Genomic DNA, 72,089 nt, shown 5'->3' with positions numbered 1-72,089 from the left:
ATTGAAATTTTAAAAAGGGTTCAGGGTTTGCCCTTCCCCATTAATGCAAGTGTTCTTAAAAGTTCTCAGAGTGCTTTAGAAATTTTCAAACAAGGTCATTGAGCCTTGCATACTCTTAAGTGTCTCTCAGCCATCACTGCATACAAGGGTAGAAAAGAGAATAGTCAGTTTAGTGTAATGCTTTGTTGGTTGTATGACATGTGGGCCATGTATGCCAAAAGGAACCACAATGATTGTCTCTTGGTCAGCAAAGGCAGATGGAAAAAGTGTCATAGGCTTATTCCGTGTTCACATGTACATCTTGCTGAGTTGTGCTACCTGACAGGTAATGGTGACTTCTGTAGTCTCTGTATAAGACAACCCTGTCTTTAAAAGTTAGATTTAGCTGTTTTCATGGTGTGCACCTATAATCACAGCTACACAGATCAAGGCAAATTTGATGACAAATTTGAGGCCAGTTGAGGCACATTAGTGAATCAATGCCTGAAAAAAGGGGAGGGGCAAGTACGTAGCTCAGTGATAGAGCCCCTTCCTAGTTCAGTCTCTGAATATTAATATCAAAAAGAATAAGTCACTATTTAATCATGATTTAGAAATAGTGTATTTGCAGAAGTCTATGACGCAGAATTGTAACACCTAAGTTGGTTGGGTGGGGCTCCCCCACCCCACTTGCATGGTTTTCTCTAATATAAATTTATTCTTGCTAGTGTAGCCATATTTTTAACTTTTTTACAAAATGGTGTAATGGATGAAATGTGTAAAGACTGTAGAATGATGAGGTCCTGTCTAAAGATATGAGACTGAGTCCCATGAGAACTATGACAGTACTGAAGGAGTTTGTCAAGTCAAGACTCTAGTAAGTACTAATTTTCTCACTGTGCTTGTGTCTGCATGGTGTGTGCACAGAGGTTGAGATCTGTGTGTATCCCTTAGTATCTTAGATTCTTGTATTAAAAAATGCCTATGGCTAATGTTTAGAAAATTGTTTTTTGTTGTTGTTGTTGTTGTTTTTGTACCAGGGTTGAACTCTGGGGCAGTCAACCACTGAGCCACATTCCCAGCTCTACTTTGTATTTTAGTTAGAGACAAGAATATCATGAGTTGCTAAGCCCTTTGCCATTGCTGAGGCTCGCTTTGAACATGTGATCCTCCTGCCTAAGCCTCTATAGCTGCTGGGATTACAGGCATGTGCCACTGCACCTGGCTGAGAAAATGGTATTCTTTATTGGAGGAGAGTGAGAAATTTCAGGTTTTCTGGTTCTGCAATGTTAGGAGATGCAGGAATAATGAAAGAGAGATGCTCTGAATTGCCTGTACAAATGTGAATCCAGGGACAAGATTATTTCAGAGTTCTATATTGTTACCAGGGTTAAGATCCAGCTGCTTGCCCCACACCTGGCCAGTCAAGTTGACAACTAAGTAGTTGAGGCAAAGAAAGTGACTGCATTTAAAAAGTGGCTCAGTGAGAAGAAAGAGGGATTCTGTATCCAAATCCCTACCTCTTAGGAAGCTGATCTCAGGGGGCTTATGTTAGTGATTCATGGGTGTTTCCAGATGGGCAGGTGTTCTGCAGAGGGAAGGCTGGATAATGGTATCCAAGTCATGATATTTTCCAATTTCTAAGATCTCAACAGTAAAGATCATGATTTTTTTCCTATTACGGACTAGGTGCATATTATACAATGATAGGGAAAGGTAATTCTTCCTAGACCCTCTTGCTGAGCTGGTAGCTTAAATCATTGTAATGAGGGAGAATATCCTTCCTCAGTTAGTGATATAGTGTAAACTCCCAGCAGTGAACACAGAGCATCCTTCCTCAGCTAGCTACTCCTATCATGAACAGAAACACATCCACTAGTGAATTTCAGTATTTCAACACTGAGGACAGGCAGTAATTTTTTAAGGAAAATAGTCCTGATTTGCAAATATCTAATTGTCACTGATTATTTTCCTTGGATTGATCACAATAGGAATGTTTTAATTTTCAGATCCCAGAATGCACAAAGAGAACTTAAAATACTGATGTTTTAGGCTTGACCTAGATTTTCTTAGGAAGAACTTTGAAAGAAGTAAGACTCTTCCAACATTACAAGTCAGTAAGATGGATTTTGAAGATATTCATGTCATTGTGGGGTCAAATAAAGACTAATGCACAAAGGAACCCATGCAGTCATGTTTATAGCTATGACAGTTGCTCTTTTGAGTAACCCTGTTTTTCTCTGTGAGACAACAGGCAAACACTGAATCAAAATGCATGAAGAGCACTTTGCTATAGGAGCTATGTCATCTCTTTATCTAACATTATAGACATTTGTTCATGGCAGTTGGAAGACTGATCTCCCAATTGTATTCCTAAGGCTCAAATACATAGAATCAAAATGATGCAGAGGAACCTATGTTAAAAGCAAAGACTAAAGTTTTAACAGTATTAGAGCAAAGAAGGATTAATGAATCAGGCAGCACTGAGAACCAGAAGAGGTTCAGAGTTTCATGGCAGCAGTGTGGGCAGTGCGCTTCCATAGGCTGATGTAGAAGTACAATGGAAAAAATATATTTGACCAGAGTCAAAAGACCCTACATAGATGTTGTTTAGCAGTTTCTGTAAATTGGTAAAATTTTTTAGTTTCATTTTTCTAAAAACTTAAACTGGTTCCTAGTTTTCTGTAACATTTTTACATTAATTCTCCATGTACCTGTGGAGGAAGCTGAAGGAAGCCCTGGAATCATCTCAGTCTAATGAACTCTCAACTAAAACTTCATATCACTCAGGATAGAATCCAAGTTCCAAGCCACTCATTGTTAAGACTAGAATTATGAGATTTCAGTAGAAAATAGCACCAATATACAATGGAAATGCCCTTGGATAATGTTGATTTTGAAAAAGCAGTAATTTATGTCTTGTGATTCTATTTCAGTTTGAGGCTGATCCACTAGCAGATTGTTTAAGAGGATCAACAATTCCATCTTTACTTAGAGTGATGTCACTAAATGACTGGATGTTTCCTTATTCTAGGAGCTGTGTTGAAATAGTGAGTTATGTCTATGGGAAAAGCAAATATGTAAGTACAATGGCAATTTTACTTTTCAACAATTTAAAAACCCATAAATAATCAATTATTTCCAATTTAAAATCAGTTGTTAACAATCTGAAAGTAGAGTCCCTGGCATATAAACATGTAGGAATCATTTTATCAAAACTCTGAAACCCTAGAAGTAGAGGGTAATGTCTGCTCGTCAGCAAACACCAGAACAGGTTTTTATGACATGGTTTGTGGCTGTTAGGATAGATGTTGAAGAAGGCATGGGAATTAGAAATTTGGTGTGAATGGGTGGGGAATACTTTTTAAATTTGTTTAGTCCTATAAGACAGGATAATGACCTTTAGCATATATTATATTCATTCAGTTTATATTATATACATTATATACATTTAGCATACATTATATATACATACATAGAGTATCACTTATTCTATTTAGGATCCCACTCTTGTAATTGTACAAGATCTGGAGTTACCCTGATTGTGTATACATATATAAGGCTAGCAAAGTTATGACTGATTAATTCTACTGTCTTTCCTATTCCCCTCCTCCCTCCCTTCGTTTCCCTTTGTAGAATACAATGGATTTCTATTATTGCCCTCCCCAACATCTCTTGTTTTGGGCTAGCATCCACAAATCAGAGAGAACATTTGGCCTTTGGTGTGTTGGGATTGGCTTATTTCACTTAGAATGACAGTCTTCAGTTCGGGTTGGGGAATATTAAGAACTAGCCCACTGGGCACAGTAGCACAAGCATGTAATCCTATGTTTCTCAGAAAGCTGAGGCAGGAGCATCACAAGTTCAAAGCCAGTGTCAGAAACTTAGCAAGGCTTCGAGCAACATAGAAAGACACTGTCTCTAAATAAAATATAAAAAGGGCTGGGGATGTGGATCAAGGGTTGAATGCCACTTGGTTCAATCCCTAGTACCAAAACAAAACAAAACAAACAGCAGCAAGAACAACAACACAAAACAAGGCTCCAATCATGTTTCCAAAAATTGAACTTATTTTTAAAGGAAATTTAATCTTTTTATAGGAATTTTGGGTTCACAGGAAAATGAAGAAGATACTGAGACTTTCTGTGTTACTCCCCCATTATCAATATCTCCCACCAAAGTAGTGCATTTATTCTAATGGATGAATGTACATTAATAGATTGCAATCACCAGGCATGGTGGTGGAGCACGCTTGTAATCACAGTGGCTCGGGAGGCTCACTCGGGAGGATTCTTAGTTCAAAGCCATCCTTAGCAATGGTGAGGCACTAAGCAACTCAGTGAGATTCTGTCTCTAAATAAAATGCAAAATAGAGCTGGGGGTGTGGCTGAGTGTTTGAATGTCTGTGTTTTTAAAACCTGGAACCCCAATCCCCCAATATCCATTGCAGTCACTCAAAATCTGCAGTTTACATTTGGGTTCATTCTTGTTGTACATTCATACACAATGTGCATGTGACATATGTCCACTATTATATTATCAAGAAGAGTAGTTTCAACTAATTATTTGTTCTTTTTTTTTTTTTTACTATCTCAATATTTTTTTTCCCTTTTCTAGAATGTCATATACTTGAAGCATGTAGTAGGTAGACTTTTCAGATTGGCTTTTTTTATGTAGTAATAAACATTTAAAGTTCTATTATTTCTCTGGATTGGTAGGTCACATCTTTTTAGTGCTAAATCACAACATTATGTTGTCTAGATGTAGTTTATTTTCCCATTCCCTTACTGAAGGACACCTTGATTACTCCCAATTTTTGACAGTTATGCATAAAGCTGCTCTAAATATTCTTGTGCCAGTTTTTGTGTGTATGGACACAAGTGTTTAACACTTTTGGGTAGATGGCAAGGAACATGATTGTTGGATCATTTTATAAAAATATGTTAGTTTTTAACAAACCACCAAACTGTATTCCAAAGTGGCTGTAGCACTTGCATTCCACTTGGGAATGATCAGAGTTCTTGCTGCTCTAAATTCTCACTGGTATTTGGTGTTGCAGGTGCTCAGGGTTCAGGGCATTCTAATAGATATAGAGGGACAGCTTGTTTTAATTTGCATTTTCTCATATGATATGGAGCATCTTTTTACATGCTAACTTGTTATATCTTTTCATATGTATATATATATATATATATATCTACCTTCCTTGGCAAGGTTCTTGTATATTTGGCCCATTTTAAAGTCAACTTATTTTCTTATTGTTGAGTTGTAAGAGTTTTTGTTATATTTGGGATAACAGCCATTTATTAGATGTCTTTTGCAAATATTATGATTTACACTGTATCTTGTGTTTTTGCTTATCTCTTGGCAGTGTCCTTCACAGAGCACACATTTATTTTAATGAAGCCCTACTAACCAATTTATTTTTTCATGGATTTTTGTCTTTGATGTTGTATGAAGTCCTTGTCATAATAATTCAAGATTATTGAAATATTCTCCTAGAAAATTGTAGGAGTTCTTAATTTTTGTGGTGTACATTTAGGTCTATGATTTATTTCACATTAGTTGGGTGAAGGGTATAATTTTTGTGTGCACATTTATCTTTCTTCTGGCATGTGGATGTCTAGTTATTCTAGGATCATCTGTTGAAAAGATTATCTTTATTGCATTGACTTTTTCCTCTGTCCAATTATTGGCCTTAGTGTAATTCTGGCTATAATGTCTTCTCCATTTACCAATTTATGCATGTTTTTCCACAAACCATTGTAGTTTTCTGGTAAGTCTTGATATTGGATACTTTTTCCTCCATATTTGTTCTTTTTCAATATTGTATTATTAGATGTAATGTACCAATATAAAAATGTGGAAAGAGAAAAAATATATTGTATTGGTTATAGTGGAAGTTTTGCTTCTCCTTGTACCTTGGAAAAATTATTTTGCCACTATTCACAAAATACTTTACTGATTTTGATTAGCATTGCATTGACCGTATAAATTAAGTGGGAAAGAACTCACTGACGTCTTGACCATAATGAATTTTTCTATCCAGGAACATGGAATGTGCTCCATTCTTTATTTTTTTATTCATTGGAATTTTCGTTTCCCTTATATAGGTCTTGTATACCTTTTATCAGATTTACACCTTAGTATTTCATTTTTAGTATTTCAGTTTTTAATTTCAAATTCCACTTTTGTTAATTGATAGAATTAAAAGAAAGGAATTTGACTCTTATGTATTAACTTTCTATATTGAAATCTTACTCTAAAATCTTATCCATTCTAGGAGGTTATTGATTCTAATTATTTTCACAGATGTCATCTGCAAACAAAGACAAGTTTATGGGTTTGAATTTCTTGTGTAATTACATGAGTAAATTTTACTTTGAGTAAAATGTTAAAGGAGTTCATGAGTGAGGACACCACTGATTTTTAAAGATTCAGTTTTCTTTACTCAACCTTTATGTTTATGAGTGCAGTTGAGCTAAATTTCTGAGAGTTCTGACACCCTCCAATGTTTTGTCTGGTGTTTAGTCTGTCTCTTCTGAATGTGTGTATTGCCTTTTGGTATGCCTTGTAATTTTTCCTTGATGGCTGGATATGATGTGCTGGGTCAAAGTGGGTGATGTAAATGGTTATGAGGTAGCAAGGTGAAGGGAAACTAGACTCCCATAATTAGGTCTCAATCTCCGGGGAGGTTGTGCCTGTGGACTGTGAATTTCACGGGTGCTTAAGTTCTTTTCTCTTCCCTTTGGTTAGGTAGGAATGAATGGCTAGAGTGTGCTAGAGTTGCTATTTCCCTTATCTTATGCAGGTTAACTGCTAATTCCCCACAGATCAGGCTCTGATAACTGGTTTCTCCTGCAGGCCAGTCTTGCTGGGAAGAAGAATGCTATAGAATATTTCAGAAGGATTCTTCTTTCTCCCTCTTTCTGGAGCCATAAAGGAGTTTTTCTCTGGTATTTTTATGAAAATCTGGTTCATCTAGAACTCAATCTTTCAAAATTATGAGGTCCTCCCTGAGCTTGCATATACATTTTGTTTTTAACTTCTCACAGATGTCCACACTGAGCCTTCAGCAATTTCAATAAATTGTCAATTACATTTGGTGTCTGTTTTCTTTTCCTGGGCTGCCTGCTCGGGGGTGCTCAGGTAAGGCCTGACTCCTGTGCTACCTGTTTTAGCCATTTTCCCTGGGTCTTTACCTCTCTTAGAGACCCCAGAATGATCATTCATTTTTTTTTTCAGTTGGTCCATTTAGCTTTTTACTTCTAAAATATGAATGGTGACACCTAAGCTCATTAGAAGGAAAACTTGATCTACAGATTACTTTTAAAAATAATTAAAATGCACATGTTGGTGTTTATATCATAGCCCGTTTTTCATTTTATTCACGCATGAAGTGTTATGTTGTATTTCACTGTTCTTTGCCTCTTTAGAATAGATGATAGACTTATTTTCTAGGTACAAAGTAAATGAAAACCCAATCTTACATATAATCGTGTTATAGAAGCATATCACATGACATACACAGATGGTATCTACTTTGTTTGTCTTCTGTTTTTAGTTCTAAATCTGCATTTATAAGTACTTTAAAATTCAATATGCTGCCCATGTTTCCCTAAACTAGCCAACAAATGCCAATGTACCTTTATAGTTAGTTAAATACACACTGTCAGGATTTAGCTATAACCTTAATATCACCATCTTATGCTAATGTTCTCAGACTTGAGAACTGGATATTATTTTTAAAAGAGAAAGGATATAGAAATGTAATGTAATATGGCTTATAGTAATCATAATTTTCATCCCCAATCATAATCTAAGTACGTGTTCTATTTCTTCTAACTTGATTCCTTCCCCTTGTTCAATGGAATTCCTCATTTTTCCTTCCATCCATTGTGTTAGACCAAGTTGTCATTACTTGGTGTCTGAATGTCTATAGAAAGATCCGATCTTACTCCCTTCCTTGAATTTTTGTCCTTAATTCATCTTGCATCCTCCTCTTGCTTCTAAGATAATCTTTGTCTAGGGAGGCTTTCTTAATCATGAAGCAAGTGTGTTTTGTTTGTTTGTTTGTTTTTTTACATGGAGCCTAGACTTTCTTGTTTTAAGTGCTACAGGAAATCCTGGGATGCTACACTAAGAAACAGCTTTTCTGAGCCATATTCATTTTCAAATAAAATAACTTAGCTCTTTAGATAAAATGGTAAATTAATATATAGAAATATATACTTATTGGATACAACATGTCTAAAAATATACATCCATAGCATTCATTACCTAAATAGTTGTGTTTGTGGTGAACAGTTAATATCCACATTTCTTAAAGAATGTAATATGCACCATTATCTGTACTTGCAGTGTTATACATTAGATTCTGGAACTTATTGCTTCTGCCTGATTGTAATTATGTGACATTTAACTAACACCCCAACAGGCTCCTCATTGTTTCTAACCAGGCCACCTGTGGTAAACACTTTCTGAGTTTCCACTCTTGAGATTAATGTTTTTAGGTTACACACATGAGTGAGGATTATATGGTGCTTTTCTTTGTGTGCCTGACTTATTTCATTTAATGCACTATCCTCCATCTTCACCCATGATAGCAGAAATGACCAGATTTCCTTCTTTTTATACTGGATATCATTAATTGTGTGTATACCACTTATTGTGCATTCATCTCTTGGACTTGTAGGTTGATGCCACATCTTGTCTATTGTGAAAGGTGCTGCATTAAATACAGGAGGAGAGCTACTTTTTTGATGAACTGATTTTGTTTCCTTTACATATATATCCAGAGTGGGGTCATTGGATCATAGGGCAGACCTGCTTTTAGTTCTCAGGAACTTCCCCTCTGTCTCCTATGATAGGTTGCAGAAGTTGACATTCCCACTAGCAGTGTGCGAGGGTGCTCTACTTCACAAATTTGATTATGGCTATTCTTACTTGAGTTAGATGATACCTCATGTGGCTTTGACCTGCATTCCCTGATGATTAGTAATGTTGAGCATTTTTTCTACATGTGTGTTGGCCATTTGTATGTCTTCTTTTGAAATGTGTCTATTCTGGTCTTTTGTCCATTCTTTCACCAGGTTTTTTTTTAATTTATACCATACACTTTATTTTTATTTTTTTAGTCATACATGACAGCAGAATGTATTTTGACATAATAACATACATGGAATATACATACATCAATCATATTGTCTAGTCCATTCTTCTGCCCTTCCTATCCCCCCTACTTTTCCCCTCCTCTCCCATTCTTCCTCTTTGTCCAATCTAATTTGAGACACTTTTTTTTCTTTTTCTCATCACTACATCATATATGTATTCTGTATAACAATGAGGTTCTCCTTCCATCTTCCATGCAACTCCCCTTCTCCCTCTTTTCCCCTCCCACCTGTCTTCTCTATTTTGTGGTAGTCTTCTTCTCATGCTCTTCCTCCCTATCCCATTTTGAGTCATCCCCCTTATATCAGAGAAGACATTTGGCATTTGTTTTTTAGGGATTGGCTAACTTTACTTAGCATAATCTGCTCCTATGCCATCCATTGTTAAGTAATATTCCAATGCAGAAAGCAAATTTCACCCAGAAATAGAATAGGAAGCAGAGTATGGCCCAGAGGAAGTGTTCAGCCAGGAGTTTATTTAAGCCCAATTGCTAGAAAGATAGGCAGCTCATCTGTTTCCTGTGTCTGGTCATTGAGGCTCACCAGGGCCACCAGTTCTCCACTCTAGGTGAAGCCTTCAAAGAACTCGGGCATTGAGAGCACAGGCCTAGGGGTCAGGACAGCTGGGTTTCAATTCAGATGACCTAGCAGTGACTACCTGGACTTGTCCCTCAAAAGCTGAACTATTCAACTGTTGGGAGCTGTTCTTATTCACAGCCGTTCTTTTTAGTTGACCAACTTTGAGAATCCCATGAAGGTATGGACTTTAACCTGAGAAAAACTATAGTACATGCAAAATCTAGTATATAATTTCTAAAATATCGCAAGCCTCTGGTCTCTAAATCCCAGGCAAAGCAATCCTTGAAAGTTTTTAACCCCACTTTGGGCAGTGTAAAATTCATCACCATTGTTAAAACTAGTGCCTTGACTGAGAGTTCTTGATAAGGGGATCTCTGCCTACTTAAAAACAGGAGATCATGATTTTATCAAATGTATCCAAGGGATGATTCCTCCCTAGGGTAATGGTTTTTGAGAATGACTTGATGTGAGTCTTGGAATGCTGCTTTTAGGTTCTAGGTGTGTAAAACTTGGTAGGAGAGTAAGAAGGCCAAGGCCAAATGGGGGTGAAAATGAAAGTTCTCAGGTTCTCTGTCTGGCCTTTTACTTTGGACCTTGCTGGTACCCTGAGAACAGTGTTTGACAAGCCTTAGAAGGTGGTAAATATTTGTTGAAGGAATGAACTTGCAAATGTATTTGTAGTATGGATTCTTACAACAAGCAAGAGAAACTGCTGTTGTTAATCAAGTTGAGAAGTTTTGTGTGATTAGCATTTAGTGATCAGCACATTAGTAAATGTCCTTTCATGATGGCTTTTGCTCCCTAAGCCACCTTAGAGTTGCTGGCATTGGGATCAGAAAAATTCTTCTAGTACTGGGAATTGCACCCAGGGGAGATTTACCACAGACCCACACCCCGAATTTTTTGATTTTTATTTTAAGACAGAACCTTGCAAGTTTGCTAACTTGTCATCCTCCTGCCTCAGCCTCCCTGGCTTCTAGGATTGTGGGCATATGCCATTGCACCTAGCTGGATAACAAATATTTTCATAATGAAGAGCCCTTGTATTCCTATTATTATTTTAAAGTACATATTTAAAAATGTATAAAAACCTGCACAGGAGCAACTATAAAGCAAACAGTGTTATAATCTTCACCCAGGTAAGAATTAGAATATTACTAGCAATGTTGACACCACCCATGTCCTTTCCCAGTTACATCCATCTGTCTCCACATAGGTAACCATTCTCTTGACTTTGGGGTTTATCTATACTTCTACCCCATATGTATGCCTTCCTAAATTTACTTGAACTTGTCACATGCTGGTCTTATGTTTTTATTATGCATTTTTTGAGTTTTGCTTCATTTTTTAAATGTCTGTGAGATTCCTCAATTGAGTGTGGTTTATCTTCTTTGCTGTATTGAAGTCCATTTTATGAATATGCCACAAGTTATTCAGTCACAGATGACCGTTTTTGGAGCTTTGGACTGTTACAGTGTAGATATAAACATTTTTGTGTATGTGTCCTGGTATACAGCTACTTGTATTTTTAGAATTGATGATGAATCTAGTAGTGAAATTGCTGAGTCACAGACTATTCCTATCTTCAGTAGTACTAGATGCTACCAACTGTTTTGCAAAGTGGTTGTACCAATTTGCACCATCATGAAGAGTATGAGTTCCTGTTGCTCTACATCTTCACCACCCACTTGCTGTTGTAGAGTTTTTATTTTTTGTCAATCTTAAGGGTATTTAATGAGTGGTATCTTATTGTGGTTTTCATTTGCATTTCTCTGGTTACTCATGACTTAAAATCTTTTGTATTTCCTCTTTTTTGAAGTATGCAGTCAGGTCTTTTGCACATTTTCTATTAGATCATGTACCTTTTCATATCCTCATTAATTTACAGGTGTTGTTCACACATTTGTTTTTTTTACTACTTTGTTGTTTTATGTGAGCTTCAAATATCTTCTAATTTGTGTTTTTTTCCTCTTTTTTTTTTAAAAAAAGATAGTTCCTTGAAAGAAGATTTTAACATGCTAAAATTTATCAATACTTCTTGTTTATGGTTTGTTTTTTTTTTTTTGATCTTATTCCACTTAGTGTCAATTTTTGTTTAGTGGAAGTAGAGGTCTGTTTCATTTTTCCTCCACACAGATAACCAGTTGTCTAGCAACATTCACTGAAAAGAACACCTTTGGCCAGGTGTGGGGGTGCTCACCTGTAATCCCAGTGACTTTCAAGGCTGAGGTGGATATTTTTAAGTTCAAGGTGAGCCAGGGCAATTTAGTTGGATCTTGTCTGAAAAAAAAAAGCCTGGGAATTTAACTCAGTGTTAGTGCATCCATGAGTTCAATCCCCAGTATTGCCTCCCCAAACTAAAAAAATTGCTTTATATACTGATCTGCTGTGCCATCTGTGATATATGAAGTATTTGTGAATATGTTTCTTGGCTCTTTTTTTCTGTACTGTTGTAGCATATTTCATCATGGGATCACCCTAGGAATCTTTGAGCAAGATACTTAAAAGAATCAGTGTTCAATTTCCTCATATGTAAAATAGAACAGTAATATTACTAAAGCTAATATGTTTGTTATGAGGGCTGAATTAATAATTCAAAGAGCTTAAAGCTTTAGTATTTCTTTATGTGTGTGTGTGTGTATATATATATATATATATATATATATATATATATATATATATATATATATATATATATATATATAAAATAAATTCATTTTTTTCTGTGAATAGAAAAAATAGCCATGGGTTTTAGAATTTATATTTATCCTTACTTTAGTAGTTCTAAGCTTATTTCTGTACATGAAAATCTTCTTCATCCTTCAATGACAAGAGCAAAATATTGCTTGAGTAGGTGGCAGAGAAATTAATATTTGTAATTAATTTGAATTCATTATTTACCAACTATGGGTCCTTGTACCAGATACCTACTGAGTTCAGACATGTTATTAAAATGTATATGGAATTACCTAATTGTATGGTTTTAGAAAGAAAATGAAACCCAACTTACTTTTATGCCTTTATAAATTAAAAATACATTTACTGAGAACCCAATACATATTAACACTCTTCTAGACATTGGAGCCAGAGGATTAGATACTATATACTATAACTTACCTTTGATAGAAATGATCTTCTAGTGGGGAAAGATCAACAATTAAAAAATAGGAGATAAAATAGCCACCAAGGAAATTAAATGGTGCACTTGGATGCAGGTAAGGTGTTTCATATAGCACAGTAAGTGGGAGTGTGACCAAGGTGGGGGGCCACTTAAGTAGAGACCAGAATATCTGAAATGGGAAGATCAGTTATAGTCTTGGAAGAACACATGGGTGAGAATAAGAATATATAATAAGAATTATACATAATTAGCTTTGCTTTCAGTTCCGGACACAGTGCTGCTAAAACCTTTCTAATTTTCTGAGTAATGAGCTGATTGTAGCATCTTTTGTTTGCTCTTAATTCTTGGTTTCTAACACAAGAGCTTCTAGTTCCCTTGGATTCTCCAGAGTTATAGAATCTGTTTATAACAAATAGATAGGTATCTTGTGATAGAAGGGCCTTAGGTGGATTAGCATGGGAGCTGGTTGACAGAACAACTATGAAATTAGAGGACTAAATCTTTCAGCCATACCCCCTGATTTGTGGGGAAGAGATGGACCAGAAACTAGGTACAATCATCAATGGCTAGGAAGTTTATTTAATTGTGTCTTTACAATGGAAACTCTATTAAATCCTAAGTGATAGAATTTGGAAGAGCTTCTGGGTTTGTGAGCACATGGAAGTGCTGGGAAGGTAGAGTGCTCAGAAAGAATGTGAAAGCTATGTCCACCTGATGACACACTGTGTTCTATGCTTCCCTTTCATTTGAAATTTGAATTCATTATTTACCAACTATGTGTCCTTGTACCACATACCTACTGAGTTCAGACATGTTATTAAAATGTATATGGAATTACCTACTTTGTATGGTTTTAGAAAGAAAATGAAACCCAACTTACTTTTAGGCCTTTATAAATTAAAAATACATTTACTGTTTTTGGGTTGTTTTCTTTATAATACACTTGCAACAGTAAGTCAAGTGTTCCCCCACTGTGAGATGTGACAGCACATTATGGAACACAGTGAGGTGGTCATGGGAAACTCCAAGGGGTAGGTATATTGAACAAAAGTGTGGCTAACTTGGAGACAGCTACTTGTGAGTCTCATCTGAAGTGATGGACAGGATGGTATGACTGAGCCACTGATCTGTGGGGTCTGTATTAACTCTTGGTAGTGTCAGAATTGAGTTTAAATGTAGGATATACAGTTTGTATCTGGAGAATTAGAGATTTATTTGGTGTGAGTTCAAGAGAAAACAACTTATTTTCCTTTTATCAGGAAAAGAACAGCAAGTTTAATGATCCTTGACTCCTGAAGAGCCCCTATAAAGTTGCAGGTGGTTGAGGGAACGTGGTAGAGACTACATGACCCATGTCAAAAAAGGGAGGTTTAAAAGTGAATGGTTTACATTTCCAAAGAGAGAGCTAATGTGTAGAATAAAAAGTTATAGGGCAAGGATAGAAGCAGGAGACTTAATGAGGGCAAATTGCAATTGTCCAGGTTTGAGGTAAAAGATTGTGAGGTGGAGTTAGTTAAAATTTGTAAATTAGGTTATATTTTGAAACATATGTCCATGAATTGAATGTTGTGGTGCAGAGACCCAGTAGTGCTCAGTATGACTCTAAAGTTATGTCCTAAACCATAAGGAAATAGTGATGACATGAATAGTAGTGATACTATTATAAATATTACTAGAGTCACAGAAGTTTTAAACTGATTTTTGCATAATAGCTTGCTTAATCTTCACAAAAAATGCTATGTTAGGCACAATTATTTTCCCATTTTGCAAATATACTAACATAAAGAAATAAGTATGCTGTCTATTTTCCCAAGTCTTCAAAATGACATATAAGTTTTAACCACAGAATCTGGCTTTAAAAATCTCTGATTTTAACTATACAGTGCCTCTGATTCAGGAAGAATAAACTTGGCAGGTTTACTAAACAGTGTTAAGTAGACTGTTAGGTACATGACTAATCATCAAAAGATTCATCAGGGCTCAAAATGAAAATTTAGGAGAATTCAAATTAGACATGGTGAATAAAACAAGAAACGTGGTGTGACACAAGGGATTCAGCCGAGCTTCAAATGTTCCCAATCCTTGAATTTTCTTATTTTTTTAAATTTTTTTATACTGCTAGGGTTTGAACTCAGGGCCTCACACATGCTAGACAAGTTCTGTACCCCTAAGCTGTACCCCATCCCTTGAAATTATTTTAAAGGTGATTTATTTATTTGACCAGCATTTTGTGGTTTTCAGTCTACAAATCCTGTACCTGTTCGTTAAATTTACACCTAGTTGTTTCATAGTTTTTAGCTATTATCATTGACTTTTGATTTCACTTAGCATGTCTTAGTGGATTTGTGCTATTCATTCTGTTTATCACACACTGTGGCTAGGCCATCCTAGTGTAGAGGAGGAAGCATCAGGAGATCTGAGCTGAGGTAGGAAAATGTGGCTCAGTCTCTACCTCTGCCTCTTCCTGGCTCTTGATCTTGGACAAGACGCTGGATTCTCAGGTAATTAGTAGCTACATCACTAGAGTGAGAACAACTCAAATTATACTTCAATACTACTTATTATTGGTGCTTTGCCCTTAGTAGATTTCTACTATAAAATAGATATTCGTATGTTTTTCAAAATGCTTTGATGAACCATTTTGAAAATGAAAGGCAAAGACCATGGAATCTGGTTTAAATGGAGAAAGTCGAACAAAGTCTTCTACCTATATTCTGACTGCATAAGCAATAAGTATAAATTTTGAGATAGGCAGTTATGAAATGATAGGAGAGGTCTGCACAACATTGTTGCCCATGGGAAATCTAGTTCTGTATGGAATAGAGACACACTTCTCTCTCTCTCTCTCTCTCTCTCTCTCTCTCTCTCTCTCTCTCTCTCTCTCTTCTGCAGTCTCTCTTTTCTTCTGTATTTCTGACTTTATTTTTGTGCTGTTCCATTCTGCCTTATTATCCATCACTATAAACTTCCATTAGAATCTGTAATGCTCAAATGCTCTAGATTGATGGACAGGGGAGCCAGAATAATTGAAGGGATAAATAATATCACAAAATAGGACCAGACTCCATGTCTGCTGGGTGCAAGAAGAGAAAATAAATCTTTTGTGAGTTGAGAATAAGGTAAAGTTCTAGTTTAAGAATGGAAATCAAAACTAAGTAGTATAATCAATCAGGAAGTGATAAAATCTTAGAGAAGGCAGACTTAATCTAAATCTCCCAGGGCAGACAAGGTGATGTAAATCTGCACCTATTTTGTAAGACACAGAAGACATATGTGGATAGAAATGCTCACCTGTGGCATGCTGTGTTCTCATGTTGACGGTCAAGGCAGCCTGAGAGCACATGCCAGTCCTGAGCTGGGTGATGGTGGCCAGCACAGAACCACAGTGTGGTTTAGTCTCTTCAATTGTGCTATGGGACAACACACATGAACTTTACAAGAGTGTGTTGAGAAAATAAAATAGTGCAATGCCTCATATCTAATGTATGTTCAAACACTCTTGAGTATGAGTGGTATTAAAATTAGATTTAATTCCTAGGGACATTGATTATTTTATTGGACATCTTGTAGCTCACAGAGAAGTGCCTGGCACAGAGCAAACATAGATAGCAGATAGTAGGAGTGTAAAGAGAAAAGGTTAAGTGAATTAATGTGGGTAATTTCTGACACATCAAATCCTTGATATCTTTGTTAAATGACTGATTAAGTAGATAATTATGCTACATATTATAAACATCTGTTTTAAATCCCAAAATACACTTACACGAACTGGGCAAACCCCTGTGAAAATATAGATCTGAGGCATAAGAAAGAATGCTCAAGATAACTTCAAGCAATATGCACGGGCATCAGGGGAGACAGACACATTCACTTGCTAGTTTGGCCTCTCACAGTTATTTCCTCTGAGTCTTTGAGTAACAACTAATTGCCAAATATCAAACAATTAAGAATAATAAGGAAGTTAAGGCTTTATTTCTATGCCCATTGGGCACTTGGGTCTGTTAACAGCCCTGCCATGCATCTATCTGCTGGATAGTGTTATGGATGAGGAATCTAAGGCTCAGAGAGTTCCCACTGATTTATTCTGTATCTGAGAATGGTGGAGGAAAACTGGGGCTTGAACTTGAATCTTTGGACTGCAAATCCTGTGCTCTAGTTTCCCAGCCAAGTCTGGTGGCTACTGTTTATGTTAATTATTTTTCCTTCCAAGCTGATAAGGAAATAGCTCAAAGAACAGAACATTGTTGATTGCAGTGAGGTTTCCTTCCAAGCCTTCTCTCACTTTGCAGAATGTTTTTCTAATTTGGCTTTAAATGAGTGCAGCTCCTGGTGGCCCTGGCCACTGGCTCCTTCTTGTGAACAGTCTGGTCCATTTCCTTTGGTTGGTCTACATCCCCCAAGCAGTTGTAGTGTCTGAGGCTTTAAAACCAGGTGGCCCATTTCCCAGATATGTGGTTGGCAACTCTCCTTCCCCAGCATTGTCTCTACCCCCAATCAGAAGTTCTGACGCCATATTTTTCTGTTACTTGTCATTGGCATTTCTCACAGTGTTCTAGTTGCTAATTGCCACAGAGAACTATTGTGGTTAAACAGTATTTGATAACACTTCCAACTGGTTGTGGCCAGGACTTAGGGAGGCAGGAGCATTGCTTTCTCACCTCCCATCATTGCTGACCATGGATCTGGGTTTTGAGGAAGGCGTGCATGGGTGTATGTGTGTGGGTGCCGCTGCCCATTGAAAAGGGATGTGTTGCTTTCCTGTGCTGATCAGTAGAGATGCTGGCAGGGGTGATCCTTTCCAGAGGAGTTTGTTTTTGCACCCTGTCACCTGCACGATTCAATTCATATGTCAGGGCCCCTCAGACATTGAAATAAGAAGAATTTCTGGGAATTCTAGTCTTTCACAGCTCTCCTACAACTTGTCGAAGTATCACAGTCAATGACTTCAAACATATCTTCACTTGGTTAAAATTGATATTATCATACTTGGCATGTCCTGGTAATAACACAGGATTTTAATCTGATGATCTGGTATCTAAGTAGCTTTAGGCGAACTAACAAAGTAATGCAGGCTGGGTGTGGGAAGTTCAAGACCAGTAAGCTAGGGTGTCTGAGTTCTGCTGAGGGCTCTTTTATGATTGCAGAAGGATGCCTTCTTGGCGTCCCCTCAGGTGGCAGAAAAAAGCAAAGAGAGCTCTTTGAGTTCTTTAACAAAGTCCTCTTATCCCTTTCATAAGGACTCTACCATTCTGAGTTAATCATCTCTCCAAGGACCCATCTCCTAAGTTTTGGGATTCCAGCATATGAATTTAAATGTGTACAAATATTCAGTGCATAGCCTCTGAGATTTCTTGTCTCATCAGCTTCATGGGCTATGTGACCTGTTTATGAGCACATGCACTCTGCATACTTCCCAGTAGTCCTTCACTAAATGCTAGTTGAAGGATGAGAATAGTCTGCTACTGGGGTGCTGTTAAAATCATGTGTAAGGACACCTGCTACAGACTTGGTACAAATGCTCCCTTGGTGAAGAAGAAAGAGCAGAGTGGGGTGCTTTGGGGGATGCCTGCTCCTCAGACCCTTCATTTCTGCCTTCCTGTTCATATGGATATTGATGCAGATAGCATGACCAACATTCTTCTGGCTCACTTGGGAGGGCTGCTTTTGGATGGCTCTCTCACAGCAAGTCCTAGCACAAAGTTGTCACATGCATTCCTTCTTACCCTATGGTTCTGGTGGTTTTAGACAGGTGGAAGGAGGGCTGCATCAGACATCCTCCTTAGACATTTACAGCTCCATCACACTGGGGATTTGAGCCAACCTCTACAGAATTAAGAAACTACCACGGTTTCTCATCAAACTCAACAACTCCTAGTGCAACCTTTGGTGATGTTTTACAAAGCACAATGTTTTTGTTTCTATCCTAGGAAGTTTCTATAATTCTCAAATATTGTAGGAGCTATATGGTTTGCTTCTTGTTCTTTTGTTATTTGTGTCCTGGATACAGTTTGCATGTGGAGTATAAACTCAACTGTATACTTCAGTTAATTGCTGCAAGAAAGAAGACTAATATGAGTGCTGTCAGGGCTTTATTCCCACATAGAAACTCTTACACTGCGGTAGTGGTGAGGTGTCCAAGGGTTCTTTTTTCCCAGCATTTGTAGGAGGTTTGAACTGATTTTAACCATGTCTGAAAAGAAAAATTTGTAATTGAGTCTCACTGTTTTACAGATGACCTAGCAAAAACAAATTTATATATATTATGTATGATATATATATAATGTTTCTGATTGGGCAGGCTTTTTCTCTATTTTTTTCCAGAAATTCTATGTTAAAAACAAGAGTCAAAGTAGAACTGCATCTAGGTGAACACCTTGATATTTTAAAAATACTTCATTAACACACTGATTTGCTGTTTATTGATCCTCTTGTGATCTACTCTGATAAAATTCTCTACGGAAAGGGGAATGAGCTAGGAAATGCCCTCAGATTTCCCTAGTAGAATACATCAGCTAGCAATAATAACAGAATCACTTCATCTGTTAGTTTGTTAATATTTGCAAGCAACAAAAGAGTTAATTAATTGACTAAATTGATTAAGGTCTGTGTTTCTTCACTTGGCAGTGCAGAGGGGAGTGAGTCCAGGGGAAATTTCAGCTCTGCTCTTGGTGCTCTGACTTGTCTTGATTATGACCTTCTGGAACAGTGGCTAACAGCACAACCACTGAAGTAGATGTGATCAGCCCTCATGAGCTGTGCAGTTTGGACATGCTACTTTGCTACTGGACCTCAAGACTGCCCAATCACCAAAATGTGCCAGGTGTGCCTAGAGTTCCACTGGCTGTGCTCACCTGGAGAAAAGGAAGGAAAAATGGTTGTTGCCCTGAAGGGGTTTAAATCTCATTAGGGTTAGACTCCACTCTCTCCCCGATGAATTCTGAGTCCCTTGAGATGGGAAACATGACTTCCAGCTTCTAATCCTGCAAGATGGCTGGACAGGGCAGTTGCCTAGTGAAGGCTGAATGAGTAATTGAAGTAGCATGAAACAGATTTTTCAAGACCAAAGGAGCATGAACAAATATCCAGTCAACAGAATAGCAACCATTTACTCTGAATGAGCCTGAGTAGAGAATGATCAGGGCCAATTGGAGTTTGCTAAGCTGGTGAATAATAATGTATTGAAACAAGCTCTGTGACAAGTCAAAGTCCCTGGGTGAACTCTGGCAAACCAAGTTCCCTTGCTGAGCTTTACTTTCCTTTTCTTTATGGGTTTATGTTTTACATTTTAATCCATGATCATTTTGAATTAATATTTGTATCTGGTGTGAGTTTTAGTGTGAGGTTCTTTTCCCCTCCCCTTTCCTTCCTTTCTGTCTGGCTGGGACATTCTCTTGTTCTACAACTATTTCTTGAGAAGTCTGTCCTTCCTTTGCTAAGTTCACTTTCCTCTTCTTTCAAATGAAGGGGTCAGATTTATACTAGAGGAAATCACTGTTCCCTTCTAGGTTAACGAATCTTTTGAACCCACTTTTTCTGATGTGCACTTCCTTTGAGCAAAGCTATCCTTCATATCATATATATGTAAAAAAGGTCATCTAGATGAAATTCAGAATTCATCTGTTGGATATTGTTCAGTTGATAGATTTTCCTGTGAAAACTATGGTTTTAGAAGTTTGATGAAAATGTATAGAAATTCTTAGACTAATGATTTCTTTTTTTAATACTATCAAGCATGACTTTTTTGGACAAACTTAATAGATTGTGGGTTTTGCTTCACATGGAATGGAGGGGGAAAGATGGTTTACTTCTCAATTAAAAAAGCAACAGCTGGTTAATCTTTGTACTGGATTCACAAACTGAAGGGGTAAAATAGTAATTGTTCCATGATTATAAAATAGAGTGAGGTAAGGCTGGAGTCAATTTTTTTTCCTCAAAGAATCACAGAAATATTTATTGTCAAGAAGATCATTAATCCTCATCATAGAGAAAACATATCAAACAAGAGTGAATAATACATGTTTGTGGATCCAGTATTCAAACAACTATATAAGCAAAGACATTTTAGAGTTCTGTTCCTAAAGTCTATAGTTGTGAAATATCTTTTTAGTTTTTAGATAAGGAATCAGAATAAGGTGATACAATACATGTCAGAGCTATTCTTCGAGAATGAGTGAGCTCTAGAGTCATTCTTCCTGGGGCTGCCAGCTTGTGAGCTTTCAAAATTAAGCAGAGCTTGTACTTTAGTAGGAGATCACCACAAAACACCTGCTCAAAGGGAGAAACCATAGTAGTAACCAAATACTAGAGGTTGAAAGGGCCTGGTTATATTGAGAAAGGATTTGGGTCTTTTTCTTGAAACAAATTCATCCTAAAACACCAGAAAAAGTCTCATCCATGTTTAGACACAAGCAAGTAAGGAAGCCCTACACCTAAGGAGGTACTGATCACTGCATCATATTAGAGAAGTGAAAGAAAAAGGGAAGTTTTATTTTGAGGAGTTAGTCTACAAAAACTCCTACATTGTAAATCAAACCTTTTGTGTTCTAATTCTCACTTCTGTCACTCTATGTCTGACTATCCGGAATCAGTCCAGGATTTTGGGGGATCTAGATTTCCTCACCTACAAAATTAGATATTTGGACTAGATGACATTTCTCCTACCTCTAAAATTGTGTGACCTTTTCCTAGACCATATATTCTTTCTTTCTATACTGCTTCTCCACTTGTTCAGCAAATATTTATGGGGCCACTATTTTGTTCCTGTACTGTGACAAAAGTGTCACATCTTATATAATTTATAAAAACTGTTCAAAATAGGCAAATCCATAGAGATGAAAGGTAGGTTAGTAGTTACTGGGGGCTGATAAAATTGACAGTGAGAGTGATGATTAATGGGACTGGAGGGTCTTTTAGGAGTGATTCTGGGTTTGGGACATTTCCTATGAACAAAATCATAATATGTGGCCTTGGGTATGCTTCTTGTAGTGTAATGCTGTCCTGGTCTGTTTATGTTGTAGCATGTAGCAGTACTTCATTTCTTTTTTGGTGAGTAATATTCCATTGTATGGACATAGCCCATTTTATTTATCCATTCATGAGTTATTTGATTGTTCTACATTGGGACTATTAAGAATGATACTGCTGTGAATATTATTGTGCAGGGTTTTGTAGATATGTTTTCTTCCCCCAATATATGCCTAGGAATGGAATTGCTGGGTCATTGCCACATGCACCCATTCTGCACTCAGGCCTGTGATCCCTTGTCACTCTGCCAGAGAAACTATCATGTCTCCAGACACAGGTTGTTATCTCAACTTCCTTTGTTCTAGTTAAGAAGACCAGCTTACAAGCCCCAGAAACCAATTACTTACTGTGAATTTATATCTGTGGGATTTATATCTGTATGGGGTCCTCACTTACCCAGCCTAGTCCTTGTGTTGAGCTATAGTCAAGCATCAACTGCCACATCCTCAGCTCTCTGAGAAAGATTGGGTAGTGATCTGAGTTTGGCTTTCATTTGCAATCCTTTAGCTATTCTGCGTGGCAGCTTCCACTGCTTCATTCTTTAGTTTCCCAAAGCATTGCTTTCTCATTATATATATATATAAAATCTGGCATCATAATGTTTACTTAAAGAGCCTCTCCATTATTCAGAGAGGCAACAGGTCCTGTAGAATTCCCAGAGGAATAAAGTGCCTGGCTTCAAGATGCTGTAATGTACCTGGCACCCAGGAATGGGTGTGAGGCAACAAAGCTGAGGAGTGGACACCCTTCCTCTGCTGCTGGCTGTGTTGCATTCTACTGCAGTTTCCTTTCTTTGCATTGCTGCACATAACACTCCACGCCCCTGTGCTGGCCCTGCTGGTCACAGTGGAGAATTTTGAATCCCATGGGATGAGTGGCCTGTCAAGTAGTTTTTATTGACAGCTTTTTGTTTGCTGTGCATCTCATTGGCTTGTTTACCAACACCAACTAGATTTTGTTTCTTTCATATCCAAACCGGAATACATTTGGATATCCTGAGATTTTACAGAGCGTGTTTTTTTATTATATGAACCTAACCTAACTAGTATTCCCATATGAAGTAATGCAAATCTACTTTTGTTCTAGTGGAGCTATTTTGGTCACATATAAGCAATTTTGGTTCAGTTTAGGGTGTGAATTCAAGGTTTTTATAACTCAGTTTGAGCTTCATTTCATATCAGTGATAGCCATTTTAATTTATCTGAATAAAACATTTTTATTGTCACTATGTGTTACAAAGCCTCCCCCCACTCGCTTGATTTTTAAGAAAAAGAAAATCTTCTTTGATTTATGTTTATGGCTTCTCTCCTCCTTTGAAAGCAGGGGCTAACTGATCATTGGCACAAATTAATGTTCTAGAATCTACCTTCAGAATTAGAGTCTTGAGTGTGAAGCAGTGAAACCTGTATGTCAGGGGCTTTAGGTCTCTGCAGAGTTGAAGGGGGCAAGGTGACGAGGGGGAAAGGTGACGAGGGGGCAAGGTGAGGGAGAAGTGAACCTCTGCCCCTGTTCTTCCAGAGAAGATCTGCTTAGTCCTGTTTTTATTTTGAGATACAATATAAGATCATGTTTACACAAGGAAGAAATGGTTCCACTTAACTTTAAAAAATAAAAATGGCTTAAAATATATTGCTAGAGGTCATATAGATAGGAATCAGGCTTTCTTTGCAGTTGCTGGATCTAAGCCCTTCAGCCCACACACGGGGGGGGGGGAGAGAAAAAAAATTGGTTATATGTTTACTAACTTCTGAGAATCACAACCACACACACCACACACCACAAAATAGGCAAAACAGGCACTTCTCTCAGGGCCATGTACATTTACAGTTTTGATGAAATATGGTAAGTGGTTTTGCTCATTTTTAGAGTAAATGGGAAGAATTTTTGGGACAGAATCAGGTTTTCTTATCTTTAAACTGGGGCAAATATCTCATAATTATCTTTGTGTCTCCTTTTTAACTTATCCAGAAGGTATAAAAATTATTAATATTCCCATGTAGAAGAATGACAGGGGACTCAACGTTCGTGTAGCCATGGATATCTTAGGATACACTTTTTGGATGTGTTACTCCATATAATATTAGGTGGTTACCACCAGCCCTTCCAGTAAGCAAATCTGCAGGCCAAGCTGATGACCCTGTACACACAGTGAAGCATTCATTCACCAAGGATGTTTTAAGAAGACGTGATTAGGGAAGGGATACCATGGGGTGGAAGAGCAGGAACTGTAATGCCAGGCAGATGTACATGGGAGAAGAGGCTCAGAGAAAATAACAAAAAATAAACCTTGGAACCTGTCTCCTCATCAGTAAAAGAAAAATCATAATAACCATTTTGCAGTGTTGTTCTGTTATAAATCATGTAGAGAAAGACCAGCTAAGAATCGATACATCATAGGTATCACCCAGTCAGCACATAGTGTGGTGTGGTTCAGTGACCTCATGATGACTTGCTTGGCCAGTGGCGTAGCCACTGTGGACTGCTGTAGCCGTGTGCCATTGGCAACTGTTACTCTTGTGGCAATTTTACTTCCCATCCTGCAGAAGAGCAGTGCCTTTGGGGACCTAGCCCGGGGTCTTGAACACATTGAATACTTGGAGGGAATTGAGCTCATCCATAACTATTGGCTCAATGTGTCTCTTCAGAGCCAGCCTCCAGTTCTCATTGTATTGGTGAGACTTGTGCCACCATCACACTGGGGAAGGATGTTGCCTTCTTACTGGCAAATGAGACGCAATGACTCTGATTTTTCAAAAAAACTTTACTATGTAACATCTATAAGGTTATATGACCTGTGTATCAGGATCACAGTCTTTGACTCCTTTTTTTAATACCTGGCCCCTGAAACTCTCTCTTTCAGTGAGAGGAGGCTTCAACGCTGTAGTAAAAGTCTACACATTGGGTCAGTTCAGCCCTTGTGGCAGTGCAGAAAGGGAATAGAAGTGGACCTGCCTTTCAGGAGCCTTGAAAAAGGGGTAGGAGGCCGAGTGGGATAGCATGCGAGGAAAGTTCAGGGTGTGGAGGGGAGGGGCAGAGGGGATCTCTGGAAAGATAATCGGGAAGGGCGATGGGGTCTGGCGCTCTGGCATCCCCTTAGGTGAGGGCTGCTGTGGGACCACCAGAGCAGGTTGGAGGGTAACAGGGGCTTCTGCCTCAGGGCTGCTGCCTCTGAAGGCATGACGCCTGTCTTCAGGGGGGTGCGGCTCCGATGGAAGATCCGGAATTTCGAGTTCAATATCAGCATAGGCAAGAGCCCGGGGAGGATCTATTCTGATGGTGGCCGTCATGCCATATCTGCGTCGTTTGTTGACCCAGTACAGCAGTGGGCTGTAACTAAATGTGTCAGCTTTCATCACCTCCACCCACTGCTGGGCACGCTGTCTCCTCCGCAGGTTCTTCCTCCAGTGGAGTACCAGCATGCAGCCACCAGTTATCACGGTGCAGAGCCCCAACAATCCGAAGTACCATGGGACCCACGCTGAGGCAGTAAAAAAACAACAACAACAAAAAAAAAAAACAAAAAAGGCAAGCTGACTGAGAGCTCTAGCTTGGGACCTGAACTGTGTCTCATTCCTCTCCTGGATTTGGCTCATTCATCCTCTCATTCCTTCCCACCCTTCTCAAAGACATGCCTAATAATTTCCTGATTCAGTCAAAGCTATATTTGCAGGGCACATAAGAGACCCCATTAGCCTTTTTTAGATAAGGAACACTAGGTGTAGAGGGGCCAGACCTGCCCAGACTCAAGTCAGGCCTTCCTGCTCCCAGTCCAAAACCCATGCAGTCATTCACACCAAGAAGCCTCACTAAGGACAAGGACATCAATTGTATCTCTTCTCCTTGGGCAGAGCATGGTCTCTGCCTTTGAGGAGTCCTTAGTTTCCTAGAGGAGTCTGTCTCTTAACTAAATAGCACTCCATTCAGGCAGCACCCCCCTCCCCCCCATCCATGCAAAGGGTCTTCCCTGAAAGTTTGTCACTCACTCTCAAAAGAACTGGGTGTACTTACGACCAGGGAGGCCCATGTCCTCCTTTTGCGAATTTATAAGGTTCACTCTGGTTACCAGGCCTATGGCTCTGCAAAGAGTGAACTGACCCACTACTCTGCCCACCAATGGGAGTCCCCAGAAGGCCCAGTCCCATTGTTCTCTAAAGATGAGATCACTGGGTTCTGAGCATCAGGAATTCTTGGGCTGGTGCTTGTAGAGTGGTTGGCAGTTGATGGAATAAGGGACTCCATCTTATGACATCTCATGAGCATGTTGTCTTCCATGAAAGACTGGTCCACCATAGAATTGTCTGTTCCCAACTTTGTGTGGTGAACTCACAGGCAGCTCCCAGCAAAGGGTCCTTACACCCTCAGGAGCTTCTACTTGTGTTTTCAGTTGTTAGGGAGCCATTTTCCAGTGGGGAGTGAAGCAGGGAGGACAGTGAACATTGGACATCCCTACCCTCAAGAAGTGTCTTACCCAGTTGTCAGGGAACAAAATGGCTTAGAAGAACCATGTGGTCCAAACCTCCTCCTTTGGCTCCTACCATCTCTGTTTTGTTTCTTCAACAAGTGTTTTTTGGGCATCATCAGGTCTTGTATGTGATCTGCTTCTCTTTCCAGCTCCGTCTCCCTCCCCACCTGTCATATACCTTTCAGCCCTGGGCATGCCAGATTCCCACAGACCCTGCTTATTCTCCTCTAAACTTTGGCTCAGACTGCTGCTTCACTCAGGAGTGTCACTCACCACATTTCCACCACGGAACACCTTTTTATCCTCCCAAGTGGTCAGCTCCCCAACTCTGATACAAATAGTTCTTTCAGTTGATTTTCCGGTTTCTAGAACTCTGTAGCAGATAAATTTGAAGCAAATTGTTCCCAGGGAGAGGAATCAAATTGATTTCAACAACTATAAATGTGTATAAAGTGGAAAATATAGTGTTCTACAGATTTTATATATTATTTTTAGAAATTGCTCTATTTGAACTGGTATAAAAGTGATGCCCTTTTAAATAATATGTCACCTACCATGAACAACTAAAGTTCAGTTAAGTATGAATTAAACGGAAAAAATTAACTGATGCTCTGCCACTGAGGCTTATTTTAAAATCAACATATTTTCCATCCCCTTCTCCCCATCCCTAACCTGGAACAGGATTACTTTTTGTCCCCATTCAGTTATCTGTCCTTGAGCACACACCCACCACAGGAGTGAAGAAATTCAGAGTTGGAGATGGCAGCAGAAGACTTAGAAAATGATTATATCCCAGATTAAGAGGTGAAATAGGACCGGGCACACCTGAAATCACATCTTTAAAGACACTTTGTTCCCCCTGATGTGCAGAATCACAGCCTCTGGGACAAGAGTCCCTTGCATTTTTCCTTTGCTTGCAAAGTAATTAAACTTCTGTCCATCAACTGATATATATATAAATATACAAATGGGTATATCCATCCAACAGAAAATATGTGTGGATTTGTGTGTATATATATACATTATATTTATATAAGATTTTGATATTAGGGATGGACCCCAGTATTCAGTTATTGAATAAACAATGTAGGAAGCCTATATCAACTAAAAATTGAAAATTATTTTCTCTCTGAAAAAATTTTAATAGCAATTTTACTTATTTTATACATCTATATTATTTGTTGAGATGTGAATATATATGTTTGTGTATAATATATGTATAATATAAAATATATAATACATATACATATGTATGTCTACATATATTTGTATGTATATATATGTATCTATACGTGTACATATGTGTATATATATATATATATATATATATATATATATATATATATATATATATCTACATTTATATATATATAAAAAATTATTGCTAATTAATTAAACAAGGGAGAAAAAGTCTTCTCAATTACATGCTGGGGTGACTGGATATCCACCTGACTCCTCACACAATGCACAGAGTTTACCCAAATTTAATTCCAGAACTAACTCAAAATAGACCTATATGTATGTAAGAGCTAAAGGGGAAATTTTCTTTAAAGGTATAGGAGTAAATTTTGACTTTATTAGGCAAATTCTTCTTGGATAGGACACCAAGAGCACAGTGATAAAGAACAATATGGGTAGATTGAACTTCAAGTTAACAACTTTTGTTCAAAGTATCTTGTCAAAAATGTGGAAAGACAACTGACAGACAAGGACAAAATATGTGCAAGTAACATGTCTTAAAAGAAAATGTATCCAGAATAAATAAAGAACAGAACCCAACACATAGATAGCCAATGTTTAAATAATGGACACATCATCTGAGTAGACCTTTCTCTAGAGACCTTCCTCCAAAGCAGATATTCTGGCCAGTGAGCACATAAAAAAAATGTTCAACATCATCAGCCAGTGAGACTCAAAATAAGGTACTACTCCACATCCATGAGGATAGCTAAAATGAAACCAGATATTAACAACTTGGTAAGGATTTGGGAAATGTAGAACCAACCTTCCTACATTGCAGTAGAAATGTAAAATAATGTAGTTTCTTTGACAACTATCATTCAAGTGCCTGTGTAGGGGGCAATGTGGCATCATTAGACAGCTCTAGCAGGGTCACTCTGTCAGCATTAGAAGTGGCTAGAATAGTTTTCAACATGTAGATGTACTATTGGATAAAAATAAAATATGGTTAGTCTTCAGATAGAAAAATGTACATGTCTAGAAGTCTTAGCTCTGTAGTACTTGGTGCAAAAAGAGTAAAAATGATTAATTACTTTTGATTTGATTTCAGTTATGTGCTAAGCCTTACAATTCATGTGTTCCCCAATCTCAAACTTGAGTGTGCACAAAGAAATAAGTAAACTTAACTCAGTAAACCAGGAAGCGCCAGTTGACATGGTTGACTTTCTAGTTTTGACAAATGAAAGAATGATCATTTAAAGAAAGCCAGACACTTGGAGCAACTAGAAACAAGTTGCAGATGAATGATACGGAAAAGAGTTCTATTCGTTTATAAGAACACAAAATATAGCCATGTGGAGCCATTGGAAATACCCTGCACTCTAATGGGCATCTAAGGGAATTGCCCAGTGAGAACATTACCCTGTCATGTGGGCCACCTTCAGTGTTTCTGTATTTTCTCCAAAAGGAGTTAGTGTCTCAGTTGTATCTTGGCTGTGCATGCTAGGACAGTTGAGTCTCCTGATTGAGGAACTTGGATTCTCACAGCAGGCAGATAAGATGGATCTATTCTGATAATATTTCATGTTATGGGAACTCTCTCATGGCTCTGTAGATTGTGTGGTCATGGAAACCTTCTGAGAAGCTGAAATATACATGTCAGGAGTGAGCTGTGTGCAAATCAGGGAGAGGAGAATGAAGGGGATGATGGAGGCAAAGACACACTTTCTAAGATGGGCCTGTTGTGACCCTATCTCAAAAGGCTGATGTGTTCTCTAGAGAAGTAAGATGAACACAGGGCAGGAGGTGTAGGAGCAGGCAAGTGCTGGACCCTTATTGGAGGGTCGGGTAGGGAACCCCTTGTATAGAACTTTGTTCTGTGGGACAAATTGGACTTTACCGAGATCATGTAATGTTATGTAGATTAATAAAGTGATTCACTTTATTTTTTTTGGGTTGGTGTTATTGTTTTGTTTTGCTTAATTTTATTTTGGCCCTGGGATTGAACCTGGGTCCTTGAGCATGCTAAGCAAGCACTCTACCACTGAGCCACATCCCCAGCACAGGAGATCTGTTTTTAAATACTATTTTATCAATATGTACAAAGAGTGGGCAGTGTCTACATAAAAATGGAGGTAAGGTACCCAATGAGGTGGTTGTTAATGGGACTCATGTAAATGGTGGTGTCCTGGCTTGGAGAGAAAATTTGCAGGACTTGTTGATGATGTGGATCTTTTGGGTGCCAGAAAAAGGAGAGGATATGGGTGGATGATGGCAGCATCCTCTAGGATTGGGGAGCCTGGAAGAAGCTGGCTTGAGTGGGCTGGAGATTTGAAAGGCTCTGATGGAGTTACAAACTGCAGAATCATTGAACTCCATACCATGAGAAAGTTCTAGGACAGGGACACAGGTGAACCCCAGGGCTTTTTCTAAATAATTGCTGCAGTCTGGCTGGGCAAAATAATCAGGGGTTGACAAGAAACTTGTGAAGGTTGATACAGCGGGAGCCATTTTATTGTAGGATGGCAGAGGTATTTATTCCTAACTGAATACACAGCCTGTTTCAATTTAGCATCATCCAGTTACAGGAATCCTCATCATCTTAAGTATACACAGCTTAACTCAATTAATATCATCTTAATAGTTTGCTGGCATTACTTCTCAAACCACTCCCTCTGGCAAAGTGCCAGGCACCATCTTGACTTGGTTGTGGCTCTCAGCAAATAATTACAAACCTCTTTAAGGAAAAGACATCTATACCTGCATCAGTATCTTAAGAATTGAAACTAGGAGGCTAGCTTAGAAGAATAGTCACAAATGCCAGATTTGATGTTGTCTTCTTTGAGGTGTGAGAACTCTTGAACTTCCCAGGTGCTTAAGAAACACCTGGTGCCAGAATCCTTGTGACAGATTATCATTTGCAAGGTCCTTTTTGATGAGTAATGTGGAAGGCTCTAGCAGAATCACTATTTGTTTTGTTGGGAGGAAAGGCACTTTGCCATTTGAGAATTGCAGCATAAGTGTAGAAAGGTGTTTGTGACATCTTGTTTTAAAAATGTCTTTTCCTCCTGGAAAGAGGAACTATGAGCTTAGGGGGAAAGACTGAGAAGAAATGCTGGGTGTAGATCTGTAATTGAAATTTTAAAAAGGGGTCAGGGTTTGCCCTTCCCCATTAGTGCAAGTGTTCTTAAAAGTTCTCAGAGTGCTTTAGAAATTTTCAAATAAGCTCATTGAGCCTTGTATACCCTTAAGTGTCTCTCAGCCATCACTGCATACAAGGGTAGAAAAGAGAATAGTCAGTTTAGTGTAATGCTTTGTTGGTTGTATGACATGTGGGCCATGTATGCCAAAAGGAACCACAATGATGGTCTCTTGGTCAGCAAAGGCAGATGGAAAAAGTGTCATAGGCTTATTCCGTGTTCACATGTACATATTGCTGAATTGTGCTACCTGACAGGTAATGGTGACTGATGTAGTCTCTGTAGAAGACAACCCTGTCTTAAAAAGTTAGATTTAGCTGTTGTCATGGTGTGCACCTATAATCACAGCTACACAGATCAAGGCAAATTTGATGACAAATTTGAGGCCAGTTGAGGCACATTAGTGAATCAATGCCTGAAAAAAGGGGAGGGGCAAGTACGTAGCTCAGTGATAGAGCCCCTTCCTAGTTCAGTCTCTGAATATTAATATCAAAAAGAATAAGTCACTATTTAATCATGATTTAGAAATAGTGTATTTGTAGAAGTCTATGACCCAGAATTGTAACACCTAAGTTGGTTGGGTGGGGCTCCCCCACCCCACTTCCATGGTTTTCTCTAATATAAATTTATTCTTGCTAGTGTAGCCATATTTTTAACTTTTTTACAAAATGGTGTAATGGATGAAATGTGTAAAGACTGTAGAATGATGAGGTCCTGTCTAAAGATATGAGACTGAGTCCCATGAGAAGGATGACAGTACTGAAGGAGTTTGTCAAGTCAAGACTCTAGTAAGTACTAATTTTCTCACTGTGCTTGTGTCTGCATGGTGTGTGCACAGAGGTTGAGATCTGTGTGTATCCCTTAGCATCTTAGATTCTTGTATTAAAAAATGCCTATGGCTAATGTTTAGAAAATTGTTTTTTGTTGTTGTTGTTGTTTTTTGTACCAGGGTTGAACTCCTGGGCAGTCAACCACTGAGCCACATTCCCAGCTCTACTTTGTATTTTAGTTAGATACAAGAGTATCATGAGTTGCTAAGCCCTTTGCCATTGCTGAGGCTCGCTTTGAACATGTGATCCTCCTGCCTAAGCCTCTATAGCTGCTGGGATTACAGGCATGTGCCACTGCACCTGGCTGAGAAAATGGTATTCTTTATTGGAGGAGAGTGAGAAATTTCAGGTTTTCTGGTTCTGCAATGTTAGGAGATGCAGGAATAATGAAAGAGAGATGCTCTGAATTGCCTGTACAAATGTGAATCCAGGGACAAGATTATTTTAGAGTTCTATATTGTTACCAGGGTTAAGATCCAGCTGCTTGCCCCACACCTGGCCAGTCAAGTTGACAACTAAGTAGTTGAGGCAAAGAAAGTGACTGCATTTAAAAAGTGGCTCAGTGAGAAGAAAGAGGGATTCTGTATCCAAATCCCTACCTCTTAGGAAGCTGATCTCAGGGGGCTTATGTTAGTGATTCATGGGTGTTTCCAGATGGGCAGGTGTTCTGCAGAGGGAAGGCTGGATAATGGTATCCAAGTCATGATATTTTCCAATTTCTAAGATCTCAACAGTAAAGATCATGATTTTTTTCCTATTACGGACTAGGTGCATATTATACAATGATAGGGAAAGTTAATTCTTCCTAGACCCTCTTGCTGAGCTGGTAGCTTAAATCATTGTAATGAGGGAGAATATCCTTCCTCAGTTAGTGATATAGTGTAAACTCCCAGCAGTGAACACAGAGCATCCTTCCTCAGCTAGCTACTCCTATCATGAACAGAAACACATCCACTAGTGAATTTCAGTATTTCAACACTGAGGACAGGCAGTAATTTTTTCAGGAAAATGGTCCTGATTTGCAAACATCTAATTGTCATTGATTATTTTCCTTGGATTGATCACAATAGGAATGTTTTAATTTTCAGATCCCAGAATGCACAAAGAGAACTTAAAATACTGATGTTTTAGGCTTGACCTAGATTTTCTTAGGAAGAACTTTGAAAGAAGTAAGACTCTTCCAACATTACAAGTCAGTAAGATGGATTTTGAAGATATTCATGTCATTGTGGGGTCAAATAAAGTCTAATGCACAAAGGAACCCATGCAGTCATGTTTATAGCTATGACAGTTGCTCTTTTGAGTAACCCTGTTTTTCTCTGTGAGACAACAGGCAAACACTGAATCAAAATGCATGAAGAGCACTTTGCTATAGGAGCTATGTCATCTCTTTATCTAACATTATAGACATTTGTTCATGGCAGTTGGAAGACTGATCTCCCAATTGTATTCCTAAGGCTCAAATACATAGAATCAAAATGATGCAGAGGAACCTATGTTAAAAGCAAAGACTAAAGTTTTAACAGTATTAGAGCAAAGAAGGATTAATGAATCAGGCAGCACTGAGAACCAGAAGAGTTTCAGAGTTTCATGGCAACAGTGTGGGCAGTGCCCTTCCATAGGCTGATGTAGAAGTACAATGGAAAAAATATATTTGACCAGAGTCAAAAGACCCTACATAGATGTTGTTTAGCAGTTTCTGTAAATTGGTAAATTTTTTTAGTTTCATTTTTCTAAAAACTTAAACTGGTTCCTAGTTTTCTGTAACATTTTTACATTAATTCTCCATGTACCTGTGGAGGAAGCTGAAGGAAGCCCTGGAATCATCTCAGTCTAATGAACTCTCAACTAAAACTTCATATCACTCAGGATAGAATCCAAGTTCCAAGCCACTCATTGTTAAGACTAGAATTATGAGATTTCTGTAGAAAATAGCACCAATATACAATGGAAATGCCCTTGGATAATGTTGATTTTGAAAAAGCAGTAATTTATGTCTTGTGATTCTATTTCAGTTTGAGGCTGATCCACTAGCAGATTGTTTAAGAGGATCAACAATTCCATCTTTACTTAGAGTGATGTCACTAAATGACTGGATGTTTCCTTATTCTAGGAGCTGTGTTGAAATAGTGAGTTATGTCTATGGGAAAAGCAAATATGTAAGTACAATGACAATTTTAATTTTCAACAATTTAAAAACCCATAAATAATCAATTATTACCAATTTAAAATCAGTTGTTAACAATCTGAAAGTAGAGTCCCTGGCATATAAACATGTAGGAATCATTTTATCAAAACTCTGAAACCCTAGAAGTAGAGGCTAATGTCTGCCAGTCAGCAAACACCAGAACAGGTTTTTATGACATGGTTTGTGGCTGTTAGGATAGATGTTGAAGAAGGCATTCGAATTAGAAATTTGGTTTGAATGGGTGGGGAATACTTTTTAAATTTGTTTAGTCCTATAAGACAGGATAATGACCTTTAGCATATATTATATTCATTCAGTTTATATTATATACATTATATACATTTAGCATACATTATATATACATACATAGAGTATCACTTATTCTATTTAGGATCCCACTCTTGTAATTGTACAAGATCTGGAGTTACCCTGATTGTGTATACATATATAAGGCTAGCAAAGTTATGACTGATTAATTCTACTGTCTTTCCTATTCCCCTCCTCCCTCCCTTCGTTTCCCTTTGTAGAATACAATGGATTTCTATTATTGCCCTCCCCAACATCTCTTGTTTTGGGCTAGCATCCACAAATCAGAGAGAACATTTGGCCTTTGGTGTGTTGGGATTGGCTTATTTCACTTAGAATGACAGTCTTCAGTTCGGGTTGGGGAATATTAAGAACTAGCCCACTGGGCACAGTAGCACAAGCATGTAATCCTATGTTTCTCAGAAAGCTGAGGCAGGAGCATCACAAGTTCAAAGCCAGTGTCAGAAACTTAGCAAGGCTTCGAGCAACATAGAAAGACACTGTCTCTAAATAAAATATAAAAAGGGCTGGGGATGTGGATCAAGGGTTGAATGCCACTTGGTTCAATCCCTAGTACCAAAACAAAACAAAACAAACAGCAGCAAGAACAACAACACAAAACAAGGCTCCAATCATGTTTCCAAAAATTGAACTTATTTTTAAAGGAAATTTAATCTTTTTATAGGAATTTTGGGTTCACAGGAAAATGAAGAAGATACTGAGACTTTCTGTGTTACTCCCCCATTATCAATATCTCCCACCAAAGTAGTGCATTTATTCTAACGGATGAATGTACATTAATAGATTGCAATCACCAGGCATGGTGGTGGAGCACGCTTGTAATCACAGTGGCTCGGGAGGCTCACTCGGGAGGATTCTTAGTTCAAAGCCATCCTTAGCAATGGTGAGGCACTAAGCAACTCAGTGAGATTCTGTCTCTAAATAAAATGCAAAATAGAGCTGGGGGTGTGGCTGAGTGTTTGAATGTCTGTGTTGTTAAAACCTTGAACCCCAATCCCCCAATATCCATTGCAGTCACTCAAAATCTGCAGTTTACATTTGGGTTCATTCTTGTTGTACATTCATACACAATGTGCATGTGACATATGTCCACTATTATATTATCAAGAAGAGTAGTTTCAACTAATTATTTGTTCTTTTTTTTTTTTTTTTACTATCTCAATATTTTTTTCCCTTTTCTAGAATGTCATATACTTGAAGCATGTAGTAGGTAGACTTTTCAGATTGGCTTTTTTTATGTTGTAATAAACATTTAAAGTTCTATTATTTCTCTGTATTAGTAGGTCACATCTTTTTAGTGCTAAATCACAACATTATGTTGTCTAGATGTAGTTTATTTTCCCATTCCCTTACTGAAGGACACCTTGATTACTCCCAATTTTTGACAGTTATGCATAAAGCTGCTCTAAATATTCTTGTGCCAGTTTTTGTGTGTATGGACACAAGTGTTTAACACTTTTGGGTAGATGGCAAGGAACATGATTGTTGGATCATTTTATAAAAATATGTTAGTTTTTAACAAACCACCAAACTGTATTCCAAAGTGGCTGTAGCACTTGCATTCCACTTGGGAATGATCAGAGTTCTTGCTGCTCTAAATTCTCACTGGTATTTGGTGTTGCAGGTGCTCAGGGTTCAGGGCATTCTAATAGATATAGAGGGACAGCTTGTTTTAATTTGCATTTTCTCATATGATATGGAGCATCTTTTTACATGCTAACTTGTTATATCTTTTCATATGTATATATATATATATATATATATATCTACCTTCCTTGGCAAGGTTCTTGTATATTTGGCCCATTTTAAAGTCAACTTATTTTCTTATTGTTGAGTTGTAAGAGTTTTTGTTATATTTGGGATAACAGCCATTTATTAGATGTCTTTTGCAAATATTATGATTTACACTGTATCTTGTGTTTTTGCTTATCTCTTGGCAGTGTCCTTCACAGAGCACACATTTATTTTAATGAAGCCCTACTAACCAATTTATTTTTTCATGGATTTTTGTCTTTGATGTTGTATGAAGTCCTTGTCATAATAATTCAAGATTATTGAAATATTCTCCTAGAAAATTGTAGGAGTTCTTAATTTTTGTGGTGTACATTTAGGTCTATGATTTATTTCACATTAGTTGGGTGAAGGGTATAATTTTTGTGTGCACATTTATCTTTCTTCTGGCATGTGGATGTCTAGTTATTCTAGGATCATCTGTTGAAAAGATTATCTTTATTGCATTGACTTTTTCCTCTGTCCAATTATTGGCCTTAGTGTAATTCTGGCTATAATGTCTTCTCCATTTACCAATTTATGCATGTTTTTCCACAAACCATTGTAGTTTTCTGGTAAGTCTTGATATTGGATACTTTTTCCTCCATATTTGTTCTTTTTCAATATTGTATTATTAGATGTAATGTACCAATATAAAAATGTGGAAAGAGAAAAAATATATTGTATTGGTTATAGTGGAAGTTTTGCTTCTCCTTGTACCTTGGAAAAATTATTTTGCCACTATTCACAAAATACTTTACTGATTTTGATTAGCATTGCATTGACCGTATAAATTAAGTGGGAAAGAACTCACTGACGTCTTGACCATAATGAATTTTTCTATCCAGGAACATGGAATGTGCTCCATTCTTTATTTTTTTATTCATTGGAATTTTCGTTTCCCTTATATAGGTCTTGTATACCTTTTATCAGATTTACACCTTAGTATTTCATTTTTAGTATTTCAGTTTTTAATTTCAAATTCCACTTTTGTTAATTGATAGAATTAAAAGAAAGGAATTTGACTCTTATGTATTAACTTTCTATATTGAAATCTTACTCTAAAATCTTATCCATTCTAGGAGGTTATTGATTCTAATTATTTTCACAGATGTCATCTGCAAACAAAGACAAGTTTATGGGTTTGAATTTCTTGTGTAATTACATGAGTAAATTTTACTTTGAGTAAAATGTTAAAGGAGTTCATGAGTGAGGACACCACTGATTTTTAAAGATTCAGTTTTCTTTACTCAACCTTTATGTTTATGAGTGCAGTTGAGCTAAATTTCTGAGAGTTCTGACACCCTCCAATGTTTTGTCTGGTGTTTAGTCTGTCTCTTCTGAATGTGTGTATTGCCTTTTGGTATGCCTTGTAATTTTTCCTTGATGGCTGGATATGATGTGCTGGGTCAAAGTGGGTGATGTAAATGGTTATGAGGTAGCAAGGTGAAGGGAAACTAGACTCCCATAATTAGGTCTCAATCTCCGGGGAGGTTGTGCCTGTGGACTGTGAATTTCACGGGTGCTTAAGTTCTTTTCTCTTCCCTTTGGTTAGGTAGGAATGAATGGCTAGAGTGTGCTAGAGTTGCTATTTCCCTTATCTTATGCAGGTTAACTGCTAATTCCCCACAGATCAGGCTCTGATAACTGGTTTCTCCTGCAGGCCAGTCTTGCTGGGAAGAAGAATGCTATAGAATATTTCAGAAGGATTCTTCTTTCTCCCTCTTTCTGGAGCCATAAAGGAGTTTTTCTCTGGTATTTTTATGAAAATCTGGTTCATCTAGAACTCAATCTTTCAAAATTATGAGGTCCTCCCTGAGCTTGCATATACATTTTGTTTTTAACTTCTCACAGATGTCCACACTGAGCCTTCAGCAATTTCAATAAATTGTCAATTACATTTGGTGTCTGTTTTCTTTTCCTGGGCTGCCTGCTCGGGGGTGCTCAGGTAAGGCCTGACTCCTGTGCTACCTGTTTTAGCCATTTTCCCTGGGTCTTTACCTCTCTTAGAGACCCCAGAATGATCATTCATTTTTTTTTTCAGTTGGTCCATTTAGCTTTTTACTTCTAAAATATGAATGGTGACACCTAAGCTCATTAGAAGGAAAACTTGATCTACAGATTACTTTTAAAAATAATTAAAATGCACATGTTGGTGTTTATATCATAGCCCGTTTTTCATTTTATTCACGCATGAAGTGTTATGTTGTATTTCACTGTTCTTTGCCTCTTTAGAATAGATGATAGACTTATTTTCTAGGTACAAAGTAAATGAAAACCCAATCTTACATATAATCGTGTTATAGAAGCATATCACATGACATACACAGATGGTATCTACTTTGTTTGTCTTCTGTTTTTAGTTCTAAATCTGCATTTACAAGTACTTTAAAATTCAATATGCTGCCCATGTTTCCCTAAACTAGCCAACAAATGCCAATGTACCTTTATAGTTAGTTAAATACACACTGTCAGGATTTAGCTATAACCTTAATATCACCATCTTATGCTAATGTTCTCAGACTTGAGAACTGGATATTATTTTTAAAAGAGAAAGGATATAGAAATGTAATGTAATATGGCTTATAGTAATCATAATTTTCATCCCCAATCATAATCTAAGTACGTGTTCTATTTCTTCTAACTTGATTCCTTCCCCTTGTTCAATGGAATTCCTCATTTTTCCTTCCATCCATTGTGTTAGACCAAGTTGTCATTACTTGGTGTCTGAATGTCTATAGAAAGATCCGATCTTACTCCCTTCCTTGAATTTTTGTCCTTAATTCATCTTGCATCCTCCTCTTGCTTCTAAGATAATCTTTGTCTAGGGAGGCTTTCTTAATCATGAAGCAAGTGTGTTTTGTTTGTTTGTTTGTTTTTTTACATGGAGCCTAGACTTTCTTGTTTTAAGTGCTACAGGAAATCCTGGGATGCTACACTAAGAAACAGCTTTTCTGAGCCATATTCATTTTCAAATAAAATAACTTAGCTCTTTAGATAAAATGGTAAATTAATATATAGAAATATATACTTATTGGATACAACATGTCTAAAAATATACATCCATAGCATTCATTACCTAAATAGTTGTGTTTGTGGTGAACAGTTAATATCCACATTTCTTAAAGAATGTAATATGCACCATTATCTGTACTTGCAGTGTTATACATTAGATTCTGGAACTTATTGCTTCTGCCTGATTGTAATTATGTGACATTTAACTAACACCCCAACAGGCTCCTCATTGTTTCTAACCAGGCCACCTGTGGTATACACTTTCTGAGTTTCCACTCTTGAGATTAATGTTTTTAGGTTACACACATGAGTGAGGATTATATGGTGCTTTTCTTTGTGTGCCTGACTTATTTCATTTAATGCACTATCCTCCATCTTCACCCATGATAGCAGAAATGACCAGATTTCCTTCTTTTTATACTGGATATCATTAATTGTGTGTATACCACTTATTGTGCATTCATCTCTTGGACTTGTAGGTTGATGCCACATCTTGTCTATTGTGAAAGGTGCTGCATTAAATACAGGAGGAGAGCTACTTTTTTGATGAACTGATTTTGTTTCCTTTACATATATATCCAGAGTGGGGTCATTGGATCATAGGGCAGACCTGCTTTTAGTTCTCAGGAACTTCCCCTCTGTCTCCTATGATAGGTTGCAGAAGTTGACATTCCCACTAGCAGTGTGCGAGGGTGCTCTACTTCACAAATTTGATTATGGCTATTCTTACTTGAGTTAGATGATACCTCATGTGGCTTTGACCTGCATTCCCTGATGATTAGTAATGTTGAGCATTTTTTCTACATGTGTGTTGGCCATTTGTATGTCTTCTTTTGAAATGTGTCTATTCTGGTCTTTTGTCCATTCTTTCACCAGGTTTTTTTTAATTTATACCATATACTTTATTTTTATTTTTTTAGTCATACATGACAGCAGAATGTATTTTGACATAATAACATACATGGAATATACATACATCAATCATATTGTCTAGTCCATTCTTCTGCCCTTCCTATCCCCCCTACTTTTCCCCTCCTCTCCCATTCTTCCTCTTTGTCCAATCTAATTTGAGACACTTTTTTTTCTTTTTCTCATCACTACATCATATATGTATTCTGTATAACAATGAGGTTCTCCTTCCATCTTCCATGCAACTCCCCTTCTCCCTCTTTTCCCCTCCCACCTGTCTTCTCTATTTTGTGGTAGTCTTCTTCTCATGCTCTTCCTCCCTATCCCATTTTGAGTCATCCCCCTTATATCAGAGAAGACATTTGGCATTTGTTTTTTAGGGATTGGCTAACTTTACTTAGCATAATCTGATCCTATGCCATCCATTGTTAAGTAATATTCCAATGCAGACAGCAAATTTCACCCAGAAATAGAATAGGAAGCAGAGTATGGCCCAGAGGAAGTGTTCAGCCAGGAGTTTATTTAAGCCCAATTGCTAGAAAGATAGGCAGCTCATCTGTTTCCTGTGTCTGGTCATTGAGGCTCACCAGGGCCACCAGTTCTCCACTCTAGGTGAAGCCTTCAAAGAACTCGGGCATTGAGAGCACAGGCCTAGGGGTCAGGACAGCTGGGTTTCAATTCAGATGACCTAGCAGTGACTACCTGGACTTGTCCCTCAAAAGCTGAACTATTCAACTGTTGGGAGCTGTTCTTATTCACAGCTGTTCTTTTTAGTTGACCAACTTTGAGAATCCCATGAAGGTATGGACTTTAACCTGAGAAAAACTATAGTACATGCAAAATCTAGTATATAATTTCTAAAATATCGCAAGCCTCTGGTCTCTAAATCCCAGGCAAAGCAATCCTTGAAAGTTTTTAACCCCACTTTGGGCAGTGTAAAATTCATCACCATTGTTAAAACTAGTGCCTTGACTGAGAGTTCTTGATAAGGGGATCTCTGCCTACTTAAAAACAGGAGATCATGATTTTATCAAATGTATCCAAGGGATGATTCCTCCCTAGGGTAATGGTTTTTGAGAATGACTTGATGTGAGTCTTGGAATGCTGCTTTTAGGTTCTAGGTGTGTAAAACTTGGTAGGAGAGTAAGAAGGCCAAGGCCAAATGGGGGTGAAAATGAAAGTTCTCAGGTTCTCTGTCTGGCCTTTTACTTTGGACCTTGCTGGTACCCTGAGAACAGTGTTTGACAAGCCTTAGAAGGTGGTAAATATTTGTTGAAGGAATGAACTTGCAAATGTATTTGTAGTATGGATTCTTACAACAAGCAAGAGAAACTGCTGTTGTTAATCAAGTTGAGAAGTTTTGTGTGATTAGCATTTAGTGATCAGCACATTAGTAAATGTCCTTTCATGATGGCTTTTGCTCCCTAAGCCACCTTAGAGTTGCTGGCATTGGGATCAGAAAAATTCTTCTAGTACTGGGAATTGCACCCAGGGGAGATTTACCACAGACCCACACCCCGAATTTTTTGATTTTTATTTTAAGACAGAACCTTGCAAGTTTGCTAACTTGTCATCCTCCTGCCTCAGCCTCCCTGGCTTCTAGGATTGTGGGCATATGCCATTGCACCTAGCTGGATAACAAATATTTTCATAATGAAGAGCCCTTGTATTCCTATTATTATTTTAAAGTACATATTTAAAAATGTATAAAAACCTGCACAGGAGCAACTATAAAGCAAACAGTGTTATAATCTTCACCCAGGTAAGAATTAGAATATTACTAGCAAGGTTGACACCACCCATGTCCTTTCCCAGTTACATCCATCTGTCTCCACATAGGTAACCATTCTCTTGACTTTGGGGTTTATCTATACTTCTACCCCATATGTATGCCTTCCTAAATTTACTTGAACTTGTCACATGCTGGTCTTATGTTTTTATTATGCATTTTTTGAGTTTTGCTTCATTTTTTAAATGTCTGTGAGATTCCTCAATTGAGTGTGGTTTATCTTCTTTGCTGTATTGAAGTCCATTTTATGAATATGCCACAAGTTATTCAGTCACAGATGACCGTTTTTGGAGCTTTGGACTGTTACAGTGTAGATATAAACATTTTTGTGTATGTGTCCTGGTATACAGCTACTTGTATTTTTAGAATTGATGATGAATCTAGTAGTGAAATTGCTGAGTCACAGATTATTCCTATCTTCAGTAGTACTAGATGCTACCAACTGTTTTCCAAAGTGGTTGTACCAATTTGCACCATCATGAAGAGTATGAGTTCCTGTTGCTCTACATCTTCACCACCCACTTGCTGTTGTAGAGTTTTTATTTTTTGTCAATCTTAAGGGTATTTAATGAGTGGTATCTTATTGTGGTTTTCATTTGCATTTCTCTGGTTACTCATGACTTAAAATCTTTTGTATTTCCTCTTTTTTGAAGTATGCAGTCAGGTCTTTTGCACATTTTCTATTAGATCATGTACCTTTTCATATCCTCATTAATTTACAGGTGTTGTTCACACATTTGTTTTTTTTACTACTTTGTTGTTTTATGTGAGTTTCAAATATCTTCTAATTTGTGTTTTTTTCCTCTTTTTTTTTTAAAAAAAAGATAGTTCCTTGAAAGAAGATTTTAACATGCTAAAATTTATCAATACTTCTTGTTTATGGTTTGTGTTTTTTTTTTGATCTTATTCCACTTAGTGTCAATTTTTGTTTAGTGGAAGTAGAGGTCTGTTTCATTTTTCCTCCACACAGATAACCAGTTGTCTAGCAACATTCACTGAAAAGAACACCTTTGGCCAGGTGTGGGGGTGCTCACCTGTAATCCCAGTGACTTTCAAGGCTGAGGTGGATATTTTTAAGTTCAAGGTGAGCCAGGGCAATTTAGTTGGATCTTGTCTGAAAAAAAAAAGCCTGGGAATTTAACTCAGTGTTAGTGCATCCATGAGTTCAATCCCCAGTATTGCCTCCCCAACCTAAAAAAATTGCTTTATATACTGATCTGCTGTGCCATCTGTGATATATCAAGTATTTGTGAATATGTTTCTTGGCTCTTTTTTTCTGTACTGTTGTAGCATATTTCATCATGGGATCACCCTAGGAATCTTTGAGCAAGATACTTAAAAGAATCAGTGTTCAATTTCCTCATATGTAAAATAGAACAGTAATATTACTAAAGCTAATATGTTTGTTATGAGGGCTGAATTAATAATTCAAAGAGCTTAAAGCTTTAGTATTTCTTTATGTGTGTGTGTGTATATATATATATATATATATATATATATATATATATATATATATATATTAAATAAATTCATTTTTTTCTGTGAATAGAAAAAATAGCCATGGGTTTTAGAATTTATATTTATCCTTACTTTAGTAGTTCTAAGCTTATTTCTGTACATGTAAATCTTCTTCATCCTTCAATGACAAGAGCAAAATATTGCTTGAGTAGGTGGCAGAGAAATTAATATTTGTAATTAATTTGAATTCATTATTTACCAACTATGGGTCCTTGTACCAGATACCTACTGAGTTCAGACATGTTATTAAAATGTATATGGAATTACCTAATTGTATGGTTTTAGAAAGAAAATGAAACCCAACTTACTTTTATGCCTTTATAAATTAAAAATACATTTACTGAGAACCCAATACATATTAACACTCTTCTAGACATTGGAGCCAGAGGATTAGATACTATATACTATAACTTACCTTTGATAGAAATGATCTTCTAGTGGGGAAAGATCAACAATTAAAAAATAGGAGATAAAATAGCCACCAAGGAAATTAAATGGTGCACTTGGATGCAGGTAAGGTGTTTCATATAGCACAGTAAGTGGGAGTGTGACCAAGGTGGGGGGCCACTTAAGTAGAGACCAGAATATCTGAAATGGGAAGATCAGTTATAGTCTTGGAAGAACACATGGGTGAGAATAAGAATATATAATAAGAATTATACATAATTAGCTTTGCTTTCAGTTCCGGACACAGTGCTGCTAAAACCTTTCTAATTTTCTGAGTAATGAGCTGATTGTAGCATCTTTTGTTTGCTCTTAATTCTTGGTTTCTAACACAAGAGCTTCTAGTTCCCTTGGATTCTCCAGAGTTATAGAATCTGTTTATAACAAATAGATAGGTATCTTGTGATAGAAGGGCCTTAGGTGGATTAGCATGGGAGCTGGTTGACAGAACAACTATGAAATTAGAGGGCTGGATCTTTCAGCCATACCCCCTGATTTGTGGGGAAGAGATGGACCAGAAACTAGGTACAATCATCAATGGCTAGGAAGTTTATTTAATTGTGTCTTTACAATGGAAACTCTATTAAATCCTAAGTGATAGAATTTGGAAGAGCTTCTGGGTTTGTGAGCACATGGAAGTGCTGGGAAGGTAGAGTGCTCAGAAAGAATGTGAAAGCTATGTCCACCTGATGACACACTGTGTTCTATGCTTCCCTTTCATTTGAAATTTGAATTCATTATTTACCAACTATGTGTCCTTGTACCACATACCTACTGAGTTCAGACATGTTATTAAAATGTATATGGAATTACCTACTTTGTATGGTTTTAGAAAGAAAATGAAACCCAACTTACTTTTAGGCCTTTATAAATTAAAAATACATTTACTGTTTTGGGGTTGTTTTCTTTATAATACACTTGCAACAGTAAGTCAAGTGTTCCCCCACTGTGAGATGTGACAGCACATTATGGAACACAGTGAGGTGGTCATGGGAAACTCCAAGGGGTAGGTAAATTGAACAAAAGTGTGGCTAACTTGGAGACAGCTACTTGTGAGTCTCATCTGAAGTGATGGACAGGATGGTATGACTGAGCCACTGATCTGTGGGGTCTGTATTAACTCTTGGTAGTGTCAGAATTGAGTTTAAATGTAGGATATACAGTTTGTATCTGGAGAATTAGAGATTTATTTGGTGTGAGTTCAAGAGAAAACAACTTATTTTCCTTTTATCAGGAAAAGAACAGCAAGTTTAATGATCCTTGACTCCTGAAGAGCCCCTATAAAGTTGCAGGTGGTTGAGGGAACGTGGTAGAGACTACATGACCCATGTCAAAAAAGGGAGGTTTAAAAGTGAATGGTTTACATTTCCAAAGAGAGAGCTAATGTGTAGAATAAAAAGTTATAGGGCAAGGATAGAAGCAGGAGACTTAATGAGGGCAAATTGCAATTGTCCAGGTTTGAGGTAAAAGATAGTGAGGTGGAGTTAGTTAAAATTTGTAAATTAGGTTATATTTTGAAACATATGTCCATGAATTGAATGTTGTGGTGCAGAGACCCAGTAGTGCTCAGTATGACTCTAAAGTTATGTCCTAAACCATAAGGAAATAGTGATGACATGAATAGTAGTGATACTATTATAAATATTACTAGAGTCACAGAAGTTTTAAACTGATTTTTGCATAATAGCTTGCTTAATCTTCACAAAAAATGCTATGTTAGGCACAATTATTTTCCCATTTTGCAAATATACTAACATAAAGAAATAAGTATGCTGTCTATTTTCCCAAGTCTTCAAAATGACATATAAGTTTTAACCACAGAATCTGGCTTTAAAAATCTCTGATTTTAACTATACAGTGCCTCTGATTCAGGAAGAATAAACTTGGCAGGTTTACTAAACAGTGTTAAGTAGACTGTTAGGTACATGACTAATCATCAAAAGATTCATCAGGGCTCAAAATGAAAATTTAGGAGAATTCAAATTAGACATGGTGAATAAAACAAGAAACGTGGTGTGACACAAGGGATTCAGCCGAGCTTCAAATGTTCCCAATCCTTGAATTTTCTTATTTTTTAAAATTTTTTTATACTGCTAGGGATTGAACTCAGGGCCTCACACATGCTAGACAAGTTCTGTACCCCTAAGCTGTACCCCATCCCTTGAAATTATTTTAAAGGTGATTTATTTATTTGACCAGCATTTTGTGGTTTTCAGTCTACAAATCCTGTACCTGTTCGTTAAATTTACACCTAGTTGTTTCATAGTTTTTAGCTATTATGATTGACTTTTGATTTCACTTAGCATGTCTTAGTGGATTTGTGCTATTCATTCTGTTTATCACACACTGTGGCTAGGCCATCCTAGTGTAGAGGAGGAAGCATCAGGAGATCTCAGCTGAGGTAGGAAAATGTGGCTCAGTCTCTACCTCTGCCTCTTCCTGGCTCTTGATCTTGGACAAGACGCTGGATTCTCAGGTAATTAGTAGCTACATCACTAGAGTGAGAACAACTCAAATTATACTTCAATACTACTTATTATTGGTGCTTTGCCCTTAGTAGATTTCTACTTTAAAATAGATATTCACATGTTTTTCAAAATGCTTTGATGAACCGTTTTGAAAATGAAAGGCAAAGACCATGGAATCTGGTTTAAATGGAGAAAGTCGAACAAAGTCTTCTACCTATATTCTGACTGCATAAGCAATAAGTATAAATTTTGAGATAGGCAGTTATGAAATGATAGGAGAGGTCTGCACAAGATTGTTGCCCATGGGAAATCTAGTTCTGTATGGAATAGAGACACACTTCTCTCTCTCTCTCTCTCTCTCTCTCTCTCTCTCTCTCTCTCTCTCTCTCTCTCTCTCTCTCTCCTTCTGCAGTCTCTCTTTTCTTCTCTATTTCTGACTTTATTTTTGTGCTGTTCCATTCTGCCTTATTATCCATCACTATAAACTTCCATTAGAATCTGTAATGCTCAAATGCTCTAGATTGATGGACAGGGGAGCCAGAATAATTGAAGGGATAAATAATATCACAAAATAGGACCAGACTCCATGTCAGCTGGGTGCAAGAAGAGAAAATAAATCTTTTGTGAGTTGAGAATAAGGTAAAGTTCTAGTTTAAGAATGGAAATCAAAACTAAGTAGTATAATCAATCAGGAAGTGATAAAATCTTAGAGAAGGCAGACTTAATCTAAATCTCCCAGGGCAGACAAGGTGATGTAAATCTGCACCTATTTTGTAAGACACAGAAGACATATGTGGATAGAAATGCTCACCTGTGGCATGCTGTGTTCTCAAGTTGACGGTCAACGCAGCCTGAGAGCACATGCCAGTCCTGAGCTGGGTGATGGTGGCCAGCACAGAACCACAGTGTGGTTTGGTCTCTTCAATTGTGCTATGGGACAACACACATGAACTTTACAAGAGTGTGTTGAGAAAATAAAATAGTGCAATGCCTCATATCTAATGTATGTTCAAACACTCTTGAGTATGAGTGGTATTAAAATTAGATTTAATTCCTAGGGAAATTGATTATTTTATTGGACATCTTGTAGCTCACAGAGAAGTGCCTGGCACAGAGCAAACATAGATAGCAGATAGTAGGAGTGTAAAGAGAAAAGGTTAAGTGAATTAATGTGGGTAATTTCTGACACATCAAATCCTTGATATCTTTGTTAAATGACTGATTAAGTAGATAATTATGCTACATATTATAAACATCTGTTTTAAATCCCCAAATCCACTTACACGAACTGGGCAAACCCCTGTGAAAATATAGATCTGAGGCATAAGAAAGAATGCTCAAGATTACTTCAAGCAATATGCACGGGCAGCAGGGGAGAAAGACACATGCACTTGCTAGTTTGGCCTCTCACAGTTATTTCCTCTGAGTCTTTGAGTAACACCTAATTGCCAAAAATCAAACAATTAAGAATAATAAGGAAGTTAAGGCTTTATTTCTATGCCCATTGGGCACTTGGGTCTGTTAACAGCCCTGCCATGCATCTATCTGCTGGATAGTGTTATGGATGAGAAATCTAAGGCTCAGAGAGTTCCCACTGATTTATTCTGTATCTGCGAATAGTGGAGGAAAACTGGGGCTTGAACTTGAATCTTTGGACTGCAAATCCTGTGCTCTAGTTTCCCAGCCAAGTCTGGTGGCTACTGTTTATGTTAATTATTTTTCCTTCCAAGCTGATAAGGAAATAGCTCAAAGAACAGAACATTGTTGATTGCAGTGAGGTTTCCTTCCAAGCCTTCTCTCACTTTGCAGAATGTTTTCCTAATTTGGCTTTAAGTGAGTGCAGCTCCTGGTGGCCCTGGCCACTGACTCCTTCTTGTGAACAGTCTGGTCCATTTCCTTTAGTTGGTCTACATCCCCCAAGCAGTTGTAGTGTCTGAGGCTTTAAAACCAGGTGGCCCATTTCCCAGATATGTGGTTGGCAACTCTCCTTCCCCAGCATTGTCTCTACCCCCAATCAGAAGTTCTGACCCCATATTTTTCTGTGTTACTTGTCATTGGCATTTCTCACAGTGTTCTAGTTGCTAATTGCCACAGAGAACTATTGTGGTTAAACAGTATTTGATAACACTTCCAACTGGTTGTGGCCAGGACTTAGGGAGGCAGGAGCATTGCTTTCTCACCTCCCATCATTGCTGACCATGGATCTGGGTTTTGAGGAAGGCGTGCATGGGTGTATGTGTGTGGGTGCCGCTGCCCATTGAAAAGGGATGTGTTGCTTTCCTGTGCTGATCAGTAGAGATGCTGGCAGGGGTGATCCTTTCCAGAGGAGTTTGTTTTTGCACCCTGTCACCTGCACGATTCAATTCATATGTCAGGGCCCCTCAGACATTGAAATAAGAAGAATTTCTGGGGATTCTAGTCTTTCACAGCTCTCCTACAACTTGTCGAAGTATCACAGTCAATGACTTCAAACATATCTTCACTTGGTTAAAATTGATATTATCATACTTGGCATGTCCTGGTAATAACACAAGATTTAAATCTGATGATCTGCTATCTAAGTAGCTTTAGACTATTCTAACAAAGTAATGCAGGCTGGGTGTGGGAAGTTCAAGACCAGTAAGCTAGGGTGTCTGAGTTCTGCTGAGGGCTCTTTTATGATTGCAGAAGGATGCCTTCTTGGCGTCCCCTCAGGTGGCAGAAAAAAGCAAAGAGAGCTCTTTGAGTTCTTTAACAAAGTCCTCTTATCCCTTTCATAAGGACTCTACCATTCTGAGTTAATCATCTCTCCAAGGACCCATCTCCTAAGTTTTGGGATTCCAGCATATGAATTTAAATGTGTACAAATATTCAGTGCATAGCCTCTGAGATTTCTTGTCTCATCAGCTTCATGGGCTATGTGACCTGTTTATGAGCACATGCACTCTGCATACTTCCCAGTAGTCCTTCACTAAATGCTAGTTGAAGGATGAGAATAGTCTGCTACTGGGGTGCTGTTAAAATCATGTGTAAGGACACCTGCTGCAGACTTGGTACAAATGCTCCCTTGGTGAAGAAGAAAGAGCAGAGTGGGGTGCTTTGGGGGATGCCTGCTCCTCAGACCCTTCATTTCTGCCTTCCTGTTCATATGGATATTGATGCAGATAGCATGACCAACATTTTTCTGGCTCACTTGGGAGGGCTGCTTTTGGATGGCTCTCTCACAGCAAGTCCTAGCACAAAGTTGTCACATGCATTCCTTCTTACCCCATGGTTCTGGTGGTTTTAGACAGGTGTAAGGAGGGCTACATCAGACATCCTCCTTAGACATTTACAGCTCCATCACACTGGGGATTTGAGCCAACCTCTACAGAATTAAGAAACTACCACGGTTTCTCATCAAACTCAACAACTCCTAGTGCAACCTTTGGTGATGTTTTACAAAGCACAATGTTTTTGTTTCTATCCTAGGAAGTTTCTATAATTCTCAAATATTGTAGGAGCTATATGGTTTGCTTCTTGTTCTTTTGTTATTTGTGTCCTGGATACAGTTTGCATGTGGAGTATAAACTCAACTGTATACTTCAGTTAATTGCTGCAAGAAAGAAGACTAATATGAGTGCTGTCAGGGCTTTATTCCCACATAGAAACTCTTACACTGCGGTAGTGGTGAGGTGTCCAAGGGTTCTTTTTTCCCAGCATTTGTAGGAGGTTTGAACTGATTTTAACCATGTCTGAAAAGAAAAATTTGTAATTGAGTCTCACTGTTTTACAGATGACCTAGCAAAAACAAATTTATATATATTATGTATGATATATATATATATAATGTTTCTGATTGGGCAGGCTTTTTCTCTATTTTTTTCCAGAAATTCTATGTTAAAAACAAGAGTCAAAGTAGAATTGCATCTAGGTGAACACCTTGATATTTTAAAAATACTTCATTAACACACTGATTTGCTGTTTATTGATCCTCTTGTGATCTACTCTGATAAAATTCTCTACGGAAAGGGGAATGAGCTAGGAAATGCCCTCAGATTTCCCTAGTAGAATACATTAGCTAGCAATAATAACAGAATCACTTCATCTGTTAGTTTGTTAATATTTGCAAGCAACAAAAGAGTTAATTAATTGACTAAATTGATTAAGGTCTGTGTTTCTTCACTTGGCAGTGCAGAGGGGAGTGAGTCCAGGGGAAATTTGAGCTCTGCTCTTGGTGCTCTGACTTGTCTTGATTATGACCTTCTGGAACAATGGCTAACAGCAGAACCACTGGAGTAGATGTGATCAGCCCACATGGGCTGTGCAGTTTGGACATGCTACTTTGCTACTGGACCTCAAGACTGCCCAATCACCAAAATGTGCCAGGTGTGCCTAGAGTTCCACTGGCTGTGCTCACCTGGAGAAAAGGAAGGAAAAATGGTTGTTGCCCTGAAGGGGTTTAAATCTCATTAGGGTTAGACTCCACTCTCTCCCCGATGAATTCTGAGTCCCTTGAGATGGGAAACATGACTTCCAGCTTCTAATCCTGCAAGATGGCTGGACAGGGCAGTTGCCTAGTGAAGGCTGAATGAGTAATTGAAGTAGCATGAAACAGATTTTTCAAGACCAAAGGAGCATGAACAAATATCCAGTCAACAGAATAGCAACCATTTACTCTGAATGAGCCTGAGTAGAGAATGATCAGGGCCAATTGGAGTTTGCTAAGCTGGTGAATAATAATGTATTGAAACAAGCTCTGTGACAAGTCAAAGTCCCTGGGTGAACTCTGGCAAACCAAGTTCCCTTGCTGAGCTTTACTTTCCTTTTCTTTATGGGTTTATGTTTTACATTTTAATCCATGATCATTTTGAATTAATATTTGTATCTGGTGTGAGTTTTAGTGTGAGGTTCTTTTCCCCTCCCCTTTCCTTCCTTTCTGTCTGGCTGGGACATTCTCTTGTTCTACAACTATTTCTTGAGAAGTCTGTCCTTCCTTTGCTAAGTTCACTTTCCTCTTCTTTCAAATGAAGGGGTCAGATTTATACTAGAGGAAATCACTGTTCCCTTCTAGGTTTACGAATCTTTTGAACCCACTTTTTCTGATGTGCACTTCCTTTGAGCAAAGCTATCCTTCATATCATATATATGTAAAAAAGGTCATCTAGATGAAATTCAGAATTCATCTGTTGGATATTGTTCAGTTGATAGATTTTCCTGTGAAAACTATGGTTTTAGAAGTTTGATGAAAATGTATAGAAATTCTTAGACTAATGATTTCTTTTTTTAATACTATCAAGCATGACTTTTTTGGACAAACTTAAGAGATTGTGGGTTTTGCTTCACTTGGAATGGAGGGGGAAAGATGGTTTACTTCTCAATTAAAAAAGCAACAGCTGGTTAATCTTTGTACTGGATTCACAAACTGAAGGGGTAAAATAGTAATTGTTCCATGATTATAAAATAGAGTGAGGTAAGGCTGGAGTCAATTTTTTTTTCCTCAAAGGATCACAGAAATATTTATTGTCAAGAAGATCATTAATCCTCATCATACAGAAAACATATCAAACAAGAGTGAATAATACATGTTTGTGGATCCAGTATTCAAACAACTATATAAGCAAAGACATTTAAGAGTTCTGTTCCTAAAGTCTATAGTTGTGAAATATCTTTTTAGTTTTTAGATATGGAATCAGAATAAGGTGATACAATACATGTCAGAGCTATTCTTCGAGAATGAGTGAGCTCTAGAGTCATTGTTCCTGGGGCTGCCAGCTTGTGAGCTTTCAAAATTAAGCAGAGCTTGTACTTTAGTAGGAGATCACCACAAAACACCTGCTCAAAGGGAGAAACCATAGTAGTAACCAAATACTAGAGGTTGAAAGGGCCTGGTTATATTGAGAAAGGATTTGGGTCTTTTTCTTGAAACAAATTCATCCTAAAACACCAGAAAAAGTCTCAACCATGTTTAGACACAAGCAAGTAAGGAAGCCCTACACCTAAGGAGGTACTGATCACTGCATCATATTAGAGAAGTGAAAGAAAAAGGGAAGTTTTATTTTGAGGAGTTAGTCTACAAAAACTCCTACATTGTAAATCAAACCTTTTGTGTTCTAATTCTCACTTCTGTCACTCTATGTCTGACTATCCGGAATTAGTCCAGGATTTTGGGGGATCTAGATTTCCTCACCTACAAAATTAGATATTTGGACTAGATGACATTTCTCCTACCTCTAAAATTGTGTGACCTTTTCCTAGACCATATATTCTTTCTTTCTATACTGCTTCTCCACTGGTTCAGCAAATATTTATGGAGCCACTATTTTGTTCCTGTACTGTGACAAAAGTGTCACATCTTATATAATTTATAAGTACTGTTCAAAATAGGCAAATTTATAGAGATGAAAGGTAGGTTAGTAGTTACTGGGGGCTGATAAAAGAAGACAGTGAGAGTGATGATTAATGGGACTGAGGGTCTTTTAGGAATGATTCTGGGTTTGGGATATTTCCTATGAACAAAATCATAATATGTGTCCTTGGGTATGCTTCTTGTAGTGTAATGCTGTCCTGGTCTGTTTATGTTGTAGCATGTAGCAGTACTTCATTTCTTTTTTGGCTGAGTAATATTCCATTGTATGGACATAGCCCATTTTATTTATCCATTCATGAGTTATTTGATTGTTCTACATTGGGACTATTAAGAATGATACTGCTGTGAATATTATTGTGCAGGGTTTTGTAGATATGTTTTCTTCCCCCAATATATGCCTAGGAATGGAATCGCTGGGTCATTGCCACATGCACCCATTCTGCACTCAGGCCTGTGATCCCTTGTCACTCTGCCAGAGAAACTATCATGTCTGCAGACACAGGTCGTTATCTCAACTTCCTTTGTTCTAGTTAAGAAGACCAGCTTACAAGCTTCAGAAACCAATTACTTACTGTGAATTTATATCTGTGGGATTTATATCTGTATGGGGTCCTCACTTACCCAGCCTAGTCCTTGTGTTGAGCTATAGTCAAGCATCAACTGCCACATCCTCAGCTCTCTGAGAAAGATTGGGTAGTGATCTGAGTTTGGCTTTCATTTGCAATCCTTTAGCTATTCTGCGTGGCAGCTTCCACTGCTTCTTTCTTTAGTTTCCCAAAGCATTGCTTTCTCATTATATATATATAAAATCTGGCATCATAATGTTTACTTAAAGAGCCTCTCCATTATTCAGAGAGGCAACAGGTCCTATAGGATTTCCAGAGGAATAAAGTGCCTGGCTTCAAGATGCTGTAATGTACCTGGCACCCAGGAATGGGTGTGAGGCAACAAAGCTGAGGAGTGGACACCCTTCCTCTGCTGCTGGCTGTGTTGCATTCTACTGCAGTTTCCTTTCTTTGCATTGCTGCACATAACCCTCCACCCCCCTGTGCTGGCCCTGCTGGTCACAGTGGAGAATTTTGAATCCCATGGGATGAGTGGCCTGTCAAGTAGTTTTTATTGACAGCTTTTTGTTTGCTGTGCATCTCATTGGCTTGTTTACCAACACCAACTAGATTTTATTTCTTTCATATCCAAACCGGAACACATTTGGATATCCTGAGATTTTACAGAGCGTGTTTTTTTATTATATGAACCTAACCTAACTAGTATTCCCATATGAAGTAATGCAAATCTACTTTTGTTCTAGTGGAGCTATTTTGGTCACATATAAGCAATTTTGGTTCAGTTTAGGGTGTGAATTCAAGGTTTTTATAACTCAGTTTGAGCTTCATTTCATATCAGTGATAGCCATTTTAATTTATCTGAATAAAACATTTTTTTTTGTCACTATGTGTTACAAAGCCTCCCCCCACTCCCTTGATTTTTAAGAAAAAGAAAATCTTCTTTGATTTATGTTTATGGCTTCTCTCCTCCTTTGAAAGCAGGGGCTAACTGATCATTGGCACAAATTAATGTTCTAGAATCTACGTTCAGAATTAGAGTCTTGAGTGTGAAGCAGTGAAACCTGTATGTCAGGGGCTTTAGGTCTCTGCAGAGTTGAAGGGGGCAAGGTGACGAGGGGGAAAGGTGACGAGGGGGCAAGGTGAGGGAGAAGTGAACCTCTGCCCCTGTTCTTCCAGAGAAGATCTGCTTAGTCCTGTTTTTATTTTGAGATACAATATAAGATCATGTTTACACAAGGAAGAAATGGTTCCACTTAACTTTAAAAAATAAAAATGGCTTAAAATATATTGCTAGAGGTCATATAGATAGGAATCAGGCTTTCTTTGCAGTTGCTGGATCTAAGCCCTTCAGCCCACACACGGGGGCGGGGGAGAAAAAAAATTGGCTACATGTTTACTAACTTCTGAGAATCACAACCACACAAACCACACACCACAAAATAGGCAAAACAGGCACTTCTCTCAGGGCCATGTACATTTACAGTTTTGATGAAATATGGTAAGTGGTTTTGCTCATTTTTAGAGTAAATGGGAAAAATTTTTGCGACAGAATCAGGTTTTCTTATCTTTAAACTGGGGCAAATATCTCATAATTATCTTTGTGTCTCCTTTTTAACTTATCCAGAAAGTATAAAAATTATTAATATTCCCATGTAGAAGAATGACAGGGGACTCAACTTTCGTGTAGCCATGGATATCTTAGGATACACTTTTTGGATGTGTTACTCCATATAATATTAGGTGGTTACCACCAGCCCTTCCAGTAAGCAAATCTGCAGGCCAAGCTGATGACCCTGTACACACAGTGAAGCATTCATTTTCCAAGGATGTTTTAAGAAGACGTGATTAGGGAAGGGATACCATGGGGTGGAAGAGCAGGAACTATAAGCCAGGCAGATGTACATGGGAGAAGAGGCTCAGAGAAAATAACAAAAAAGAAACCTTGGAACCTGTCTCCTCATCAGTAAAAGAAAAATCATAATAACCATTTTGCAGTGTTGTTCTGTTAGAAATCATGTAGAGAAAAACCAGCTAAGAATCGATACATCATAGGTATCACCCAGTCAGCACATAGTGTGGTGTGGTTCACTGACCTCATGATGACTTGCTTGGCCAGTGGCGTAGCCACTGTGGACTGCTGTAGCCGTGTGCCATTGGCAACTGTTACTCTTGTGGCAATTTTACTTCCCATCCTGCAGAAGAGCAGTGCCTTTGGGGACCTAGCCCAGGGTCTTGAACACATTGAATACTTGGAGGGAATTGAGCTCATCCACAACTATTGGCTCAATGTGTCTCTTCAGAGCCAGCCTCCAGTTCTCATTGTATTGGTGAGACTTGTGCCACCATCACACTGGGGAAGGATGTTGCCTTCTTACTGGCAAATGAGATGCAATGACTCTGATTTTTCAAAAAAACTTTACTATGTAACATCTATAAGGTTATATGACCTGTGTATCAGGATCACAGTCTTTGACTCCTTTTTTTAATACCTGGCCCCTGAAACTCTCCCTTTCAGTGAGAGGAGGCTTCAACCCTGTAGTAAAAGTCTACACATTGGGTCAGTTCAGCCCTTGTGGCAGTGCAGAAAGGGAATAGAAGTGGACCTGCCTTTCAGGAGCCTTGAAAAAGGGGTAGGAGGCCGAGTGGGATAGCATGCGAGGTAAGTTCAGGGTGTGGAGGGGAGGGGCAGAGGGGATCTCTGGAAAGATAATCGGGAAGGGCGATGGGGTCTGGCGCTCTGGCATCCCCTTAGGTGAGGGCTGCTGTGGGACCACCAGAGCAGGTTGGAGGGTAACAGGGGCTTCTGCCTCAGGGCTGCTGCCTCTGAAGGCATGATGCCTGTCTTCAGGGGGGTGCAGCTCCGATGGAAGATCCGGAATTTCGAGTTCAATATCAGCATAGGCAAGAGCCCGGGGAGGATCTATTCTGATGGTGGCCGTCATGCCATATCTGCGTCGTTTGTTGACCCAGTACAGCAGTGGGCTGTAACTAAATGTGGCAGCTTTCATCACCTCCACCCACTGCTGGGCACGCTGTCTCCTCCGCAGGTTCTTCCTCCAGTGGAGTACCAGCATGCAGCCACCAGTTATCACGGTGCAGAGCCCCAACAATCCGAAGTACCATGGGACCCACGCTGAGGCAGTAAAAAAACAACAACAAAAAAAAAAAACAAAAAAGGCAAGCTGACTGACAGCTCTAGCTTGGGACCTGAACTGTGTCTCATTCCTCTCCTGGATTTGTCTCATTCATCCTCTCATTCCTTCCCACCCTTCTCAAAGACATGCCTAATAATTTCCTGATTCAGTCAAAGCTATATTTGCAGGGCACATAAGAGACCCCATTAGCCTTTTTTAGATAAGGAACACTAGGTGTAGAGGGCCAGACCTGCCCAGACTCAAGTCAGGCCTTCTGGCTCCCAGTCCAAAACCCATGCAGTCATTCACACCAAGAAGCCTCACTAAGGACAAGGACATCAATTGTATCTCTTCTCCTTGGGCAGAGCATGGTCTCTGCCTTTGAGGAGTCCTTAGTTTCCTAGAGGAGTCTGTCTCTTAACTAAATAGCACTCCATTCAGGCAGCACCCCCCTCCCCCCCATCCATGCAAAGGGTCTTCCCTGAAAGTTTGTCACTCACTCTCAAAAGGACTGGGTGTACTTACGACCAGGGAGGCCCATGTCCTCCTTTTGCGAATCCATAAGGTTCACTCTGGTTACCAGGCCTATGGCTCTGCACAGAGTGAACTGACCCACTACTCTGCCCACCAATGGGAGTCCCCAGAAGGCCCAGTCCCATTGTTCTCTAAAGATGAGATCACTGGGTTCTGAGCATCAGGAATTCTTGGGCTGGTGCTTGTAGAGTGGTTGGCAGTTGATGGAATAAGGGACTCCATCTTATGACATCTCATGAGCATGTTGTCTTCCATGAAAGACTGGTCCACCATAGAATTGTCTGTTCCCAACTTTGTGTGGTGAACTCACAGGCAGCTCCCAGCAAAGGGTCCTTACACCCTCAGGAGCTTCTACTTGTGTTTTCAGTTGTTAGGGAGCCATTTTCCAGTGGGGAGTGAAGCAGGGAGGACAGTGAACATTGGACATCCCTACCCTCAAGAAGTGTCTTACCCAGTTGTCAGGGAACAAAATGGCTTAGAAGAACCATGTGGTCCAAACCTCCTCCTTTGGCTCCTACCATCTCTGTTTTGTTTCTTCAACAAGTGTTTTTTGGGCATCATCAGGTCTTGTATGTGATCTGCTTCTCTTTCCAGCTCCGTCTCCCTCCCCACCTGTCATATACCTTTCAGCCCTGGGCATGCCAGATTCCCACAGACCCTGCTTATTCTCCTCTAAACTTTGGCTCAGACTGCTGCTTCACTCAGGAGTGTCACTCACCACATTTCCACCACGGAACACCTTTTTATCCTCCCAAGTGGTCAGCTCCCCAACTCTGATACAAATAGTTCTTTCAGTTGATTTCCCGGTTTCTAGAACTCTGGAGCAGATAAATTTGAAGCAAATTGTTCAAAGGGACAGGAATCAAATTGATTTCAACAACTATAAATGTGTATAAAGTGGAAAATATAGTGTTCTACAGATTTAATATATTATTTTTAGAAATTGCTCTATTTGAACTGGTATAAAAGTGATGCCCTTTTAAATAATATGTCACCTACCATGAACAACTAAAGTTCAGTTAAGTATGAATTAAACGGAAAAAATTAACTGATGCTCTGCCACTGAGGCTTATTTTAAAATCAACATATTTTCCATCCCCTTCTCCCCATCCCTAACCTGGAACAGGATTACTTTTTGTCCCCATTCAGTTATCTGTCCTTGAGCACACACCCACCACAGGAGTGAAGAAATTCAGAGTTGGAGATGGCAGCAGAAGACTTAGAAAATGATTATATCCCAGATTAAGAGGTGAAATAGGACCGGGCACACCTGAAATCACATCTTTAAAGACACTTTGTTCCCCCTGATGTGCAGAATCACAGCCTCTGGGACAAGAGTCCCTTGCATTTTTCCTTTGCTTGCAAAGTAATTAAACTTCTGTCCATCAACTGATATATATATAAATATACAAATGGGTATATCCATCCAACAGAAAATATGTGTGGATTTGTGTGTATATATATACATTATATTTATATAAGATTTTGATATTAGGGATGGACCCCAGTATTCAGTTATTGAATAAACAATGTAGGAAGCCTATATCAACTAAAAATTGAGAATTATTTTCTCTCTGAAAAAATTTTAATAGCAATTTTACTTATTTTATACATCTATATTATTTGTTGAGATGTGAATATATATGTTTGTGTATAATATATGTATAATATAAAATATATAATACATATACATATGTATGTCTACATATATTTGTATGTATATATATGTATCTATACGTGTACATATGTGTATATATATATATATATATATATATCTACATTTATATATATATAAAAAATTATTGCTAATTAATTAAACAAGGGAGAAAAAGTCTTCTCAATTATATGCTGGGGTGACTGGATATCCACCTGACTCCTCACACAATGCACAGAGTTTACCCAAATTTAATTCCAGAACTAACTCAAAATAGACCTATATGTATGTAAGAGCTAAAGGGTAAATTTTCTTTAAAGGTATAGGAGTAAATTTTGACTTTATTAGGCAAATTCTTCTTGGATAGGACACCAAGAGCACAGTGATAAAGAACAATATGGGTAGATTGAACTTCAAGTTAACAACTTTTGTTCAAAGTATCTTGTCAAAAATGTGGAAAGACAACTGACAGACAAGGACAAAATATGTGCAAGTAACATGTCTTAAAAGAAAATGTATCCAGAATAAATAAAGAACAGAACCCAACACATAGATAGCCAATGTTTAAATAATGGACACATCATCTGAGTAGACCTTTCTCTAGAGACCTTCCTCCAAAGCAGATATTCTGGCCAGTGAGCACATAAAAAAAATGTTCAACATCATCAGCCAGTGAGACTCAAAATAAGGTACTACTCCACATCCATGAGGATAGCTAAAATGAAACCAGATATTAACAACTTGGTAAGGATTTGGGAAATGTAGAACCAACCTTCCTACATTGCAGTAGAAATGTAAAATAATGTAGTTTCTTTGACAACTATCATTCAAGTGCCTGTGTAGGGGGCAATGTGGCATCATTAGACAGCTCTAGCAGGGTCACTCTGTCAGCATTAGAAGTGGCTAGAATAGTTTTCAACATGTAGATGTACTATTGGATAAAAATAAAATATGGTCAGTCTTCAGATAGAAAAATGTACATGTCTAGAAGTCTTAGCTCTGTAGTACTTGGTGCAAAAAGAGTAAAAATGATTAATTACTTTTGATTTGATTTCAGTTATGTGCTAAGCCTTACAATTCATGTGTTCCCCAATCTCAAATTTGAGTGTGCACAAAGAAATAAGTAAACTTAACTCAGTAAACCAGGAAGCGCCAGTTGACATGGTTGACTTTCTAGTTTTGACAAATGAAAGAATGATCATTTAAAGAAAGCCAGACACTTGGAGCAACTAGAAACAAGTTGCAGATGAATGATACGGAAAAGAGTTCTATTCGTTTATAAGAACCCAAAATATAGCCATGTGGAGCCATTGGAAATACCCTGCACTCTAATGGGCATCTAAGGGAATTGCCCAGTGAGAACATTACCCTGGCATGTGGGCCACCTTCAGTGTTTCTGTATTTTCTCCAAAAGGAGTTAGTGTCTCAGTTGTATCTTGGCTGTGCATGCTAGGACAGTTGAGTCTCCTGATTGAGGAACTTGGGTTCTCACAGCAGGCAGATAAGATGGATCTATTCTGATAATATTTCATGTTATGGGAACTCTCTCATGGCTCTGTAGATTGTGTGGTCATGGAAACCTTCTGAGAAGCTGAAATATACATGTCAGGAGTGAGCTGTGTGCAAATCAGGGAGAGGAGAATGAAGGGGATGATGGAGGCAAAGACACACTTTCTAAGATGGGCCTGTTGTGACCCTATCTCAAAAGGCTGATGTGTTCTCTAGAGAAGTAAGATGAACACAGGGCAGGAGGTGTAGGAGCAGGCAAGTGCTGGACCCTTATTGGAAGGTCGGGTAGGGAACCCCTTGTATAGAACTTTGTTCTGTGGGACAAATTGTACTTTACCGAGATCATGTAATGTTATGTAGATTAATCAAGTGATTCACTTTATTTTTTTTTTGGGGGGGTGTTATTGTTTTGTTTTGCTTAATTTTATTTTGGCCCTGGGATTGAACCTGGGTCCTTGAGCATGCTAAGCAAGCACTCTACCACTGAGCCACATCCCCAGCACAGGAGATCTGTTTTTAAATACTATTTTATCAATATGTACAAAGAGTGGGCAGTGTCTACATAAAAATGGAGTTAAGGTACCCAATGAGGTGGTTGTTAATGGGACTCATGTAAATGGTGGTGTCCTGGCTTGGAGAGAAAATTTGCAGGACTTGTTGATGATGTGGATCTTTTGGGTGCCAGAAAAAGGAGAGGATATGGGTGGATGATGGCAGCATCCTCTGGGATTGGGGAGCCTGGAAGAAACTGGCTTGAGTGGGCTGGAGATATGAAAGGCTCTGATGGAGTTACAAACTGCAGAATCATTGAACTCCATATCATGAGAAAGTTCTAGGACAGGGACACAGGTGAACCCCAGGGCTTTTTCTAAATAATTGCTGCAGTCTGGCTGGGCAAAATAATCAGGGGTTGACAAGAAACTTGTGAAGGTTGATACAGCGGGAGCCATTTTATTGTAGGATGGCAGAGGTATTTATACCTAACTGAATACACAGCCTGTTTCAATTTAGCATCATCCAGTTACAGCAATCCTCATCATCTTACGTATACACAGCTTAACTCAATTAATATCATCTTAATAGTTTGCTGGCATTACTTCTCAAACCACTCCCTCTGGCAAAGTGCCAGGCACCATCTTGACTTGGTTGTGGCTCTCAGCAAATAATTACAAACCTCTTTAAGGAAAAGACATCTATACCTGCATCAGTATCTTAAGAATTGAAACTAGGAGGCTAGCTTAGAAGAATAGTCACAAATGCCAGATTTCAAGTTGTCTTCTTTGAGGTGTGAGAACTCTTGAACTTCCCAGGTGCTTAAGAAACACCTGGTGCCAGAATCCTTGTGACAGATTATCATTTGCAAGGTCCTTTTTGATGAGTAATGTGGAAGGCTCTAGCAGAATCACTATTTGTTTTGTTGGGAGGAAAGGCACTTTGCCATTTGAGAATTGCAGCATAAGTGTAGAAAGGTGTTTGTGACATCTTGTTTTAAAAATGTCTTTTCCTCCTGGAAAGAGGAACTATGAGCTTAGGGGGAAAGACTGAGAAGAAATGCTGGGTGTAGATCTGTAATTGAAATTTTAAAAAGGGGTCAGGGTTTGCCCTTCCCCATTAATGCAAGTGTTCTTAAAAGTTCTCAGAGTGCTTTAGAAATTTTCAAACAAGGTCATTGAGCCTTGCATACTCTTAAGTGTCTCTCAGCCATCACTGCATACAAGGGTAGAAAAGAGAATAGTCAGTTTAGTGTAATGCTTTGTTGGTTGTATGACATGTGGGCCATGTATGCCAAAAGGAACCACAATGATGGTCTCTTGGTCAGCAAAGGCAGATGGAAAAAGTGTCATAGGCTTATTCCGTGTTCACATGTACATCTTGCTGAGTTGTGCTACCTGACAGGTAATGGTGACTGATGTAGTCTCTGTAGAAGACAACCCTGTCTTTAAAAGTTAGATTTAGCTATTTTCATGGTGTGCACCTATAATCACAGCTACAGAGATCAAGGCAAATTTGATGACAAATTTGAGGCCAGTTGAGGCACATTAGTGAATCAATGCCTGAAAAAAGGGGAGGGGGAAGTACGTAGCTCAGTGATAGAGCCCCTTCCTAGTTCAGTCTCTGAATATTAATATCAAAAAGAATAAGTCACTATTTAATCATGATTTAGAAATAGTGTATTTGCAGAAGTCTATGACCCAGAATTGTAACACCTAAGTTGGTTGGGTGGGGCTCCCCCACCCCACTTCCATGGTTTTCTCTAATATAAATTTATTTTTGCTAGTGTAGCCAAATTTTTAACTTTTTTACAAAATGGTGTAATGGATGAAATGTGTAAAGACTGTAGAATGATGAGGTCCTGTCTAAAGATATGAGACTGAGTCCCATGAGAACTATGACAGTACTGAAGGAGTTTGTCAAGTCAAGACTCTAGTAAGTACTAATTTTCTCACTGTGCTTGTGTCTGCATGGTGTGTGCACAGAGGTTGAGATCTGTGTGTATCCCTTAGTATCTTAGATTCTTGTATTAAAAAATGCCTATGGCTAATGTTTAGAAAATTGTTTTTTGTTGTTGTTGTTGTTGTTTTTTGTACCAGGGTTGAACTCTGGGGCAGTCAACCACTGAGCCACATTCCCAGCTCTACTTTGTATTTTAGTTAGATACAAGAGTATCATGAGTTGCTAAGCCCTTTGCCATTGCTGAGGCTCGCTTTGAACATGTGATCCTCCTGCCTAAGCCTCTATAGCTGCTGGGATTACAGGCAGGTGCCACTGAACCTGGCTGAGAAAATGGTATTCTTTAGGGGAGGAGAGTGAGAAATTTCAGGTTTTCTGGTTCTGCAATGTTAGGAGATGCAGGAATAATGAAAGAGAGATGCTCTGAATTGCCTGTACAAATGTGAATCCAGGGACAAGATTATTTCAGAGTTCTATATTGTTACCAGGGTTAAGATCCAGCTGCTTGCCCCACACCTGGCCAGTCAAGTTGACAACTAAGTAGTTGAGGCAAAGAAAGTGACTGCATTTAAAAAGTGGTTCAGTGAGAAGAAAGAGGGATTCTGTATCCAAATCCCTACCTCTTAGGAAGCTGATCTCAGGGGGCTTATGTTAGTGATTCATGGGTGTTTCCAGATGGGCAGGTGTTCTGCAGAGGGAAGGCTGGATAATGGTATCCAAGTCATGATATTTTCCAATTTCTAAGATCTCAACAGTAAAGATCATGATTTTTTTCCTATTACGGACTAGGTGCATATTATACAATGATAGGGAAAGTTAATTCTTCCTAGACCCTCTTGCTGAGCTGGTAGCTTAAATCATTGTAATGAGGGAGAATATCCTTCCTCAGTTAGTGATATAGTGTAAACTCCCAGCAGTGAACACAGAGCATCCTTCCTCAGCTAGCTACTCCTATCATGAACAGAAACACATCCACTAGTGAATTTCAGTATTTCAACCCTGAGGACAGGCAGTAATTTTTTAAGGAAAATAGTCCTGATTTGCAAATATCTAATTGTCACTGATTGTTTTCCTTGGATTGATCACAATAGGAATGTTTTAATTTTCAGATCCCAGAATGCACAAAGAGAACTTAAAATACTGATGTTTTAGGCTTGACCTAGATTTTCTTAGGAAGAACTTTGAAAGAAGTAAGACTCTTCCAACATTACAAGTCAGTAAGATGGATTTTGAAGATATTCATGTCATTGTGGGGTCAAATAAAGACTAATGCACAAAGGAACCCATGCAGTCATGTTTATAGCTATGACAGTTTCTCTTTTGAGTAACCCTGCTTTTCTCTGTGAGACAACAGGCAAACACTGAATCAAAATACATGAAGAGCACTTTGCTATAGGAGCTATGTCATCTCTTTATCTAACATTATAGACATTTGTTCATGGCAGTTGGAAGACTGATCTCCCAATTGTATTCCTAAGGCTCAAATACATAGAATCAAAATGATGCAGAGGAACCTATGTTAAAAGCAAAGACTAAAGTTTTAACAGTATTAGAGCAAAGAAGGATTAATGAATCAGGCAGCACTGAGAACCAGAAGAGGTTCAGAGTTTCATGGCAGCAGTGTGGGCAGTGCGCTTCCATAGGCTGATGTAGAAGTACAATGGAAAAAATATATTTGACCAGAGTCAAAAGACCCTACATAGATGTTGTTTAGCAGTTTCTGTAAATTGGTAAAATTTTTTAGTTTCATTTTTCTAAAAACTTAAACTGGTTCCTAGTTTTCTGTAACATTTTTACATTAATTCTCCATGTACCTGTGGAGGAAGCTGAAGGAAGCCCTGGAATCATCTCAGTCTAATGAACTCTCAACTAAAACTTCATATCACTCAGGATAGAATCCAAGTTCCAAGCCACTCATTGTTAAGACTAGAATTATGAGATTTCAGTAGAAAATAGCACCAATATACAATGGAAATGCCCTTGGATAATGTTGATTTTGAAAAAGCAGTAATTTATGTCTTGTGATTCTATTTCAGTTTGAGGCTGATCCACTAGCAGATTGTTTAAGAGGATCAACAATTCCATCTTTACTTAGAGTGATGTCACTAAATGACTGGATGTTTCCTTATTCTAGGAGCTGTGTTGAAATAGTGAGTTATGTCTATGGGAAAAGCAAATATGTAAGTACAATGGCAATTTTAATTTTCAACAATTTAAAAACCCATAAATAATCAATTATTTCCAATTTAAAATCAGTTGTTAACAATCTGAAAGTAGAGTCCCTGGCATATAAACATGTAGGAATCATTTTATCAAAACTCTGAAACCCTAGAAGTAGAGGTTAATGTCTGCTAGTCAGCAAACACCAGAACAGGTTTTTATGACATGGTTTGTGGCTGTTAGGATAGATGTTGAAGAAGGCATGGGAATTAGAAATTTGGTGTGAATGGGTGGGGAATACTTTTTAAATTTGTTTAGTCCTATAAGACAGGATAATGACCTTTAGCATATATTATATTCATTCAGTTTATATTATATACATTATATACATTTAGCATACATTATATATACATACATAGAGTATCACTTATTCTATTTAGGATCCCACTCTTGTAATTGTACAAGATCTGGAGTTACCCTGATTGTGTATACATATATAAGGCTAGCAAAGTTATGACTGATTAATTCTACTGTCTCTCCTATTCCCCTCCTCCCTCCCTTCGTTTCCCTTTGTAGAATACAATGGATTTCTATTATTGCCCTCCCCAACATCTCTTGTTTTGGGCTAGCATCCACAAATCAGAGAGAACATTTGGCCTTTGGTGTGTTGGGATTGGCTTATTTCACTTAGAATGACAGTCTTCAGTTCGGGTTGGGGAATATTAAGAACTAGCCCACTGGGCACAGTAGCACAAGCATGTAATCCTATGTTTCTCAGAAAGCTGAGGCAGGAGCATCACAAGTTCAAAGCCAGTGTCAGAAACTTAGCAAGGCTTCGAGCAACATAGAAAGACACTGTCTCTAAATAAAATATAAAAAGGGCTGGGGATGTGGATCAAGGGTTGAATGCCACTTGGTTCAATCCCTAGTACCAAAACAAAACAAAACAAACAGCAGCAAGAACAACAACACAAAACAAGGCTCCAATCATGTTTCCAAAAATTGAACTTATTTTTAAAGGAAATTTAATCTTTTTATAGGAATTTTGGGTTCACAGGAAAATGAAGAAGATACTGAGACTTTCTGTGTTACTCCCCCATTATCAATATCTCCCACCAAAGTAGTGCATTTATTCTAATGGATGAATGTACATTAATAGATTGCAATCACCAGGCATGGTGGTGGAGCACGCTTGTAATCACAGTGGCTCGGGAGGCTCACTCGGGAGGATTCTTAATTCAAAGCCATCCTTAGCAATGGTGAGGCACTAAGCAACTCAGTGAGATTCTGTCTCTAAATAAAATGCAAAATAGAGCTGGGGGTGTGGCTGAGTGTTTGAATGTCTGTGTTTTTAAAACCTGGAACCCCAATCCCCCAATATCCATTGCAGTCACTCAAAATCTGCAGTTTACATTTGGGTTCATTCTTGTTGTACATTCATACACAATGTGCATGTGACATATGTCCACTATTATATTATCAAGAAGAGTAGTTTCAACTAATTATTTGTTCTTTTTATTTTTTTTACTATCTCAATATTTTTTTTCCCTTTTCTAGAATGTCATATACTTGAAGCATGTAGTAGGTAGACTTTTCAGATTGGCTTTTTTTATGTAGTAATAAACATTTAAAGTTCTATTATTTCTCTGGATTGGTAGGTCACATCTTTTTAGTGCTAAATCACAACATTATGTTGTCTAGATGTAGTTTATTTTCCCATTCCCTTACTGAAGGACACCTTGATTACTCCCAATTTTTGACAGTTATGCATAAAGCTGCTCTAAATATTCTTGTGCCAGTTTTTGTGTGTATGGACACAAGTGTTTAACACTTTTGGGTAGATGGCAAGGAACATGATTGTTGGATCATTTTATAAAAATATGTTAGTTTTTAACAAACCACCAAACTGTATTCCAAAGTGGCTGTAGCACTTGCATTCCACTTGGGAATGATCAGAGTTCTTGCTGCTCTAAATTCTCACTGGTATTTGGTGTTGCAGGTGCTCAGGGTTCAGGGCATTCTAATAGATATAGAGGGACAGCTTGTTTTAATTTGCATTTTCTCATATGATATGGAGCATCTTTTTACATGCTAACTTGTTATATCTTTTCATATGTATATATATATATATATATATCTCTACCTTCCTTGGCAAGGTTCTTGTATATTTGGCCCATTTTAAAGTCAACTTATTTTCTTATTGTTGAGTTGTAAGAGTTTTTGTTATATTTGGGATAACAGCCATTTATTAGATGTCTTTTGCAAATATTATGATTTACACTGTATCTTGTGTTTTTGCTTATCTCTTGGCAGTGTCCTTCACAGAGCACACATTTATTTTAATGAAGCCCTACTAACCAATTTATTTTTTCATGGATTTTTGTCTTTGATGTTGTATGAAGTCCTTGTCATAATAATTCAAGATTATTGAAATATTCTCCTAGAAAATTGTAGGAGTTCTTAATTTTTGTGGTGTACATTTAGGTCTATGATTTATTTCACATTAGTTGGGTGAAGGGTATAATTTTTGTGTGCACATTTATCTTTCTTCTGGCATGTGGATGTCTAGTTATTCTAGGATCATCTGTTGAAAAGATTATCTTTATTGCATTGACTTTTTCCTCTGTCCAATTATTGGCCTTAGTGTAATTCTGGCTATAATGTCTTCTCCATTTACCAATTTATGCATGTTTTTCCACAAACCATTGTAGTTTTCTGGTAAGTCTTGATATTGGATACTTTTTCCTCCATATTTGTTCTTTTTCAATATTGTATTATTAGATGTAATGTACCAATATAAAAATGTGGAAAGAGAAAAAATATATTGTATTGGTTATAGTGGAAGTTTTGCTTCTCCTTGTACCTTGGAAAAATTATTTTGCCACTATTCACAAAATACTTTACTGATTTTGATTAGCATTGCATTGACTGTATAAATTAAGTGGGAAAGAACCCACTGACGTCTTGACCATAATGAATTTTTCTATCCAGGAACATGGAATGTGCTCCATTCTTTATTTTTTTATTCATTGGAATTTTCGTTTCCCTTTGATAGGTCTTGTATACCTTTTATCAGATTTACACCTTAGTATTTCATTTTTAGTATTTCAGTTTTTAATTTCAAATTCCACTTTTGTTAATTGATAGAATTAAAAGAAAGGAATTTGACTCTTATGTATTAACTTTCTATATTGAAATCTTACTCTAAAATCTTATCCATTCTAGGAGGTTATTGATTCTAATTATTTTCACAGATGTCATCTGCAAACAAAGACAAGTTTATGGGTTTGAATTTCTTGTGTAATTACATGAGTAAATTTTACTTTGAGTAAAATGTTAAAGGAGTTCATGAGTGAGGACACCACTGATTTTTTTTTTTCTTTTTTTTTTTATATATTTTTTTTATTGTTGGTTGTTCAAAACATTACATAGTTCTTGATATATCATATTTCACACTTTGATTCAAGTGGGTTATGAACTCCCATTTTTACTCCGTTTACAAATTGCAGAATCACATCAGTTACACTTCCATTGATTTATATATTGCCATACTAGGGTCTGTTGTATTCTGCTGCCTTTCCTATCCGTTACTACCCCCCTCCCCTCCCCTCCCCTCCCCTCTTCTCTCTCTACCCACTCTACTGCAGTTCATATCTCCCCCTTGTATTATTTTTCCCTTTCCCCTCGTTACCTCTTGTATGTAATTTTGTATAACCCTGAGGGTCTCCTTCCATTTCCATGCAATTTCCCTTCTCCCTCCCTTTCCCTCCCACCTCTCGTCCCTGTTTAATGTTAATCTTCTTCTCATGCTCTTCGTCCCTACTCTGTTCTTAGTTACTCTCCTTATATCAAAGAAGACATTTGGCATTTGTTTTTTAGGGATTGGCTGGCTTCACTCAGCATAATCTGCTCTAATGCCATCCATTTCCCTCCAAATTCTATGATTTTGTCATTTCTTAATGCAGAGTAATATTCCATTGTGTATAAATGCCACATTTTTTTTATCCATTCGTCTATTGAAGGGCATCTAGGTTGGTTCCACAGTCTTGCTATTGTGAATTGTGCTGCTATGAACATCGATGTAGCAGTGTCCCTGTAGCATGCTCTATTTAGGTCTTTAGGGAATAGACCGAGAAGGGGAATAGCTGGGTCAAATGGTGGTTCCATTCCCAACTTTCCAAGAAATCTCCATACTGCTTTCCAGATTGGCTGCACCAATTTGCAGTCCCACCAACAATGAACAAGTGTACCCTTTTCCCCACATCCTCGCCAGCACTTGTTGTTGTTTGACTTCCTAATGGCTGCCAATCTTACTGGAGTGAGATGGTATCTTAGGGTGGTTTTGATTTGCATTTCTCTGACTGCTAGGGATGGTGAGCATTTTTTCATGTACTTGTTGATTGATTGTATGTCCTCCTCTGAGAAGTGTCTGTTCATGTCTTTGGCCCATTTGTTGATTGGGTTATTTGTTATCTTGTTGTCTAATTTTTTGAGTTCTTTGTATACTCTGGATATTAGGGCTCTATCTGAAGTGTGAGGAGTAAAGATTTGTTCCCAGGATGTAGGCTCCCTATTTACCTCTCTTGTTGTTTCTTTTGCTGAGAAAAAACTTTTTAGTTTGAGTAAGTCCCATTTGTTGATTCTAGTTATTAACTGTTGTGCTATGGGTGTCCTATTGAGGAATTTGGAGCCCGACCCCACAGTATGTAGATCGTAGCCGACTTTTTCTTCTATCAGACGCCGTGTCTCTGATTTGATATCAAGCTCCTTGATCCATTTTGAGTTAACTTTAGTGCATGGCGAGAGAAAGGGATTCAGTTTCATTTTGTTGCATATGGATTTCCAGTTTTCCCAGCACCATTTGTTGAAGATGCTATCCTTCCTCCATTGCATGCTTTTAGCCCCTTTATCAAATATAAGATAGTTGTAGTTTTGTGGGTTGGTTTCTGTGTCCTCTATTCTGTACCATTGGTCCACCCGCCTGTTTTGGTACCAGTACCATGCTGTTTTTGTTACTATTGCTCTGTAGTATAGTTTGAAGTCTGGTATCGCTATACCGCCTGATTCACCCTTCCTGCTTAGCATTGTTTTTGCTATTCTGGGTCTTTTATTTTTCCATATGAATTTCATGATTACTTTCTCTATTTCTATAAGAAATGCCATTGGGATTTTGATTGGTATTGCATTAAACCTATAGAGAACTTTTGGTAATATTGTCATTTTGATGATGTTAGTTCTGCCTATCCATGAACAGGGTATATTTTTCCATCTTCTAAGATCCTCTTCTATTTCTCTCTTTAGGGTTCTGTAGTTTTCATTGTATAAGTCTTTCACCTCTTTTGTTAGGTTGATTCCTAAGTATTTTATTTTTTGGGGGGATATTGTGAATGGAGTGGTTGTCCTCATTTCCATTTCAGAGGATTTGTCGCTGATATACAGGAATGCCTTTGATTTATGTGTGTTGATTTTATATCCTGCCACTTTACTGAATTCATTTATTAGCTCTAATAGTTTCTTTGTAGACCCTTTTGGGTCTGCTAGGTATAGAATCATGTCATCTGCAAATAGTGATAATTTAAGTTCTTCTTTTCCTATTTTTATGCCTTTAATTTCTTTCGTCTGTCTAATTGCTCTGGCCAGTGATTCGATAATTATGTTGAACAGAAGTGGTGAGAGAGGGCATCCCTGTCTTGTTCCAGATTTTAGAGGGAATGCCTTCAATTTTTCTCCATTCAGAATGATGCTAGCCTGCGGTTTAGCATAGATTGCTTTTACAATGTTGAGGTAAGTTCCTGTTATCCCTAGTTTTTCTAGCGTTTTGAACATAAAGGGATGCTGTACTTTGTCGAATGCTTTTTCTGCATCTATCGAGATGATCATATGGTTCTTATTTTTAAGTCTATTGATGTGGTGAATAACATTAATTGATTTCCGTATATTGAACCAGCCTTGCATCCCAGGGATGAATCCTACTTGATCATGGTGCACAATTTTTTTGATATGTTTTTGAATCCGATTTGCCAAAATTTTATTGAGGATTTTTGCATCTAGGTTCATTAGAGATATTGGTCTGTAGTTTTCTTTCTTTGAAGTGTCTTTGTCTGGTTTAGGAATCAGGGTGATGTTGGCCTCGTAGAAAGAATTTGGAAGTTCTCCCTCTTTTTCTATTTCCTGAAATAGCTTGAAAAGTATTGGTGTTAGTTCCTCTTTAAAGGTTTTGTAAAACTCTGCTGTATACCCATCCGGTCCTGGGCTTTTCTTAGTTGGTAGTCTTTTGATGGTTTCTTCTATTTCCTCAATTGATATTGGTCTGTTTAGGTTGTCTATATCCTCCTGCCTTAATCTGGGCAGATCATATGACTTAAGAAATTTATCGATGCCTTCACTATCTTCTATTTTATTGGAGTATAAGGATTCAAAATAGTTTCTGATTATCTTCTGTATTTCTGAAGTGTCTGTTGTGATATTGCCTTTTTCATCCCGCATGCTAGTAATTTGATTTCTCTCTCTTCTTCTCTTCGTTAGCATGGCTAAGGGTCTGTCGATTTTATTTATTTTTTCAAAGAACCAACTTTTAGTTTTGTCAATCTTTTCAATTGTTTCTTTTGTTTCGATTTCATTAATTTCAGCTCTGATTTTAATAATTTCTTGCCTTCTACTTCTTTTGCTGTTGTTTTGCTCTTCTTTTTCTAGGATTTTGAGATGGAGTATGAGATCATTTATTTGTTGGTTTTTTCTTTTTTTAAGGAATGAACTCCAAGCAATGAATTTTCCTCTTAGAACTGCTTTTAATGTGTCCCATAGATTCCGATATGTTGTGTCTGTGCTTTCATTTATCTCTAAGAATTTTTTAATTTCCTCCTTGATGTCTTCTATAACCCATTGATCATTTAGTAACCAATTGTTCATTCTCCAAGTGATGCATGTTTTTTCCTTCCTTCTTTTATCGTTGATTTTCAGTTTCATTCCATTATGATCAGATAAGATGCATGGTATTATCTCCACTCCTTTATATTGTCTAAGAGTTGCCCTGTGACATAATATATGATCTATTTTTGAGAAGGATCCATGTGCTGCTGAGAAAAAAGTGTAACTGCTTGATGTTGGGTGGTATATTCTATATATATCAATTAAGTCTAGGTTATTAATTGTGTTATTGAGTTCTATAGTTTCCTTATTCAACTTTTGTTTGGAAGATCTGTCTAGTGGTGAGAGAGGTGTGTTGAAGTCTCCCATGATTATTGTATGTTGGTCTATTAGACTCTTAAACTTAAGAAGAGTTTGTTTAATGAACATAGCTGCACCATTGTTTGGGGCATATATATTTATGATAGTTATGTCTTGTTGGTGTATGGTTCCCTTGAGCAGTATGTAGTGTCCCTCTTTATCCCTTTTGATTAACTTTGGCTTGAAATCTATTTTATTTGATATGAGTATGGACACTCCTGCTTGTTTCCTAAGTCCATATGAGTGATATGATTTTTCCCAACCTTTCACCTTCAGTCTATGTATGTCTTTTCCTATCAAATGCGTCTCCTGTAGGCAGCATATTGTTGGGTCTTGTTTTGTGATCCATTCTACTAGTCTGTGTCTCTTGATTGGTGAGTTTAAGCCATTAACATTTAGGGTTATTATTGAGATATGGGTTGTTCTTCCAGCCATAATTGTTTATTTATGTTACTAAACATGGTTTGTTTTCCTTTTTTGATTATTTTCCCCCCCTTTACTGTCCTACCTCCCACTGTTGGTATTCATTGTTATTTTCCATTTCCTCTTCCTGT

General features: G+C 37.9%; 2 protein-coding genes across 2 annotated transcripts; both read right to left on the bottom strand.

Annotated features, from left to right (window-relative positions):
* Positions 1-24,776: 24,776 nt before the first annotated feature.
* Positions 24,777-55,057, bottom strand: LOC143641970 (testis-expressed protein 38-like). The gene is made up of 3 exons (XM_077110072.1): positions 54,960-55,057; positions 25,882-25,949; positions 24,777-25,351 (listed from the first exon to the last, which is right to left on the bottom strand). Exons 1-3 carry the CDS (start codon positions 55,055-55,057, stop codon positions 24,777-24,779), a joined length of 741 nt encoding a protein of 246 aa, XP_076966187.1.
* A 367-nt stretch (positions 55,058-55,424) lies between these two features.
* Positions 55,425-56,562, bottom strand: LOC143397920 (testis-expressed protein 38-like). The gene is made up of 2 exons (XM_077110071.1): positions 56,526-56,562; positions 55,425-55,999 (listed from the first exon to the last, which is right to left on the bottom strand). Exons 1-2 carry the CDS (start codon positions 56,560-56,562, stop codon positions 55,425-55,427), a joined length of 612 nt encoding a protein of 203 aa, XP_076966186.1.
* Positions 56,563-72,089: the final 15,527 nt, after the last annotated feature.

Source organism: Callospermophilus lateralis, chromosome 1, assembly GCF_048772815.1.
Source record: "Callospermophilus lateralis isolate mCalLat2 chromosome 1, mCalLat2.hap1, whole genome shotgun sequence".
Taxonomy (NCBI): Eukaryota; Metazoa; Chordata; class Mammalia; order Rodentia; family Sciuridae; genus Callospermophilus; species Callospermophilus lateralis.
The sequence above is the reverse complement of the archived record's forward strand: the minus strand, read 5'-3'. Positions and strand labels throughout refer to the sequence as shown.

What these genes read in the sequence shown, in the direction of transcription:
- LOC143641970 (XM_077110072.1), bottom strand. Translation starts at nt 55,057, where the DNA reads ATGGGAAGTAAAATTGCCACAAGAGTAACAGTTGCCAATGGCACACGG. An exon ending in GCCAAGCAAGTCATCATGAG is followed by an intron (nt 25,950 to 54,959) that starts GTCAGTGAACCA and finishes CACTCTTTGCAG; the next exon opens with AGCCATAGGCCTGGTAACCA. An exon ending in GGACATGGGCCTCCCTGGTC is followed by an intron (nt 25,352 to 25,881) that starts GTAAGTACACCC and finishes TTACTGCCTCAG; the next exon opens with CGTGGGTCCCATGGTACTTC.
- LOC143397920 (XM_077110071.1), bottom strand. Translation starts at nt 56,562, where the DNA reads ATGGATTCGCAAAAGGAGGACATGGGCCTCCCTGGTC. An exon ending in GGACATGGGCCTCCCTGGTC is followed by an intron (nt 56,000 to 56,525) that starts GTAAGTACACCC and finishes TTACTGCCTCAG; the next exon opens with CGTGGGTCCCATGGTACTTC.